Here is a 63638-nt window from a genome sequence, read left to right as displayed (position 1 = left end):
GGCTAACAGCAGACGTCGCTCGCACACTATTGCCGATACTCTCGTGTCGTCTGCTCCTCAGCCGAACAAACAGGCCGAGGTAGCAAAAGGCAGAGGATTACTCACTTTTCCAGAAGGGTGCAGCGAGGTGGTAGTGTTGCCCACGGGACGAGACGGGACAGGCTTTTAAAAATTCGAGACGAGACGAGCTTGATCATGTGTCCCTTTGACAAACGAATATTTTCGAGACGAGACAGCACTTCACAGCATTTCCACGAGACGAGACAGGCCAAAGTCTCGTCTCGTGGGCAACACTAAGCTGTGGCAACCGGGCTCGTTCATTCACGGACCTGATTGGTTCTCGCAGACACACCCCCATATTGTCGTCTGCTGTAAGCCCGCGAAGAGATCTTTCTAAAGCCTCCTGTACTATAGTTTCGGGTCATGAGCCGAAGAGATCGAAGGTCTCTAAAGTAAATATTTCAGCAGTAATGGGCATTGGAGCATCATTTTTTTTAAAAAAAGGAAATAAGCTGCACAGATCGACTGAAAATCTAAGTTTTGAGTGACGATTCTTTATTGACCGGACAAAGTTTCCTGTATGCAGTCCGAGAGTTTCGTGGGTTAAAACTTTTAAGTCAACTGTTTTGGAAAAACACTCAAACGCTAACTACCACATAGGGGCAGCCATGAAGGCCGAAAATTTTATGAATGTCGAGAAGAGAAGCAAGAAGATGTTGAATATGTGGAAATTTTAGCGAAAAAAGCAAGCTCGACCATGACTCTGGCATATACCGTGCCATTCTTTTTTCTACCAAATGAGCTACCGAGTCACTCTTGGCTTCTCGTGATCCTTTCCTGTCGCTGTAGAGCAATGGCACAGTATGCCTGGTGGAGCCTGCATTTTCCGCTAAAATTTCTGCATGGCACATCTCTTGTGTATGCCCAACCGTAAGATGTTGCCTGTTTAATTAACAAGCACAGAAAAAGGAGATAGAATAAAACTAAGGGACATTACCACCGGTTGACAAGTTATTTTTCTTCTGTGGTCAACACGAGCTGCCGTTTCAAGGTGACAATGAGATTGACCCACCAGGTTTCACAACGAAGCTACAAGCTATACGTGTCGCTTGAGGATTTCACGAATCGAACACAGGCTTGTGCAGCCTGTCGTGCCGCTACGGTGTGAAAAGTCTCTGTTTATTGGGTCACTCATTGCAAACGACGTGTGTGTGCCTTCGGTCTGAATTCTTCCTAAATCTTGAAGATCCAAGTCACAAGGATGGAATCAAATCAAATCAAAACATAGAATGGATTGTCCATTGCATAACAGCTTCATGAAACGGACACATACACATACTGAGATCGTTTCGGCACAAACACAACGTTCGTACATTGCAACAGAGGAGTCGAGTGATAAAAAATGTCCCGATATCACGTTCTGAAGAGAGAGAAAAAAACAGCAGCTTAAACAGTGGCAGATTTAGGAGACAGTTGCTCTCCATTTTTGGCCCCGCACTATGGCTTTTTAATGCTAACCTTTGTCTACAAAGAGAAAGTAAACTTTTCTTGACCCCCCCCCCCCCCCACCGTTTTGGAACTGAATCGCCACCATCGACCTTAAACCTTGCGAGGTTCTATCTATACCCCTGTAAAAAAATGATGTTTAGCCCCCCCCGAAAAGAATTTCTGGATACGTGCCTGACACCTCGTATTGTAATTATGTACATTTTGTTTATATTTCAATTCAGGCAACCTATTTTTAGTATAAATATATAAATTTATTACAATCAGTATTTTGTAATGAATAAACAAAGGTCCACAGTGTTCTTTATAAGAAGAACCTGAAATCTCCCTGATGGTTTTCTTTTGCAATAGCAAAACGTCATTGACCTGACAGGAATTCCCCCAAAGGATTATTCCATAAAGTGTATGGTATGTATGCACATAAATATATTGATGGCTGTGCAATACAGATACATTGCTATGTTGTAGAAGTTCGGTGATTTTTGTTTGCTTTTGCTTGTTTATTTTCCCACGGTTAACAAAACCTTCATATATTGCTTGGAACAAATCATCACTGACATCAGCTTGAGATTCAAAATGCGATGGTTGGACACTGGGAAAAACATACCTTGACTAATCACAACTGACAAATGAGGGTAGATAAGAGGACTTTCACAAATCATTGGCTAGTGGGGTTTCAAGGATCAACACCTCCTCACAAATAGGGTGGGCAATCAGGGGCATAACTAGGCTGGGGCAGCGAGGCAGTGACCTGGGGCCTCTGAGATAAAGGGGCCCCAAAATGCCAAGAGACTGATGGATTTTCATTGTATTATCTTTTCGTTAGACTGATCCACTGCCGGCAGATTAATAGTGACGTGTGAGGCCCAAGACTGATGGTTTTGTATAGGTATACGTCTGCAGTAATTATGCCACGTTTCTCTACTATGTTAAGCTAGGGTTGCAACGCAGGTTGAGAAATTGGTGTACGTACAAAAAGAACCCAAGGGGCCTCCCCACTGGCGCAGTAATCAAGGGGTCCCAGGTTCGATACCCGGTGGAGGCATATAGTGGTTTGGATCCCACTTTAAACTGTAGGTCCAGTCCCGATTAGCCTTACTGTGCATAAAGTGAACTTAAAATGCCAGATCAATCAATCAATCAAAAATATCCCAACAAGTTGCACCTCTAGCTTATTACTAGAGCCCGGAAGTTCAGGCATTTATTTTCGTTAAAATAGGCAGGCAAAAAGGCATTTATAATGTTGAAAATAGGCACTAAAAATTTTAAAAAAGGCAAAATAAACCGAAAAAAGGCACATTTGGAAGTCACTTACTTTTATCTATAATTTCTGGAAAAATGTTAAAATCTACATTGGGAAGAGCATTTCAATTTTCTCTGTCTTGATTGCACATAACTACAAGGTGTTTTTTAAAGTTCTCAACATTCATTGATAGTAGTCTGTCAGAGAGAATGTTTTTCATAATAGAAAATGATATTTCTACTTCGACAGAAGTTATTGGAGCGTACATAAAACAAGCTAATGTAGCTGGACTCATTTTGGTAACAGCATTTTCACCTTTTAGAATATCACAAATTGTTTTCAATTGTTTCAAGTCCTCATTTGCACTCACTACCCGTTTGCACTTTTCCGCAACAGCTCCTGGCAATTCCATCATCTGCTGCATAGATTCCTCGTACATTTTCACGGATGCTATAATTGTAATTGTCTCTGGCAATGCACCATAATGTGCAAAAATAAACTTGAATAGCACAGGAGTTTTTCACTTCACGAATTGAAGCTGCTTCATTTTCTGGAAGAGCATCTATTACCTCACTGATTTTTTCAAGGCTGTTAGCATAATATATCGCTGCTGATATCCAGGTTCCCCATCTGGTCAAGACTGGTTGCAGAAGTAAACTAAGCTCAGATGCAACTTCCTTAAATTTTCGGGTTCGAGAGGGAGATTTCAGAAATATCTTCTTTGTGTTCGAAATCAACCTGTCCACTTCAGCAGTCAATCATGCACAAGGAAATGTTAACCAAAAGGCAATATCCTAACTGAGCATGAAATACATTTTTCTCACACTTTTCTCCTTCAGCAATGTTGAAACATGCATGAGTTCAATATTACTTAAATAAGGCGAAAATTATTCACATAATAAACGGAAGAAAAATAAATGCCAACAACGTTTTTTGGGAGAAAAATCATTTATATACATATTTTTTTTTAAAAAAATGGTCAAATTTCATTGAAAAAGGCAAAAAAGGCATTATAATTAAAAATAGGCAGTGGGGTCCCAAATAGGCAAAATAGGCAAAATGAAAAGGCTTCTAAAACATTCGAAACAACATAAGAAACGTATATCCGGAAAAATTTTATCAATACATGCAGTAGATAAAAAGAGGCATTTTGCCAAACTTCCGGGCTCTACTTATTACGTACATTGCACTAGTCATAATTTTATTTGATTCTTACAGATGCTGTAAAAGGTAATCAAGAAATAACCCTGTTCTTCGAAACAGTTCAGAATGTGTACACTTTTTTTTAAAAAAAAGTAGTAGTAGTAGTATTCCTCGATTGCAGGAATTAAAATCTTGTACATGAAATGCAGAACCCAACTTTCAAAATGCTTAATTCAACGTGGTGGGCAGGAAGATAAGAAGCTGTGTATGTCCTTACTTACAGAGAGAAATTTTGTGATGTTTTGAAAGTTTTTCTTGCGTAACATTAACAAGCAGGAGGCCAAATGAAAGAAGTGAGGCTATTGTCCTCAAGGGGAAAATTGAATATTTCAGTTCCTTTTTATAGATTGAATGTTCAATGTAAAGTTTTGGAGCAGATAAATATCACTTACAAGCAGAATCTTTCGATATTATAGCTGCATATGATCTCTTATGAAACACTCTCTTGGGCCTCTCCAATGTCACAGTGGTGGCACCTTTGTCTTGTAATCAAGAGGTCTCAGGTTAGATACCCAGTCAAGGAACATAATGATTTGGACCCCACTTTAAACTGTAGGTCAAGTACCGATTAGCCTTTCTGTGCATAAAGTAGACTTAAAGCACCAACTCAATCAATCAACCAAAAATGCTCTCTTAGAAATGACTGAGCTTTGGGGGGCATTTGAATCACTTGTTGAAATAATGGAAATATGTTCAAGCGGATGACTTTTCAAATGGTTCTCTAACAAGAATTAAAAAGGTAAAGATGCCCTGAAGAATTGCCAGCCTCTGTGGCAGAGTGGTTTTCACGGCATGCTACAACACCAGGGATCCCAGGTTCCTGGGTATTCTTTGTGAGTGTCCCTTCATCAATTTCATCATATCATCACTCATCCTCATCTTCGTGATTAGCCAAAAGTGGAAGAAAAGCTAAGTGAAATAAACCAAATCAATTATTAAATCACTTTGATGAACTCTGTCATGACCAAAGTTTTACCAACCGAGGAAGCCTTCTTTTGGTCAAGTTCAATAGACATTAGACTTCGTAACAAACCTGGAAAAAACACCATAACATTTCCAAACCTTTATGTCAGTCAAAAATATTATCAGTTACAAGTTTTTTCAAACACAACATAAAGGGCATGAATGATGCGAAGAGCTTCCAGTTATGCTGGTGTACGCACAGCTTGTTTCATGTCCCAGTCACAGTAGCAAAGCCAGAGAGATCGTTTTCTAAATTGAAAATTATAAAAGCATATTTACGCAGTACTATGAGTCAGGAACGCTTTAGTAGTCTGGCTTTACTTTCAATTGAAAATAACAGAGCCAAGAAAATCATTTCAACAAAAAGTAATCAATGTTTTTGCAGACAAAAAAAAAAAAAAAGTCATTTCAGACCAACATTGTAAATGATAATCAATTAATCAATAAGGTAAGCATTGTAATAAATCAGTGATCTTAATTTGTTAATGAGAAAATAACATATTGTACGAGGCTTGTCTGGAAAGTAAGAATACAAACCAAAAATAAGATATAAAAGAAATGTATTGCTCGCAACTAAAGTTACACTAGATACACTGATACAGAGGCTATTTCTCCACATAAGTGCCACCATTGTCCAAACATTTGTTCAGACGCGGAACAAGTTTTTGTTTCCCTGAATCGTAGAAATCTGCCGCCTGCATCTAGAACCAAGTTGTGACTTCTTCCCTGTCTTCATCGTCGTCGGCAAAGTGTTTTCCACCAAGATTTTTCTTGAGGTACAGGAACAGGTGGTAGTCGCTGGGTGCAAGGCCGGGGCTGTATGGCGGATGGTGAAGGACCTCCCATTGAAACTGTGCAAGCAGATCCATGGTGATATTCGCTGCTTTGGGGCGGGCGTTGTCATGAATAAAGCGGATTCCACTACTTGACAACATGCCTCTCCGTTTGTTTTGAATTGCATGTTGAAGATGTTTCAAAGTCTGGCAGTAGGTTTCAGCATTAATCGTTCTTCCAGGCTGCATGAATTCCACCAGCAGGATGCCGTAGCGATCCCAGAAAACGGTTGCCATCAGCTTGCGGGTTGAAATTGACGTTTTGAATTTTTTGGCTTTTGGAGAATGGGTATGGCGCCACTGCAGTGACTGCTGCTTGGATTCATGCGTATGCTGGAACACCCATGTTTCATCACCTGTCACAATGGAGTCCAGGAATGCATCTCCCTCTTCTGTGTAGCGAGTAAGAAAGTCCAGTGCATATCCCAGTCGTTTGGTTTTGTGTTCGTCAGTCAAATGTTTTGGGACCCAGAGTGCACACAACTTTCTGTACCCTAACCCACTAACAACTGCATGAATAGTGATTTTCGAACTGTCAGAAAACATCACACATAATTCTCGAATTGTCACCCGCCCATTCGCACTCACCTCTGCTTCAGTATGATTGCGAAGGTCGTCAGTGATCACGGATGGCCTCCCACTTCTCTCTTCATCATGAACATCACGTCGACCTTCTGCGAAGGCACGGCACCATTTCGCCACATTTTGACGATTCATTACGTTCCCGTACACAGTCACAATTTTTGGTGGATCTCCGATGGACGCTTTCCTTGTGCCTGCAAAAACCTGATCACGGCACGCACTTCGCACTTGGCGGGATACGGTATTGCCGCTGCCATTTCCAACACGTGTTCCTCGCACAAGACTCAGAGCAGCACTGACGACTCACTCCCACTCCTCGTCGTATGGATCACGGTTACTGCCAGTGTTGCCAACTTTGGTACACATTTTTCCCCTAACGTCCAAATGTTTTGTATCTTTACTTTCCGGACAAGCCTCGTATTTCACAGTATATGTTGTATGCAATTAGTAATTTTGTATATACTATTATTGTTAAGATCTAGCATGTGTCAAAATCAAATCAACACATCTTTAACCCCTTAACCATGGCGGAACTATGTATAGACTCTCGAAAAAGGGACTATTTTGCGGCACAACTATATATAGACGGTGTTTGAAAATTAACGGCTGTTGTATTGTGGCAAGTCATATATATAGGCCCCTCTTTTTAATGCTTTTACAGGTCTGTGCAAGCAGTTTGCAAGCAAACAGTCCATTTTTTATGCATTGTTGGTACCAAAAGAAAACAACTTTGTATTGTGTGTTTTCCTGCATTTTACCATTGTTACTATATGGACTCTATTGATTATCATATACTGCTTTGTGTTCAGTGGATTTTCTTTTAGTTCGAGAGCTGCTTGCCAAGAGGAAGTTTTGTTAGCTAGTGGTGTGCATTGTGCAATGGTACATTTTTATTTTGTGTATTGCACACAGAATTTTTGCAATGGCGGGGAGAAACCCCAGATGTACTGATATTCAGCATCTACTGGAGCATGACTTACATGATGATTTTCTGGATGAAATCTCTGATGTTGAAAGTGAAGGTACTTGCAGTGAAGATATTGTTTCAAGTGATGAAGATGCTCAAGACGATAGGACAGGAATTGAAGAAGAAGATGGTGAAACTAGCGGCAGTGAGTTGGAAGATGAAACTGCATCTGATACATGGACTGAATCTTCAATGGTAAGCAGAGACCCTTTCCCATTCACAGGTGACAGTGGTGTGAAGTTAGTGCTTTCGAATCCACAAAGTCCATTGGATATATTTCAGTCTTTTTTTGATAAAGTGCTGATGGAATATATTGTGAGCGAAACAAATAAATATGCTAGTAAAGTAGGAGATGACAAAAGAAGATCAGGTAAAATGAGACGGAAAAGCAGAGACCTTTTATGGAAGGACACAAGTGTTGGTGAGATGTACGTCTTCCTAGCTCTCATTATTCTGCAAGGGATTGTTAGAAAGCTGACAATCAAATCTTACCACTCTACCAATCCTCTGATATCTGCTCCTTTCTTCTCAAAGTGCATTAGTAGGGACAGGTTCAGCTTACTTATGAAACATTTGCACGTCTGATATAGTGGAACAAGATGTGCCAACCATAAAATTTCGAGATGTGCTAGACTTTCTTCTTGGAAAGTTTCAAATCCCATTACATTCCAGCGAAAAATGTAAGTGTTGATGAATCATTGCTCTTGTGAAAAGGAAGACTGAAGTGGAAAAGATACATCCCTCTCAAGAGAGCCAGGTTTGGCATTGAATGTTACATATTAGCAGAAGCAGAAACTGGCTATGTTTGGAATCTTCTAGTTTACACGGGTAAAAAAAAAACAAAACACTTATCCCTGTAATATTCCAGGAATATCTGAAGAAATTAGCAAAGGATTCACCAAGCCAACGAAGATAGTTTTGAGTCTTATTGAACCATTATTGAATAAAGGATACACTCTTGGAATAGACAATTTCTATGCCTCTCTTGAGCTTTATGAGATTCTTGTCACTAACAAACAGAGGCCATAGGAACAGTGCGTTTCACGAGGAAGAATCTTTGCAAGGAAGTAAATGACAAAGTGTTGAAAAAAGGCGAAACTATTGTTAGGTTCAAGAGTAAGCTCATGCACATGAAGTGGAGACAAAAGAAATATGTACATATGCTGAGCACAATTTATAATGACATGAAGGAAGTAGTCCAGGTTGCAAGAAAACCCATTAACAAACCCTCAGTATGTGTACAGTATAAAAGGTGTCACATGGGAGGAATAGATCTAATGGACCAAATTACATCTGCTTCCTCGCCTACAAGAAAAGGAGTTAAGAAATACTACAAGAAGATATTTTTCAGATTGCTTGAGATAACTCTTCTCAACAGCCACATCATTTACAGGAGCAATGGAGGCGGAAATTTCTTGATTTCAAAATGGATCTCGTTGAGCAGCTCATCAGTGCTTATGGTAAAAATGTGTCCTGGATTAGAAAACCAACAGGTCCCCTCAACTTAGGAACATGTCCCACAAGGCTTACAGGAAGACATTTCCCAGTCGAAATTCTTACAGGTGATGCACCTGGTCCCAAGAAGAAGCTTCAAAGAAGATGCGTGTATTGCACACTACAAAACAAAGTTAGAAGCAGTATCTATTGCTGTGACGTATGCGAGTTGCCATTGTGCATCATACCATGTTTTAAAGAGTATCATACAGTGGAGAACTTACCAAAGTAAATATGAGCCTGAGAAAAAAAAGACTATTGAAAGTGACATTATATATTGAATATAGATCACACAATTGCAATTGTTAGTTTTTTTATTGTAAGTTAGGTATATACTGACTCTATAGCAACAGAAGTTTTTGTGGCATTACATATTGTAATCAAAATATATAAAATTTCACTAATATTAATTTTGTAATTACGTGTATTTTGTTTGTTATTGAAGAAATAAACAAAAATTTCGATAAACAAAAAAACTATTAAACATTTTATAACATACTGATAATGTGCGAATTACTCACAATTAAATACAAACTAAAGGTTAAAAGATTAAAAAATCAGAAACTTACGTATGTGAGTATGAGATTTTTCGTACTACGTTTCGGAGGTTACACTACCTCCTTCTTCAGGTTGAAACGATGTATTTCAGACACCTGACATGGTGTCTCGTCGTGAAAGTGATGGTTAAGGATTAAGGTTAAAATGTTGCAGGAAGGACACTTTCTAAAAAAGAATGTAAACTCACATCTAAAACCGCGCAATATTCATAAAAAACACATAGGAACGTCCAAGGTTGACGTCGGCGAACTGCCGACCAGTGCTCGGGGTAGGCGAATGCCTCCGAAACGTAGTACGAAAAATCTCATACTCACATACGTAAGTTTCTGATTTTTTAATCTTTTAACCTTTAGTTTGTTATTAAACATTTTACTTTATGGAAAGTAATTAAAAGTACAAATTAAAAATATGTGCATTTTAAAAATATAAAAAATTTATGAATCCAAAAATTAATATGTACGTAATGGTAAATTGCGGCAGAGTCTATATATAGATTGTTTTGATTAACTTCATTTTGTGGAGAGTCTAAATATAGTTATTATTTATGATGAATTTATTTTGCGGTGGCGTCTATATGTAGAGGTTTTTTTTTTTTGTACTTCTCTTCAAGGCCGCCGCGGTAAAGGGGTAATCATAATCAAGGTAAGTATAGCCTATTTGTTTACCACCCCATATATTAAAATTACACATTTTTGTATTAATAGATCCACTATAATAGCAGTAACTGGGGACCCCAGTTGAGTAATCTGTCCCAGGGCCTCCGTGAGTCTCGCTACGTCCCTGTGGGCAATCCCATGTTATTGAGGAGAGGATAGAGGCTGCATGCAAGGTTCGAAAATTCAAATTACATATGAATTTTTAACATTGCTTTCAATAGGAATTTCAAGGGGAAAAAACTTGTTCAAATTGAAGAGTCCACTGTATAAATATTGAAAGAGTAAAAACTGCTGAAAGTATCTTTACAAAAAAAGGGAATTGTGAGGATTATCACTGTGGAGTGTATGAGGGTCACTATTTACATTTTGAGCCTAACAATGAAAAAACAGGAATTTGGCATTGAAAACTACTTTATTGTTTTTCGAAGTATTCTCCTTTATGGTCAATACACTTTTGCATTCGTTCGAACCATTTGTCAAAGCAGTTTTTCCAATCTTCTTGAGACACCTCCATAATATTGTTTTGGAACGCATCAATGGCATCTTCCGCCGACGAAAATCGTTGTCTACGCAATTTATTCTTGACATTCGGGAACAAGAAGAAGTCATTGGGTGCCAAATCAGGACTGTACGGCAGATGACCCATCAATTCGATTTTTTGACTGTTCATAAAGTCGGTTGTTAGACAAGATGTGTGACAGCTGGCATTGTCTTGATGAAGAATGATCCGACGGCGTTTGTTTGTTTTCCGTATTTGACCGAAGACCTCTGGCAAACAAATTGTTGTGTACCATTCAGAGTTGACCGTTCTACGTTCCTCTAAAGGCACAGTTGCCACATGACCAGTTTCCCCGAAAAAACAGGTGACCATTTGTTTCGATGTGCTCGGAGCGCGACCAACGTTTGTTGGATTGGGTTCATCTTGAAACACCCATACAGTCGACTGCTGTTTACGTTCCGGCTCATATGCATATATCCATGATTCGTCACCTGTTACAATCTTATATACATCTTTTGAAGCACCACGATTGTATTTATTGAGCATTTGTTTGCACCAATTGACGCGAGCGTCTTTTTGAGTTTTTGTCAAATTGCGTGGGATCCAACGAGAACATACCTTTCTCACAGCTAAATGATCATGTAATATTTTATATATGTTGGTGGAACTAATGCCTACGGTTGCCTCAATCTCACAATATGTCACATGACGATCTTGTAGTATTAGGTTTTGCACAGCATCAATGTTTTCTTGAACAACAACTGATTTTGGACGACCTTCGCGAATCTCGTCTGTGAGCGAATGGCGGCCACGATTAAATTCGTTATACCAGCGTTTCACAGTGGCAAAGGATGGGGCTTCATCGCCAAATGTGGAAGTAAGTTGATCGATGCACTCTTGTCTTGATAATCCACGTCGAAAATCGTAAAAAATCATCGCACGAAAATGTTCACGAGTTAATTCCATTTTATTGTTGTCGCGCAATCTCCAAGGTAACATAAACAACACAAATGAAGCTATTGACAAAACATTTGAAGTACGTTATGGTCAATAATGCCAGACGATTCCGTGCAAACGTCAAATTGCGCCTAACTTCAATCAGTGTTGCCAAGGCTCAAAATATAAATAGTGACCCTCGTATTTTGTTAAGTTTTCATTACTTTTCTACTTTTTTTTTTTTTTTTTTTGACTAACCTCACCTGATGATGATCAGATTAAACTGATGCAAGATTGTTCAGAAAGGAATACAGAGTCTTGAACCTGGAACCTTCAGTAGTGAGAAAACTAAACACCCACCCAATGCACTGTATCACCATGGTAGCTATGTAGACTTTGGAACTTGCCTTCTATGATTTCACTAATTGCACCATTTTTCATTTACAGTAAAAAAAAAACGGTCACAAGAGAAACTGATAAGGAAAGCTGCAATATATGAGTGGCTCAGAGCACAAGTGGCATAACTCCATTCAAGACAGTTTTGAGAAAGAGGCACATTTAGATAACTTAGTAATATGTTTAACCATTGGAGAACAAACATGCTGGTGCCTCTAGAAGAAAGAATTTGTAACTTAGGAGATACTTACTTCTAGCAATGAAATGTTGATACTTCACAGCTCTACATGGTTTTTCACTCGTTCTCGTACCCTGATTTTCGCTTATAAAAATCAAACTATTGGTCATAATGCAATGAAATTTGCTACAGACATACCTTGGTGTATGAGAATTGGCGACATAACAGCGAGTGTCTGAAGTAGTATCCATTAGCATGAATGCATGCCTGCACACGCCTCTCCACGTTACAGAAGGTAGCCCACCAACACATCAGGAGTCACAACGTCAATTTCCTGCCGAATGCTGTCTTGCAGTTCCATGGGATAGACCTTTCCTTTCAGCATGCCCCATAGGAAGAAATCCGGTGGGGTAAAGTCAGGCCAAAGTCCTTTGGAAATGTCATTCTTCAAAGAAGGATGCAATTTCTTGCATGCTGGCATTGGAAGTGTGGCAAGTGGTGTCATATTGCTGAAAATAGCCATTACGGAGTTCCTCATAATTCAACTGACCAAGAACTCAGACTGAAAGCACATGTCCATAAGATTGGCATTTAACAGCAAAATCGTCAAGATGCACGCACATGCCCACGCAAGGACTAGAGAGACTGTGGAGCCATCTCCGATGACTTCAACATGCTTCTCATACACCAAGGTATGCCCGTAGCAAATTTCATTACATTATGACCAATAGTTTTATTTCTATAAGCGAAAATCGGAGACAAAGAGCGAGTGAAACACCCTGCAAGTTATACATATATGTAACTCAATTTTCATGAAAAGTGGAGTTACTCCACTTGTGCTCTGAACCCCTCATATCTACTCATTGATACACCCAAGATGTGTGCCATATGGAACCTCACCCCTTTTGACTTCATTTTCTGGAAGAAAATAGGCCAATATAATTATTTTGCTCCAACTTTGCTCTATTCATAACAACACTGAAAATATGTTTTCAAACAATGAAACCAGAACCCCCTCAAAAAATCCTGAGTGTACCTATGTACTTATTACTTTGGTGCATTATGAGGTATAACAACAACTTCAGAAACAATGGTTCGAATATGGTTAAGTATTTCCCTAATTGAAGAAGATTTCGTGAGACCTGTAACTTTTCTGGAAGTTATGCTTAACATTCAGCATTACATGTCTCACATTAGTGAATTTTTAATTTCCAAGAACTATTGAAATATTTAATGGGAAGATTTTATAGATTCTTGAAAAATAGTGATAAATACTATTCAAATTTTAACTGGAAATATTTCAAATGCAATGCAGGTGAGAAAAGTAATAAATACCATATTTAGTACAACAAATTTATATCACAATTATGCACTGTACATACATAGAGAGCACATACAAAATATATACACAAAGCACAAGTTTTTGAAAACCAATACATACAATGTACAATAATTTTGGTCCTCAAATTTTCAGATATTTGCAATATTTTTACAAACTGTTTTGTTATAAAAATGAAGAACTGTGAAGAAGTGAATCGACAAAACAAGAGAGTCAGTTCAGTGAATTATTTTTTTAGAAGCGTACTCAACAAAAATAATGAACTTAAGCTGTGCATAAATTAGGTTCAATTTTTTAACCATTGTTTATATAAAAACATTCTATATCTATTATCCCATAAATATTGTACGCATTGGTAAAATTAACTCTGTTAAATATGTATCTCATAAATGACACCAGAAACAATTTTTTTAACATTGCTGCCCTACAAAAAAAATGTATTGCACAAGTTTGATAGACAATACAGGCTTGAACATTAAACCAAAACTTCTGGTATTATTTAAATTATGCTTTTTCTTGTCAAACGCTAATAGAAATATATTAATTTTCATGTTTATTTCCATAAAATCTTATATTGCAGATTAAACTTGTGCAAAAATATATTTGATAGATGATATATTTCTTTTAATTATTCCATTTGAAGAAAATATGAAACCGGAAAATTTTAAAAATTATATTTTATACAGAAATGTTTTTTATCAAGATTTAAAAAAAAATACTATACTAAGTGACTCACATTACAGTTAAAATATCAGTGAGAAAATAAATATGAATATCCACCAAACACTGAAAAATTATGGATCCATATTTCTTTCTGTTGTATCAATAACAATTTCTAAAACGATGTAGTTTTCACAAGGAAACAATCTTAATTAAAAATGTTAAATTTCACCTCACCAAATTTGTTTAAATTAATGTATGCAAAATATTAAAAAGAATAGTTAATCCTTTAAACTGGATAAAAAGTTAGCAAGATATCCAGAAATATAGAGGAATAAGAAGTGATAAGTTATTATTAAAGTATGTAGGCTATGGAATCAAACTAAAGCAGAATTTCAACAAATTTACCCCATATGTAATCAGAGGGCAATGAAATCTCTGAAAAGAATTAATTAAAATTTTGCTTCCAGAAACCCAGGTTTTAAATTAGGGGTTAATGACAACAATTTTTAAAAGTTTCAAAGGATTGTGACACAGGCCCAATAATGGTTGTATTTCCTATATTCAAATGGATGTTACCTACTTAGTGGTAGATTTGCTGCAACTACCAATCAAAATTGCATAGGTATTTGCAGGAAAATTACAATACTGGAAAGAGAACCTGAATAGTCCCTACAACACAACCTAACAATCATAATATTTAAAAAAAGGAATACAACCCAACCATGCACATGCAGTTCAATATCATTTTTACAATTGGCAATAGTGTAGAAACATCATGAACTAAATTCTTGCAATCAATAACTATAAATAGAAAGGATATAATTTTTTGAGACATATATATTTGTGTATATATAACAATCAAAGGAAAAATCTGATATTTCAACATAGCAGGAAAATCCACTTCTGCACATTTCTTTATAAGAACTGGACAATGAAAAGTGCCAAGTAACCAATACTTCACATGTAACAATAAAAGTTACTAGTCAGAATTTTATAATCCACGTAATATACGGAATGTATACTGGTAGTGAGCTAATAGCCCTTAAGTAACTGAAATAACATATGTGAAATGTTGAAATAAATCAAACCTCGATTCTCCGAAAAATCAAAATCCACAAGAAACACCTTTTCACTGTTCTCTTCTTCAGACTGTTACTGGCTATCAATCACAATAATATCCTTCATAAAATGATAGTGCAATTATTTGAGAATTCTGAAATATTTTCTTAATAAAAAACAATTGCATTGATGGGATGTGCATTATCAGTCTTAAAATATTGACTTCACATTAACACACGAAGTTTATGTACAATTACAATATAATACCACTGACGCTCTGTCTCCACCGAACACATAAATAATACTCATCTTAAGAATAGACAATATATTTTGACGCCACATATTAACAATCTGAAACATCGGTGTATACAAAATGAAAAGTCTTTATACAATCCGCTATTGCACTTTCAAATGCAATGTTCTTCACGTTTCCATGATTACGTAGGATGGTCTTCTGGAAAGAGTCCTGGCTTCTGAAACTGACTGAGACCTTTGATCCGATTCCGGTCGTGAGTCTGAACACAGCTGCTCCTCTATGGATTTAGTTGGTGTTGGTTCGATGGGGTTCCACTCGCTCTCAGGGTCCGAGAAAAGCGTTCCCGACTCATTGCCAAGGATATCGTCTATTGAATAGTCTGAGTTGAAGGAACTTGTGCGATCTCTGGTATACCCATCTACAAGGAAGGAAAGTGAAGATGTGAACACTATAAACATATCCATTTGGTATTAAACAAGAAAATGTATGCAGGTAAATAAAGAGAAAGGAGTTCAGATATACAGCAATGATAATGGAGGATAGTCTCTTGAAACAGATGGAAATAAATGAACCCATAAAGGTTGACCAGCATATCATCAGCCAGGTTCACCTTCAGGGTCATCCCTAGCAATTCAATTCAACTCTTCACACATCCTTCATTGCACAACTTTGGTATATGTTTCCCTGTTTCCAAAACCTGTGCACTCAGGTTGAAGAAAGCAGTGCTAATGCAACATTAATGATGGCACTTTGGCAAGAAACAAGTAGCGCACAACTGTTAAAAATGATTACAAATGCAATCTTTAACAACAATTCTTTGAAGATCCTATGGTATCCTGATTATTATCAATCTCAGTTCAGTGGTCCAAGGTTTGAAATTGTTTGTTACTACTGACCCTCAATCATGAGGGCAATTATGGATCAAAAACTAGACTAAGATACCAACAACAATCTCCAGAGGACTGTGACATCTTTGAATTCAGTTTTTAAATCTTGTTAATGGAAGCAAGTTTCATATCTAGCACAGCCTCCTAAGTAGTTAAATATGGAAACAAATCAACTGAACTCTGAATTGGAAAAAATATGACAATTGAATCCACATTGAGAAAAACAAAATACACATTCTCATATAGAATTCTTTCTCTCAATGGTGCCTGGCCATAAAGATGTTACCTTTCCCTCCCCCCTGCAGCAGTTGGAATATATGTTAAGAACTGAGCGAAAGATGCATGGCTTAATGAGAGAAAACAAAAAGATCTGATCTATAACGATTGAGTAATTAATCTGTATAAGGACTGTATATCTAATACAGGTTCTAAACAACTAATTTTACAAAAGCTTATGACAAAAACAGGTAGAGATGATTCTTACCATCTGGAACTAGAGTCTGATGTGGATTCCATGGCCTGTATAGAACATCCATCTGGGAGTCATCAAACTCTAAGTTATTGTTTGTCATCCTCTCTTCCGGACTTAATACTGCATCTGTGTCTGCATTCGTCACATCGAAGATTTCAGTGACCTTGACCTGAAAATAAACAGCAATGCATCAAGTACAATAGTATTGCATAGCATAGCATACATACAGCACACGAAACACTATAAAGTCATCAGCTAAAATTATTCATGTGCAAGTAACAGCAGAAAAATGTTCTGCCTAATGTCGAACATTTACTACAAATTTTAGTTGTCTCAAAATAATTTGACATGCAGAGGAATGGCACAAATGCTTGAAGGCAATTGTAAAATAGGTTTGGCAAGGATTTAAACCTGAACCCCTAGTAATCCACGACAGGACCATGAGCTAACAAACCAAATTCTGCTTTAAAATAATGAAGAGTTGGTGGCGAAAACTTGTTCATTTGGTAGCATTAGCACGTTGAAAGTTGAAGCCATGATTTGGCCACATAACTCCTTTTCTTGCGTGTGTCAGAAACTAATTCCAACAGTTATTTCTGTTATAATAAAAATATAAATATTTTAAAAACCTTCAGTTTGCCCTTAAATTATATTTAGATTAATGTATGTAAGATAAGGTAAAGTTCCCTGTGCATATAGCACCATGGCATGAAGTCACATTTAGGGGATGTGGGGATAGGACCCCACACATTCTCAATCTCTGCCATTTTGGAGGTGATGTGATCCGCACCATGCTCTGGCAACTGTCCCCCCCCCCAGGTACCCACTCATTTGAGGCTGGGTGAGCCCCGAAGCCACTTTATGCAGGGACAAGACCGGAAAAATTCAGACCTTAGATCATCCATCCCGACTGGACCATCGTGGCTCCATAGGTAGCGGCAAAATTGGCTGTAATTTTACTAATCTGATATTTCTATAAATATCCTGTAATACAATGCAAAATGTACCAGTATGTGTTTATCAAAATATTAAAATATCGGCTGCCACCAAAGGTTCTTGGGTTGGAATTGGAATTCTGGCATGGACATGAGAGTTTTCATATTTTTGTCTCCCTTTATCAACTTCGCCCATTCCTACCAATGAAATAAATCTATTGTGTTTAAACTTTTAGGTACTTTGCCCATCTAACAGAATATGCCTACCTCATTACGTTCATCCATGTAATAGAAAGCCATGACTGCTTCCTGATGCGAGGTAACTTGCAGTATATGCTCGAAGGTATCGTCGTCGATCGGAGAGTCAAGAGTGTTGATCAGCAGATTTGATCTTGAAGCCTGGCTTAAAAACTTATTTGGATATTTAATAGACGTTGGCTGTGGCATAGACATTTCCCTGGAACAGTAAACATACATGTCAAAATAATGAATAAATTAAACATTGAAAGCAATTTTTACCCTACAGTTCTAATTTCCACTCAACTCAAATTGTAATGCAGATTTGCATTAGTATGAAATTGAAAAATTGATAATATTTTTGTGTGGGCCATACTGGCTTCTCTTCTACTGTAGAATTTTGTACATTTCACAGTGTTTAATCTGTTGGCACATACAAGTTCAATGACTTAACATTACTACTAGTATTATTTTCTTCATTTTCCCTGCAACACCATCTACTAATTCAGTGCTTCACTTACCTTTCATCCAAGTTCAAGGTGAAATTGAAGTTTATATTATTCTTCAAGGGCTCGGGACTTATAGACTCAATATCATACTTTGCTGTAAAAAGGAAAAAAAAAATATTCAAATTTAAACCATAAACATTTTACATTTACAGTAAAAGAAACAAGAAAATAAAATACAGAAATAAATTGGTCTACCAAATTAAAAGTACAAATCAGCTTTATTTTAGTTGTCTTAAAAGTTAAAATAGAAAATAGCATTGCCAAGAAAGTCCGAAAATGAAATGATATACTGTGCAACAACTTATTGGACTAAATGCCAAATACATTTCCAGATTTTACATTGATTCATTATAAGCTTTTTAGTCATAATCTTCCCATCTTAACTAATGCATACTGATCTGCCACCATATTTGTAGCTCTGGCCTTGAAGCAGTAGTGCTAGTGTCAGATGTTGAGTTACTGAAAGCACAGATATCCTGGCACTAATATACACAGTGTATAAAGGGGAACTTTTCTCTCTCTCCTATATGATATATGATGCCCATCTAGATGTTCTTAATTATTGTGCACCACAATTTATATCTTTACCCTACTACAACACTCATGAAAGTATAAAACTAGCAATACACGCTAACTATAAATAACACTAATTCAACTGCTTGCCATGCCACCAAGCAGATGGGAAAGAACAAAACCAACTTCAAGAATAAGTTACTTACTGCCTCTGTATTCAGTGATTGCCATGTGACAGGTGATCTTCGCACTGAGCTGCTGCCTCTTTTTGTTCATCTTCCTAAGCAGATGCTTCAGATGGTCCAGCAACATCTTACTTAGCTCCCACAAATTCTGCCCGAGTGATGGTGCTGTAGACATAAATCTGAAATAAGGAAATTACATGAACTACTCTGAAAAAGCATAAGGCCTCAATATTTAGATATTACTTCCACATCTAAATATAAAAGTGTAATATGAATGCAAGGAATACATTTACTTTTTACTTAGGAAATGCTTCACATCATACAAAGTTGTGTCAGGCATGAAAGATGATCTGAAACCTTACCTAATTGAAAATAAATATTCTGCTCATTTCAGGTCTCATTATGAAAGATATAATACAAAACGAACACCTTGAGCCATCATCATCATACAAAGAAAACGAAGATGGCTGTAAGGGGTAACCCTTCCAGAAGACACCCAAATGTCAACCTCACTTCCATGTAGTACAGCCTGGACTGCATTTTGCAGTCTAACGAGGCTCTGATGCCTGGACCCATGTCCAGTATAATCCTCTATGGGATTTCTGTTGAGTGCTGTCCATATGTGTTTATGTCCCATAATCACCATTCATCCTCATTTTCACAATTAGCCAAATGTGGCAGAAATGAGAAGTAAAATAAACCAAATAATACATTCAAAACAAACAATGAAAGGGTTCTTATGGGATAATGGACATGGGAGTTCAAACCTCTAAGAAACTTTAAATCTGGTCCATAACCAACCTCATTGTTAACTTCAAAGCAACTTCATTATACCTTAGATGCTAAGAACAATGAGCAATGACAGTAAGCACTGCCCTGACCATCAAAGGACATCCATGTGACGTGTTTCGAGTGTATTATTCATGTGTACAAAGAAGACGTTACTTGAAGTACCATAGTGCAACTTTTAACAGAAGACTTGGAAAATATGAAGGCTGAAAATAGTGAACTGAAAATCAAGCTATTAAACCATGAGGACACTGGACACGCAAACGAAAGTAATAACGCAAATGAGTTTACTTGGAGCAAAGTTGTTCAAGGGAGGGCAAATAGACTCAAAAACCTAGACACAAAAAAGGACTTTACTTCAAATAACCTCTATGATTTCTTGGAAGTTGAAGAAAATAAATTAGATATTTCAAAAACTGATCATGTGCCTTTCATAAATAGGATATCTAAAAATCCTTCATCACGGTCTAGATGTGCAGTGAATCGCAAAAAATCTAGTGGTAAAGTGAACCTAATTAGTGATAGTCATGGAAAAAACTTAGCAGGTATAATGAAGGAAAATCTAAAGGACATGCATGTGACTGGAATGGTAAAATCAGGGGCAAAACTAAATCAGGTTATGGAAAGCATTGACCAATCAAGTAGAGGAATGAACCTAAATGACTTTACAGTGATAATAGGGGGGAGCAATGATGTCGCAAAGAATTTAGGAGATGATGCTACAAAAACTCTCCAAAAAAATCTGGCAAAGCTAACCCACACAAATGTAGTAGTGGTCAACTTACCATACAGATTAGATTTACCTGAATGGTCTGTAGTTAACTATGAAATAAGTCGAGTAAATGAGAAATACAAGACCATCTGTAAGCATTTCAAAAATGTATCAGTCGTAGATGTAAGTAATTTTAATAGGCCAGAGCATACAAGACATGGTCAACATTTAAATTGGGCTGGAAAAAATAGGTTAAGTAAAGAAATTAGTGAGGTAATACTGAGTATAATGAATAGAAATATGTATAATAGGAAGGAAAGCATAGCATTACCTGATATTTTATCACAACAGGGAAACGACTAGATTTAGCCAGGTCATGTAATAAAACCTGGCCTAGCTTGATGAAACAATCGTATAAATCTAATGCTAACAATATCACGTCCTTAGATATTAATGGACAATACGCAGTTGATGATGGAAATAGTGAAATGAATATCAATAAGCAATTCAAACAAGCAAGCAATGAAATAAATTCCAAAAATAATGTCCTAAGCTTGCTACACCAAAATATTACTAGTGAAACTTGGCCTATAACTATATCTACAAACCAATCTAACTTAAGTGTGACTAACAATATGATTAGTAAACCTGAATGTGCTACTTCTTTATACTCTGAACGATCAGGTGTTAATTTTAGATTTGAGAATTCTCATGGGGAAGTTAGAGCATGTTGTTCTAACTCCCACACTCCATTGGATTTAAAGATAGGTTATCTCAATATACAGGGATTCGGCAATAAACATGAAATTATTAATGATTTTGCTAATGAAAATAGTTTTGATGCGGTTTGTTTAAGTGAACATTGGTGCCATAAAAGTGAAATTTCCTTCAAAATACTAGATGACTTCTATCTGGTTAACAGTTATAGTAGGGAACAAATTCAACATGGTGGAGTGTCTATATATGTAAAAAATGCACTTGTACATGCTAGTCATAAGTTAGATCTTGAATTCCTCTGTAGTGAATTAAACTTTGAAGCCACAGGTTTACTTATTAGAGACCTCAAAATTGTAATAGTTGTGCTTTATAGATCACCAAATGGGGATCCTACTGTTTTTCTTGAAAAACTTGAGGAAATGTTAGATTTTTTCAGTAAGTCTCAATGGAAACACTTTAGTATCGTAATTGGTGGTGATCTAAACTCTCATTTTGATGTAACAGAAGATAAACAAAGCGTGACTGGATTTAAAAATCTGCTTAGGCAGTTTGACTTTAACTATATGAATAATAAACCCACTAGGGGTTCGGCATGCCTGGACAATATATTCACAAACATAAAAACATCTCGTATAACATGTGACGTAAGTGTATTTGCATACTCAGATCATGGTTCTCCTTGGCTAAAAATACATAACTTAAAACCCTGTGATTGTAACTGTAAGGAATCTAAAATAGTGATCTCAAGACCAATAACGGATGATAAAATATTAAACTTCAGGAACTTGCTCTGTAATATAAACTGGCTACATCTGTTAAGTAAACCTCAGTCCTTGGATACAGAACACACATTGGCTGATGTAACATTTGAAAAGTTTCTAACGGTATTTTTAGATATTTATGATAGGAGTATTCCCCAGAAAAGGTGTAAAGTTAGTCTCAAAGTTAATAAGAAGAAAATACAAAAAAAGAATGCTGATTGGTACACTCCTAAGTTAGCCGGTATGAAATGTAGGGTTTTACTATACTTAGATTTATTCAAGAGGGATAAGACAGATCAGGCTAAATCAATCTACCTGAGGGCAAGAAAGGAATACAAATTGGCTATAAATGAATCAAAGAAATTGTATAATCTAACTAATATTGAGGCATCCAGGAATAAATGCAAGACTGCCTGGAAATTAATTAATTCGATTGCCAAATACAGCAAAAGAGATGTTATAGAAATCTCCCCTAATGACTTTAATAAGTTTTGTATTAATTCTGTTGAGGAAATTCGTAACAACATTGTACGACCCTCTGAAACAGTTTCTGACTTACTTGAACAGTATAGCGTAAGACATTCTGAAATAAAATTTGCTTTTTCTGAAATAACTCCAGAGATAATTATAGATGTTGTGAAAAAGCTGAAACCATCAGATAGTGTAGATATCTATGATTTATCCAGTAATCTTGTGAAAAAAATCATAGATTCTATAATTCTTCCACTGACCTTTTGTATAAATATATGTCTTAGGGAAGGAACATTTCCAAATGTATTGAAATTATCAAGGGTTGTACCAATTTATAAAAAAGGTGAGAAAAATTGTTTAGCTAGCTACCGTCCCATCTCACTGATTCCAGTGTTTTCAAAAGTTTTAGAATCAATTATGCATTCTCAATTATGCAATTACTTGGACCATAATAACTTAATTTGCAAATCACAGTTTGGTTTCAGGAAGGGTAAGTGAACAATTGATGCCATGGACTCACTAGTCAAAAATGTACTCAAGGCTTTTGAAACTAAGGACTTTGCTCAGGCCTCTTTCTGTGACCTGAGCAGGGCTTTTGATTGTGTAGAACACACTTCACTTTTAAAAAAGATTAAATACTATGGCATTGGTGGTACAGATCTTAAACTATTTCATTCATACCTTCAGAACCGTAAACAAATTGTCTGCATAGGAATGGAGAGGTCAAATGTAGCCGAGGTCAAATGCGGTGTACCTCAAGGTTCGGTTCTTGGGCCTTTATTGTTTGCTCTCATGATGAATGATTTACCATTTTGCGTCACTGCTCACACAATACTATATGCAGATGATACTACCTTCTTTAATGCCAGCTCTGACCTTAACAACCTTAAAGGCATAACTGATAATACCCTGTATCAATCTTCTTTATGGTTCAGAGCTAATGGTTTCTTGCTGAATGAAAGTAAAACTCAGCATATGTTTTTCAGTCTTAGAGGCATCCCGATCGACAATAGCTCAGACAATGTGAAATTTCTAGGTATTGTCATTGATAATAAATTATCATGGGAACCACATATTAAATACATAACTGCCAAGCTATCCAGGGTTATATATTTGTTAAGGAATCTAAACAGTCATGTACCTGAAGATTACGTAAGATCAGCTTACTTCGCTTTCTTTCAAAGCATTATTTCATATGGAATTTTACTTTGGGGGAACTGCAGTTATGTACAAGAAATTTTAATACTGCAGAAAAAAGCCGTGAGAATAATTACCAACTCACACAAATTAGTTCATTGTAAGCCACTGTTCATTAAGTTAAAATTTATGACTGTGATAAATCTATATATTTACACTGTGCTGTTGTATGTAAAGAAAAATTTGCCACAGCTACAAAGTAGACAAGATGTACATTCCTATACTACAAGAAACAGCAGGCGTATAAATATACCCTATCACAGACTCTCAAAATCCCTGAATAGTTATGAAGCTCTAGGATTAAGACTATTTAATAAGCTACCTCTTGATGTGACAAATATGCCTATGAATGTATTTAAACGTAAACTGTATGCCTGGTTAGTTGCTACACCATTGTACTCAACTCAAGAATTTCTTGAAATTAAAAATATTGTATTTTAGTGCACCTTAACATAAAATGGGTTATAATTTTATATTATTTTATAATATATTTCACATGTATTATGTTCTTGACGTTGTCTATTGCTGTACAAGCTTAATGACAATAAAATATTATTATTATTATTATTATTATTATCTGCATTCACGTCAAATGTTTTTTTTTCAAATACAAAGCATGAGAAAACACAGTAAAACGAGGAGAAAGCAACTTACTTGTTGAATGTGGCATACACAATATCTGCAGGCAGAATGCAGGGCAAACTCAAAATAGACAGCAACTTCATTCCTTTGTGCTTGAACACCCAATTGACGAGTCCTTTGTTGGCAGAGTCCATGGCCTCTTGGAAAATTGTGAGTATCGTATCAGGAACTTTATCCACCAAAGCTTCCTGAAAATTTAGTATTGTAACATTAGACACAGAAAATTCAATATGTTGTGTTTAATAACCTTAAAATAGCAAAGGTAAGTGCTCTAAATTATTAGCACAGTGTATGGGTAAATATCCAATTGGATATGTATCTTACATTTGCAAATTAATTATTGGAAAATATTGAGAAATAACATGAGAATAAAATGTAAGTTTGAAGCTTTCCTGCCAACCAACAAACAATGAAGGTTTATTACTATTACAGTATTAGTTAAGATATCAACCAGACCGAGTTCTGATCACTTGCATCACATTTATCCAGAGGAATCTCAATTATTCATTAACAGATTTAGCATTGTAAGAAAGAAAAGAAAGCTTTTGTTTGGTTATTTGAACTTATGTGTATGTTTATGCATGTATTTATATTTAGCTAGACACTGTGTAAAATACAAATCAAGGAGTCCTGGATTCTATACCAGGTGGAGGCACACATTGCACAGTGGTTCAGATCTCACTTTCCCGATTAGCCTATCTCTGCATAAAGTGGACTTAATATTTATGCCTATTTGTGCATAAATTTATACTAGTGAACATTTATAGCATGCTGCAATAAAAACAGACATACTTAAAAAACTAGCTGACCTAGTACTAAACACACAATATAAAAATGTCAACAACAAAAAACAGAAGAAAATGAGTAACTTTGAAAAAGATTGAGAATGGATACGGTCAACATCATACTGATTAAAAAAATCTGATAAATTTTAATAAAAATTACAGCCTCTAGATTGGTCCAGTGATATCAGAACATGACAATTGATTGAATTAAAACGTTTTGGGTATGTCAGCACTTTAGGCCATTTTGCACCCTTCAATGCATACAGAGAGATATCCCCTTATCAAAAATTCTTAGTCAAAAATTTAAAATAAAAGGTGTAAAAAGCCCCTTGGGAAAAATTAAAAGTGCAAGGTTGTAAAAAGACCTGCGCAAGACAAACACATTAATTAGTAAGAACACACTAAAAGCTTCCTCACAGACAGTGAAGAGACCAGCTCTTCTCAAAAAGCTAAACAACACTTGATAAAACACCCAACAGGGATGACAAAACAGCTGGGAAGATTAAAAGTTTGCCTGAGGGAAGCAAGATCGGCACATTCAACAAGAATATGCCAAACACTTAAAACAACACTACAAAAACGACACATCGGAGGGTCCAGCCCTTGCAGTAAGTGACCATGGGTTAGACGGCTGTGTCCAATATGCAGTCGAGTAAAAATAACTTCTTCCCAAGTACACCAGGTAAATTATGCACACACACACACATATATTTATCAGGTTTGCTGTTACTGGAAAAACAGCAAACCTGATTAGCAGAATTGTTAGCGTGTTCTTTTGCCAGTGGGAAAAAAAAATAACTTCTTGCATTTTTAATTTTATGCATTTTTATTATGAACTTGGGTCTACATACCTGACGCTGGACCCTGCACTCATCACACTGGGGATCGTAGTCGAAGCTCTCATCCAGTGTTTCGGACACTGTGAATGTGGACTGAACTGCGAGGCACCTGGTACAGTTAATCAGGTTGTTTCTGTGAAGGAACCTGAGGGCATCGTCAAAGCCCTGTTTACAGAAGTTGGACAACACCTGCAACAACATCAAGATATAAAAATGTTATTAGATTTCAATAGCCAGTACCAATAAATGCGCACAGAAAATATTTTGTGTAGGAAGTAAATTGGCAAAAAACATGGGGATTCAATTAATGAATTTACAGATTTGTGAAAAAAGTCTCTTATAAAGGAAAATATGCAGACAATGAAAATTATTTCACCAGGCAAAGATTGTAAACCAAGGCATTTCCCAGAATACAAATAAAAAATACATCCTATGCCAGCTAGCTACCTACAATAGAGATACTTAGAAGTACAAATAGAAAAATCTATGACAATTAATTTCATTTCAGAAAAAAATGTTCTGCTTGCCCCTTCATTAAAAAAAAATCCTCACTTACATCCCTCCCTTGACACCATATTTAAAATGGTACAGAAAATTAATTGTCTTCAGGATTTAGCTAAATATATTCTGAATTTGCCTCATGCAAAGTGCCTCAAACATTTTTTTTTACTAAAACAGGGTGGCCACTCTAGGACCACGATAAATTCACGCATAATTCCTGGTTTTAAAGGCGAACTTTCCAAAAATTCAGCATACAAGCAGATGTTTTCTCTGCTTCAACCTTAAGTATTATGGCCTCACACACACACACAGATATATTAACAATGTAAAGTGACTGTATGATTCCAATGTATCCAAAAATTCTGATTCAGTCAAATTAAACAGTACATCAAATATTTAATTTAAGGTATGGAGTTATTTGCCATTTCACATACTCAAACTCGATATTCTACCTAGAAACATAAATCACAAATGTTATGGGATATATTTACTAATGTAAGAAAAATTGTTAATTTTATAATAATTTCAAACTCAAATTTAACTAATTAACTTCAAGATATTTTGCAATAATCTTCAGTCTGTCAGATAGATTGTTCTGCAAAGTACACTAACAAATTAAAATTAAACTAAATGGACCGAGATAATTCTGTTTTATTTTTCACGCTGCTTTATTTTCCTTCTTGATAAAAATAAAAGCTAAACTGAAAAACTTTAAATATCTTTAAATTCAATGAGGTTTGGATTTAAAAAAGTTGCAATTTTTCACAAATGTGGAGAAAAATTCACGCAGAATTCCTGGAGCCAATAATTCATGCAGAATTCACAGTGAATAGCCACCCTGTAAAATGACTAAAATAACCCCTTGGAATGCAAAATGTTGTACTGGACATCATGCGTTCGAAAACTTATTCTAAATACCAATATAGAAAAATGCATACCTCTGTCCTTGGTGGAAACAATATCCTAGCGAACCTATATATATTTTGCCGTGACAGTTCAATACTGGTGTTTGCTACATTAACCTGCAAGAACAGAATGTATAAATTTAGCAAACAATGCAGTGCATTTTAAGGTTTTGATATTTTTTCAGTACAGTACAACCACATGTAAAAGTATTTGCTAGGTGATAACTGATTTAAATAATTCTAAATAACCTATACTGTACATATCTCATAATGGATAATTTATGTACTTTTGACAGTTTTATGTGGAACTAAGTTCCGTGTGATTTTGTGTAAAATATTTTGTAAATATTTATATTTTTTTCGACATTGCTGAATACTAAGTTAAACAATATAACAAAATAAAAAATTACACATTTTTAGAAAAATTACAAGAGAAGGAAAATTAACAACTCTTAACATAAAACTAACTACATTGGTTACTGTATATGTTATAAGCAGTATATATATACACACAGATATTCATAGGTAAGACTGCAAGTTGGAAAATAACAGAAATAGCAATGTTTCAGAATATTTACATGGAACACATAGAACATTACACAGTGAGAAATTTCTACATTGCTGTAAAGCACATTCATACAAACGCATTATTTAAAATATGTACATATTTACATGTGAAATTGCCTCAGGCACATGCTGGTTTCACATAAAAGGAATTGATAATACTTTGCACAAAAAAAGTGCAGATTTGAATGTAAGAAATACTGAAAGCATGGGCAGGGATAAATATTTACAAGTGATTCCAATTCCATTGTTTTTGGCACATTTTAAATCAGCACCTGTATTGAAAGCACGTATGTGATGCTAAGACCAGCTTGCCACAACTCTTCTTGTCTAAAGTGCTTTCCATTTTCTAGGTATTGCAGTTACTCTCTTAAATTGGTGGCAGTTTTTTGTTATAGAATTGTCTGTGCTTATTGAGCTCTCAGAAACTAAAATCTCCAAGTGTAATGGAGCAATATCAACAATCCTTCCCACATAAGTATGTAAAAATGATATTTTAAGACATATAATGAACAGATTCCTACATACAGCTGCTGTTGTAATGCAAACATTGTGCAGTTTGACACACACACAAAAACCTGATTCATCAAGATACTAAAATGAGAGTTCTGTTACAAAATGCAAATTAAATGAAAGGCATCTGTAACCACTACTGATGTAAATACTTGTAGTTAGCCTCACCTGGAAAAGGTTGTCTGTGTCATCGCGAGGACAAATATCACTCTCTCCACAAAATGGGCTGACAGTGATCGTGTTCTCATCTAGGACAGGTAAATTGTCACTGTAACAACCGTCAATGTACCTTACACCATGATAACGTGTAGGAATCCAACCAGAAAATATAGGAATAAAACTTGAGCATAGCAGAGCCTATAAGGAGCAAGACGTGCAAAATAAGAGTACAAGCAAGAGAAGAAGCCGTGCAATAAGCAAAGATTTTGCCAAAAGCATTAAAACATTGTACAAATTGTGCACATAACATGAAACTTTTTTAAAAAAAGTGTCAGTTTAAAGAAAAAGGTTTGAGTGCCACTAGCAAAATGATAGAAAAATAAAACTAGTGAGATATTGAGGGAAACAGTACAGATTGTCGTGGGTAAATATCATATTGAACAAATAAAGTAAGGTAATTGACATCATATATTAGTGGCTAATCTGGTAATTTAGGTCATGCACAAACTTGTACAAAATTTTAATTGCATGACAAACGCTGCTGGGGAAATAAATCAGCATTATTCACATACTCGAGCACACACACAAGCACGAACGTTCTTGCAAGCTGTGCCTGTAAGAGAGAAGAGAGACTCACGTGAAATATTTGGGATGACAAATCTCTGGGACAAATGTCGCTCTCTCCGCAGAATGGGCTTACAGTGATCGTGTTCTCATCCAGCACTGGAAGATTATCACTGAAGCCACCATCCATGTAACGTATGCCATGGAATCGTGGTGGGAGGACACCGGAGAAAAACGGAATGAATGCACTTGCTAACACAGCCTGTTGGAAAATTTACATCACACATTTAACTTCATGAAATTACAAAAATAATCAAATAGGAAATTCCACCGAGGAAGAAGACTATATATATTTTCTGAAAAAAAGTTCTTCTACTTCAACAATCTGAAGCTGTCACACAGATGAAAATAAATTTCTTTAAATAAAAAATTTTCATCAAGATGCAATGTGGATCTGAGTTTGAACATAGTATCTGCCTGCTTAATTTGCATATTTCAAGTTTCTCACTGGAACTGATTTTACTCTAATGATATAATTACCAGGTAAATATATCTAATGAACAAGTTTGACTAAACTTGCATTAATGCATAGACTTTCCAATGTTAAAACTTTAATCTGAAGAACCTGGCAATTTTGCATTGACTTACATAGCACAAAATGCAGTGATGATTACTTTCACATATGTTATAAATGTAATGTAATATTCATAAGGGACATGAAAGTAACACTATAATATGATTCTCAATCTCAAATGAAGGAATAATATGTTGGGCAATGTAAGGAAAATTAAAACATTCATTTTAGGAATTTAAGAAAGTACATAAACAAAAAATACTTCACCATACATAAAAAAATTATAATATTTATTTCAAAAGACACTTCTTTTAAATAAATTAAAGTAACACAGGGGCACAGTGGTGCCTCAAATTCAAAAACAGACAAATCTAATATTCTACTGCATATTTTACAACATACCTGAATGAGATCTTCTTTACTGTTGAACTGGGTGACAATGACATTCTTCCCATCATAAACCCTTGTGAGAGAAATGTGAAGTTTTCCATTGACCCTGAGATGTGCATCTTCAGGAAGCACCTGTTATTTGACAGTACAAAAAAAAAGAAATGATATATTGTGATCACGTACACTGACAAAATGTTATAAATAATAGTTCCAAAAATAAAATATGATTACCAAACATTTCAACCTTCATACCGATTGATTTTTTTATTTTACTTCGCTTTTCTGTCCCTTCTGGCTAATCGCAAAGATGAGGATGAGTGATGAAATTGATGAAGGGACACCCTCAAAGAACACCCATGCCCAGGTTAGGATTTTAACCTGGGACCCCTGGAGTAACCATCATATTTCGTTATGGTAATGGTTGATATGATAAATGCAGTTTTAGTATTGCACAGGTGGTGCAGTTTTAGTCTGAAAACCAATTAAAACAGGAATGTGGAAATACGAACTCCATCTGTGCAATACATCATATGGACTATTTTGTATTTACAACTTGCATCTGTATCAAATTCAAATAGACAACATTCAGGTCTAGTACGAGTTAATTGAATCCATAATGTTGCCATCATCAAATTACCGTATTCATTCTAACATTAATTCTCCAATTATGTACTTTCTGCACACAGCATCCTACTCTATATACATTTTCATAACTTGACAGTTAATCCTGTTAATTTTAATTTCAGTTTTTTTTAAAATAAATTTAATTATTAACTTATCTAAAAATATTAACTGATTCTTACCTTTTCAAGCCCTTCCCGAAGAATGGCTTGAACATTGAAAGAAGGACTAAATGGGCCTAATGTTCTAGATCGTGCTTCCCTGACAACCCTCAGCACATCACTAGTTATTTCACCTACAAAATAAAACAATGATATTAAAGCCATGACTGATTCTATCAAATTCACCAAACAATACAAGCATTTAACATAAAAAAAACAAAATCAGAATCTGAAATGTAAGATATATATATATTTCATTTGCACAAATGACAAGCAATTTTAATGAGCCGAGCTTTGGAGTTATTATCTTAAAAAAATTAGCTGACTCAGCTGCTTAGAATGTTTCAAAATTCTGCTGATCTTCGTAAGTAATGTAGGTTTTTTTATCTACAGTGGCTAGCTATTTGCTACCTGATGAACCAGCCTCCCTGCAGTAGAGCTTCATCAATTATGAAGCCAGAGGTCGCAGTCAGGTTCAAACCCTGGTCAGGTATGTACATGTGATGAGTGATAATTATAGATGACATTGATGAAGTAACACTCACAAAGAACATACATTCCCAGAATGGGACTCAAACCAAGAAACTTCACTACCAACATCAAAAGTTCTACTTGATGTGGTCAGTCACCATGCCAGCCAGGTATGTATGTATCATTGCTTTGGTCACATCACCATTTCATCAGTTCACCAATCATCCTTATCATTACAATTAACGCAAGAAAAACAACATAAGATATCAAATATAGAAATAAATAAAAAAGAAAGCTAGAGAATGCTTATTTTCACAGTATTGTGTTTCCACCGGAATGACTGAGGTACTTTCTACACTCAGATAAGCCATTTCAAATTGTCGAAGATCCTTCCAGTGAAGCTTCTATAGTAGAACCACAAGCAGACCTGAGACTCCTGTGCACCGTACTACAGCATGGAGGGGAGGGGCAGAGTGGAGCATGCTTCCTTATGACCCGAGCTGAACGGAAGAAGGGAAAGATGAACTGAAACTTTTTGTCGAAGGTTCTTTTCCTTGTGGTCACCCTATAAAATAACGTCTTTGACGTCCAAATAACAATGTATGTTATATGTGAGTTTTGCTGCAACTAGAATGGTGATAATGGAATTGATTGGCACAAGCAAGAAAGTAAGATAAAACAAAAGTGTGAAATGAACCCCATATTCTATTACCTAGACATGTATTATAAACCTTTGGACCTTAATTTGAAAATTATACCTGTGGTATCATAACAGACAAATAACAATGCAATGGCATGAACCATGTATTTTGTTAGAATTAAAAGAAGAATGACAATAAGGAAATTTTGAATCAGATAAAATTAGGACAATTAATACACTTTGTAAATTTACAATGTCTTATTTTCCATCCTTACAATCCTCCAATAATATACTCTTTAGTTAGCATATTGCATTATACCAGTAAATACCATTTACAAAACATTAGCTGACTAATAAATATATGAAAATATATATGCCTTACACTACATAAAAACATACATCCTGTTTCTTATTACGTTATCATACAAAGCTTATAAAATTATCAAGGAACTTTGAACTGTACATGTGAGGGAGAGAATGTGGAACAGCTAATACACATACTGCGTACTTTATGTACCTAAATATTAATTAATTGCAACAGACAAGGAAAGGAGAGAATTTTGAAAAAAAAATGCCTACCGAGAAATCTATCAGCTCATGTAACATAAAATGAAGTTACGGAATCATGCTGTTCAAAACAACTTTTTTAAATGACCATCACCCTGCACTTTTATCGCTGAGTTAATGTCCTCCTATCATTAGTGGTTACAAAAGTTCCCTTATCTATCTTTAATCACTAGAAAGGGCAAACCGCTAACCAAACATTATTAAGAAAATGTTCTGCTTGCGCTTCTATAAATGATGCTTTTCAAGCTGTGTAACGGAAAAAATCTAAAATTCTTGTTGTACTTATTATTTTCAAAATGCAAAACATGATACCTTGGTGTCTGTCTCAGTTGGTTCCACATTCTTCATTTGATCAACAATAGTTCATCTTCTAACTAAAACAATGTGAGATTTTGAAGATACTGAGATTACCACAGAAATGGCAATCAGACTTCTTGCTACGCAATATGAAACATATATTGCAAGTGAAAAATGACATATTGAATATGTCATACATTAAATACTACTTACTATAACATTATAAAAGTCACAAAAGTTCTTAGTTCTACCATGATGTAAGTAGAGATTTCTGTATCCTGAGTTAAGATATTTGAGGAATTATTTAGAAATATATTCACTATAACATACGCTATAGGTTCATTCTACAACCTGTAATGTTAAGAATCAGTACAAAGAAAAAAGTGTAGTTTTGTTTCTCCACATTATATATATATATACAGTGCCTCTCATGCTTGAGTCACCCGGGGAGCGACGACCAGCTAGCCGGGCAGGTGGGAGCACGTCTGCAGTCATTTAGATCCACATCTGTATGCTGACCTTGGCACTGGACGAGTCAGTGCTTCGGTAGTGTCCAGTTTGCACGTGTTCGTGAAATGTTTAGATTGTTTTGTTTTAGTTTGCGTATTGCTGGTGCTTTTCTGTAGTCTAATAATGTCACGCTATCCATACAATTTAAAACAACGAATTTTTATGTACAAGTCTTAAGTCATTACAACTTCTTGTGGGGAACAAGGCGTATCACAGCAAAATTCCAAGATTTTCCTTTTCCACACAGAGTGTGTTTGAAAACTTGTGAACAAATTTAGGGAAACCAGGTTTGAGTAGTCGATGCTAGAGCATGATTGGAACATAATCCTCAAAAATCCCCCTGGTGCCTCACACAAGAAACTGACATTTTTAAGTAGTCTGTGTGGTGAGCTACCAAGCTTTTAAACCTGAAGCCATACATAAGAAGAATTGAAAGAAAATATCAGAAGATAAATTGATGCAATTTCAGAAGAGAAACTGATACGTGTTGGTGAAAATTTGCTAAAAAGATACCGTAAATGTGTGGATGCAGGAACAGAACATTCCCAATGCCTCGTGTAACAACACACATGTTTATTCTAATTGTAACTATCCATCTAATTGTACGAGCATATTTCATTACATAGCTAGCGTTTCACTTACGCAGATTTGCATCAAGTTTGACAGCAGATGAACACTTGCTGCCGCTCCACAGACGATTTGACCGTCAAAGGCACTGTATAAAGTTACCATTATAGCAATTTTCATCAATTTTTCAATGAGGGGCTCATGGTGTACAATAGTTTGAAACCCATCTCGAAAGTTTTTGAAATTTTGTTTTTAGGTCTAGAGAGAATTTTTTTTGGGGGGGAGGTCAAAATTTCACAAATTATATGTTTCCAAACAAGTTCATTTACTCCCTAACACAATGCAATTTTTAAATAAATTCTAACCCAGTGATTTATCCACACACCCACCTAAAATTCCTCTACAACCTCCTACAATTTTTCACAAAGGTTCAATATATAGTCATTTTGACTAAATTTACAGTTACACCCCCAAAATATAACCTTCCAGCCTTAAGATAGAGTAGGGGTTTATCCAGAATTTTCTAACTGTTGAGTGAGCACCAACGAGGACTTGAAATAATGAATGCATGATTCTAGGGGTGCTAACGTTTGAAAAATATTGGATGGGCTCAAATATTTGAGTTATAAGTTCAGAAGAAAAAAATCTCATAAATCCTCCCTTCTATACAACATGATATTGTTGCAGGCCCATAGCCAGAATTAATCTCCAGGGGGATCACAGGTTATCAGGGAGGGCTTTGTACATCAAGTCCGTTTTTCAAAAGTTTAACAGTATTAAATGAAGGTAAATTATGTGTGGGGGGAGGGGGGTCATTAAATTACATAAAGTTTAGAAATATCACACAAATACTACATTTTCTCTATATCTTTTAAAATATTGTTTTAAGTGTTAATTGGCTGATACTGAAATCATCATTTACTACACACTCCATACTACGTTTGATGATGCAGATATTTATATCACCCAAGAAAAGATTGACAATATTCAATCATAGTGCCTAGCCTAGCAAACATTCCACTCCCCAGCCAAAACATTAAAACTCCCCTTCGTTCCCAAAACTTGAGAGCTGTTAACCTTTGACGCAGATGCGGAGGGAATTTGCATAATGACATAAAAGTCGCAGATTTCTGTATAAATGGGAGGTTGCAACAGGGGCAACGAAGGTACAGATAAAGAAGCCCCCTGTGAAGGAACTTTCTGAAGTCTAGAGAAGAGAGTCTCCTAAATTCTTGCTGCTACTTAGACTTCTTATAAATAAGATGAACGAATGAAATAGCTGCTGTTCATGATGCTCCCTGAATTTATCCTTGATCCAAGTTGCGAGCAAAATAATATCTGCTGTCTACATTCTTACTCTTCACTGCAAACAAATTACACAAAATAGTTTTACCTAATGTCAAGGGGGCTGACGTAAGTGCCAGGGGGTGTGGCGGATGGTAGTCTGAGCCCCCTGGCCCCTGTCTGACTACTCACTTTTTTTTTTTTTTTTTACTGTTTTCATTAAGTAATTCACCACTAATCATGATAAATATATAATAATTACAGCTGAGACAATACCACTTCGAGGGCCTCCCTGATGGTGCAGTGGTAGCGTCGTCGCCTTGTAATCAAGGGGTCCCGGGTTCGATACCCGGTGGAGGTACATAGTGGTTCGGATCCCACTTTAAACTGTAGGTCCAGTCCCGATTAGCCTTACTGTGCATAAAGTGGACTTAAAACACCAATTCAATCAATCAATCAATACCACTTCAAACATATACCCATTCCAATTCCCACTGATACTGATACTTGATAAGTCAATATTAGCATGTAATGCATGCATGCATGTAATTTTCTTTGAAATATCCAAGAATTACATCAATATATTAAAATGAGGGTGCAAAATACCAGGGGGAACAGGGGGAATTCCCCCACAATTCCCCAGGTGGGAGTTATTGTTTTAACAACACACAAATAATTAGTTTGGGAGCCGGATATACTTTACAGGAATAATATCGAAAAAAACATACACAAATAACGGACAACATTATTTTCAATAATTCCTACGATGAAAACAACAAATCAACTTGAAGAGTACCGGGACTTTTTCCCCAGAAAAAAGGCACTGATGATAATAATAATAATAACACGACAAATTATTGGGTGAGCTCCCCCATAGTGCCATACAGGATTCCAATTTTTTGTCGTAGGAGTGTTTCGGCAAACTTTACAACCTAACCAAATGTCCAAAGGCTGCATGATTTGGCATGGAATAATCCTCATTCAAAGTTCAAATTTCATAAGATTACACACAATATCCTATCAAAATCTGTACTTGCAAATGCCAATTAATTGCAATATTTCTCAAAACATGTCATGCTTACGCACTAGTATGCAAGTCATACAACACACTTTTTTAAAAAAGAATGTCATATACATTAGCCAGTAGAGCGCCTGACTGCCACGCACGAAACTCAAGTTCGTTTCCCGGAGTGGGTGTTCTAAGGTCGAAAGTTCTACGGCCTTGTCCCCGCATAAAGCGGCTCTGGAACTCACCTTGCCTCAAATCAATGGGTACCGGGGGGGGGGGGGGGGGAAGGCGCCCGGAGCGTGGTGCTGACCACATCACCTACAAATAGCTCGAGAATATTAGCCTTACCCTCACATCCCCTAATTGTGCCTTCATGACACTGAGCTATATGCACGGGGAACTTTACCTTTGTTCATTAGCACGTAATTCCTAGGCAGGACATTCTAATTGCGGCATGGCGCAGTACGCGTACAACCAAGCATGAGCTGCTGCAACTACCAAAATAAAAATACCACTATTATCTGAGTGACGAGAGTTCAGACCTGTCGATGAACATTTGTCACTTTACCAGGCGAGTATTGATAAAAGGAGGGCGTGTTGGTTCCAATGGTCCCGTGTTCTCTGGAGTATGACTCATGACAACCAACAACAAAAAGCAGTCTTGGTCAATCACCGTATTTCGTCTTGACATAATCACGGAATGTTTTCGTGGTTAGGTTTAAATCTTTTAGCATACACTACATTTAGCCTAACACGAAAATACTTTGCCTGAAGTGGGAATCCTTAGCTGAAGGAATGCTTGGACGAGTTTGGGGATAGCTCTCGAAATTAACTCCCTTGCCCAGGGCTCGAGCTTGAAACCTTCGGTTCGAATCCCGGCCAGGGCATGGATGTTTGTGAGTGTCCATTCATCAATCATCCACATCTTCGCAAATTAGCCAAAAGTGGCACAAAAGTGAAGTATAATAATGAAAGTCAATAACCAATGAACCATATACAAATCAATGCCGAATACAAGAGCAACGTGACCTTCATAGCTGGGGCTCGTCTTGTGTGTGGAGCGGAAACATTGCGCAGTAGGCTGGCTACACACGTATTATCCATTCGATGTTCCCTTGAGAAAATTGTGAGCCTTGAGACAAAGTTAGACATTGTTTTAAAAGTTCGGAAACTGAGGAATCCAAATACAGAATTGCTGTTTGTTGTTATGACTACCCTCGCATTCATTACATTCACAACTGCGTACTTAAAATACCACGACGCGGCGATGATAATTGGAGCAACAGTGAAAGCTCAGCAGTGCATCTAGGTCGCATGCTTTAAAAATCGAAACCATCCCAAGTAGCTACCTGATCGCAACAAAAACACGAAACGATTGCCTCTGGAAGAATGTAGAATGGTTACGTTAAATCAACTCGAAAATGCATGCCGTGCAAGTCGCGTGACCGTTGAGAAGCTTATACGAGAACAATCTCACATTCCGTTATAATTGTCAGTTTTTTACTTTTGATAAACAAATTCTCTGCACTGACATGAGAAACATCTACAACTTGCATTCTATCCTGGGAAACCACCTTCCATCGTGTACTGCCTACTGACTTTTATAATTGCGTGGCTTGCAGAGGCGTGCCCAGAATTTTCGAAAGGGGAGGGATGTTACGTATTCCTATTTTTAGTATTGTATTAATATTTGAGTATGTTTCAATGATTCCACAACAATGGTAATTTTGTTGTATACAGTTAAATCTGAATCTAAGTGTACTCAAACTATCCAGTCATATTCATCCACTTTGTAGTGTGTGACAAGAAGTAAACAAATCAGAATCTACTCTTCCAAAATCTTAATGTCTGTCACTATTAATCTTTGATCTTGACTGAACTAGCAGTGGAAGCTACTGAATGGAGTAACACCCAACCCCATATAACGACTTTATGATAAGGAAGGGTAGGGTGCAATTATCTCAGCGAAGTAGAATTTGTATTTGTAAATCCTGGAATGTTTTCCCACCTTTCTCAATTAATGAGGTTTAATTGTCAGGTTATGTGCTCGATGACGGACGCCGTTGACTTCTTGGGCGGTCTTTGACCCTCCTATAGCACTTCTAAAATAAGCAACAACTATATCATCGTACGGCAAGCTTTCCAAACTCAAGCTTCTCTATGCAAACACTTTCGATCAGATTATCCCTCTGACGATTAAGGATATCACGCACGAATATACACTAAAGTTTGCAAAGTATGTATGCCAATAAGCTAGTCAGAACTGAACCTGCAATTAAAGTGGGACCTAAACAACTGAATTGTGGCCCAACCGCGACCTACTAATTACTGGCTGATGAAATGGGAGGCCATAAAGTGAATTTACATTCGTGGGTTTCAATTCGGGTTATTTTTACATAGAATTCTTGGTTAAATCTAGTTTTCACAGTAAGAAATTATCAGCCTTGTGTCCATATTCCGCAATATATGGCTCTCACACGCGTGAGAGCGAGAAGTACGGGGCTCTTTATCAGTGCTCGAAGTGAGGGGGGGATAGCAAAATTTTCGCAAAGCTTTCCTACAGCTACCCAGGGTTGTTAAAGGTCCAGGGATTTTAATTAAATTCAATTCCGGTCCAGGAGAGAAAATCAGCAAGCGTAAATGGGTTCTGGACCGTAAAGCACCTTTTTATCTGTAAGGTATTTCAATTCGGTTCAGGGACCTTTTTCCCGATCAATTTAAATACGGTCCAGAAACTTTTCCCGGATGAATTTAAACACAACCTTTTTTCCGAACCAATTTAAATTCGGTCCAGGAATCTTTTTCCGAGTCAGTTTAAATAGGGTCCAAGTTCCGTATTGAAATGAAAGAATACGCAACTTGGATCGAGTACGGACCTGACGATAAACAATTATCAACTTGTGAGCATGAAAGACTAATCCAGGTGCTGGCTGTCTCGAGAATCTAAGGTACAAGGTAGAAATGGGCGAAACACAAATGATGCAATGCCGCTGCCCCTCTCCATGTAGTCCCATTCTCCGGCGCGCGTTCCTTCACTTGGTTGTAGCAGCACTACCCGTCGCTGTTGTGATATCTGCTGGGAACACAGCAGCCTCACCGACGGTTCCTATTGGCTGTGGTTCCTGGATCGGATGCCGGAACAACACGTGACTGGTTTGTTTGAACTCAATGTGACACCACACTAATATAGTACATTGCGTTATGTACAGTAACTCTTCGACAAGGGAGTTTTTGAACCTGACCCACGAGAGAACAACAGCGTTTTGATTTATTCCCTGCGCTACGTTTTCTACAACCGCAGTGCGACATTCTAATGTAAAACGTACTCGCGGACATTTTTAGAAGGCAACTTTGGTCCAGGATTTGTAAATAAATTCAATCCCGGACTGGGAGAGAAAATCAGCAAACATAAATGACTTCCAGACAGTGTATAAACCTTTTCATATTTAAAGCATTTCAATTCGGTCCAGGAATCTTTTTTCCGGATCAATTAAATATAAATACGGTCCAGGAACCTTTTATCCGGATGAATTTAAATTCGGTCCAGGAGCCTCTTCTCCAGAATAAATTCCAATTCGGTCCAGGAACCCTTTTTTTCCAGAATAAATTTTAATTCGGCCCAGGAACCTATTTTCCCGCATCAATTTAAATACGGTCGAGGAACCTTTTTTCAGGAACAATTAAAATACGTTCCAGGAACCTTTTTTCAATGTAACAATACGCCATTTGGACCGAATTTAAATTGTGCGAGAAAAAAAGTTCCGGTCCTGCAGCGAAACCCAATAGAACCCATTATAATTTATGGGTTCCTGGACCTTTAACAACTCTGCAGCTACCATATTATCACCATGTTAAAACATAGGAGCATTCCTCCAGCTAGCCCCATGGCTCGACCAAGCATCAGCCAGCTGGCAATTTCCACTTCAAGCGCTGGTTCTTATACGTTCAGCTTTGTGGCAATGAAACTACATGAAGAGATGGGATATTTTGAGGGGAAAAAATCTAGTAGGGGTGGCGCCCCCCCCATCTCTCCCCAACTTCGAGCACTGATGAGAGATGAAACTAAGGTTATTTTCGTAAAAATACCACCATAATACGCAGCTTGAAAATCTCAGTCACACACCACTAGATGGGTAAAAAAAAAAAAGTTTGACAACCCAAAAGTCGTTTTGGATATTAATGTACCCTTTACGCTGCTGCTCATATCAACATAGTTGATATATAACACCAACCAGTGCTATTCGTGCCCAGAATACTTCACGTGCTAAATGCATTGTTGTTCTGTTCAAATCAATTTTCAACTTTCTCTGCAATATATACAGAATGCGACCTACATTCGTATGTCCTTGTAATGTACTGCAGATGCATTGATACATAATAATTTTACGCTGGCGGCATATATACATCCAACAAACATTAATTGACTTGAAGAAGTGCAAATGTAGTTACGGAATTTATCTCCTGACATTCGTGATACAAATCAGACTTTTTGTTTATTTCACGCTGTAAGTGGGGTGACTGCCATACTCATCTTAATTAATGATTGTTTGTTTTGGATGTCAAGGAGAAGCAAAATCACACTTTTAGATGCCAAAAGACTGTGGGGGGCTTTTATAATTTGTTAATGGTTATTTCTCTCAGTTTCTGCCGGGAACAACATAACCTCTGCATGCAACAATGATATTGTTACAGCAAAACTCAGGCTCGACGAGAACTCGAACAATAAAATGTAAAGTTACCCAGGCTTGTGTCCTGGTCGAGCTTACAGTTTTCGCTATAATTTCTACATGGTACAGTCACGGACACTGCTGGCTTGTAACAATTCCCTTGAAAGGCAACACGTTCTTTCCAACCCAGAAGTGTACGTACGTAACTGTCATGGGCTACCAAAACGTAAGTGAATATCCAACCCAGAAGTGTACGTACGTAACTGTCATGGGCTACCAAAACGTAAGTGAATATAAGTGTTTATAATTCTCTCCAAACTACAGTAGACTACTGAATGTAATAATGATCGTAGACATCGGTTAAAATTTAGTTGGGAGTGCAGTGTCAGCATTATGGCTATTTGTCCTGTCAAACAAGGAATAAGTTATTGAATAATAACACTACAATCAAGTCTTATCGACACATAAGAAAACCGTTAAAATATTACATGACAACTAAAAACTATTTGCGGAAAATGTTGAAACTAATAAATTACATTTAGCACATTGTAAAAAAGGCGATAATCGCAGAAAGCAATCGTGGGTACACGTACGTACAACGAAAAAAACTGTTCCAAGGTTAAGTTCCCTAGCTGAAGTGCAAGGGGAGATAAGCCCAAAGTCTGTCATTATAAATTACCAAAAACAAACCTGGTTTTATTAAGAACAGCAGTAAACATTACACTTGAAAATGCCCTCCTAATAATTACGTAAGAAAAATCTGACAACATACCTAATGGCACATCACACAATAAACAAGCAGCAGCAATTGCACCTGCAGAAGCACCAGACACTTTGTCCACAACTAAATGAGGGGCATATTTTTTTATGCATCCTGCAACTCCAATATGATAAACACCTAGAAATCCACAACCGGCGAATGACAAATTCATGTTGAACGTATCGAATGTTTTATCAAATTAGGAATTATCGCAGCACGTTTGTCTCTTATTTCTTTTGAAAACACCACACTCGATGTAACACGAATGCTTCATAAGTACACAACACAACACGGTGTTACGGACACATCACCACTGCACGAAACAACCAAGGTAAATAAAATCGTTTACGGAGGTACGAACATTTATATTTCTCTCTGTCATTCTCAACACAACACAATGTGAACGCTTTGCAGCTGTGCGCAACTTTACGCTCAAAAAGTCCTAAAACGTACGTAACCTGCTCACTCATTGGCCAGGAGGAAGTGGTGTGGTTCATGACCTCGCCCACTTCTTGAACGTCATTGATAAAGCAGAGGCATCCAGAGGGTGCTCATTAGGCGGCGTAGATCGTATGCGCAGTTGTCCGTGGATGCATTACGTCATCGTCGAAACGCTCGGCACGGAAAAGGCTGGTTCCTTATGCAAATATTGAGATATTTGACAACGAATATCTTCTAAAATATAGTAGCAGGGGAAAAGATACAACTTTTACTGTTAAGATTCATTCTTTCTAATCAATTTATCACAAAGTTGATTCAAATGTGTAAAATGGTTTTCAAGAAATCGTGTTACGAAGGAACCCCTGTTTTGTTCAATAAGATTATTTTGTTCTTGTCAACTGAAATCATGCCTAAATGCTATGGAAAGCTGTGAAAACTATTATCAGAAAACTAACGGAAGAAATCTAAAATATCACAGCTTGATTGATATAAAAAATACGGGATTGCCCATTTTTGTGAAAAAGGCATTGTACGAGATCTAAAAGCAGAACATTTTAATATTGTACGTATGTAAATGTAAGGGTGTAATAAACGTGACTGCTTGCCTTAAAATATCACTGCACTCTCCACGTTTCTCTTCTGTCTTTTCTTTGGCGCCATCAATAGCTTCAACACGTTGCTTATATATATATATATATATATATATATATATATATATATATATATATATATATATATATATATATATATAACAGGTGACGGCGGAACAGTGTGGGAGGGAGACCAGCAGTCGGTAGGTAAGCCAAGGCCCGCCAAGGTGTTGTAGAGCTGTGGGGTTATGTTATATACAGGGTGGCTCAATAAGTCACTTAACACCCTCAGTACAAGGCCACTGCGGCATGGAATTTGAAATTGGCGATGACCAATCGTTATCTGGCCAAGGGGGAACCACATTGACGCCACCCACACGGTCGGCGGCCATCTTGATGTCCGCCATCTTGAATTCAACTTCAGAATTTTAAATGGGAAGGGGGTCGCGCGACATATCAAAATGGGCTAGAATTTCACGAGAAATGCAATGGTGAAGATTTTTTAGACGTATCTTTAACCAGTAAAAAGTTATGACTGAATTCTTGTATCAATTTGCTCCTTTTCGAGGTGTTAGAAAAATGCCTTAAAATTTGTTTAGCGCTTCGGTAATGCATCGAGATCAAAGTGACGTCTATGGAGAGACGTTCGCATGCCATTGCACATTATTTTAATCGGATACATCCATGAAGAGCTGCGCATTGTAAATGGTTGTCGCGAACAAATTACAGTGTGACGCTTCCATTGAATTAAAAGTCCTTCACAGTGACAAGGCTAATGTTTATGTTCATAAGGAAGTTCATAAACAGAATATTCGATGATTTTTATCTGATAACCAATTTTCGACAGATCAAGGCTGAATGGTTAGTGTTGGTAAGTTAATGGTGTGGCGTGCTGTGTGGAACACGATTGGTTAGTCAATTTTCCATCAACAAAACCTTAAATGCTTAGGGCTACTTGGATTTGTTAAATAAATTTTTTTTCATCCTTGCTTATGGAAGAAGGTACTTTTTACAGAGTTTTTTCAATAGGGAAGAACACCAGAACACTTATGGGAACGTTATGAACCTGTTTTTGTCCAAAGTTAGTTATCAGATGACAAGGGTCGCATATTCTGTTTATGAACTTCCTTATGAACATGAACATTAGCCTTGTCACTGTGAATCACTTTTAATTCAATGGAAGCGTCACACTGTAAATTGTTCGCGACAACCATTCATAATGCGCAGCTCTTCATGGATGTATCCGATTAAAATAATGTGCAATGGCATGTTAACGTCTCTCCATAGACGTCACTTTGATCTCGATGCATTACCGAAGCGCTAAACAAATTTTAAGGCATTTTTCTAACACCTCGAAAAGGAGCAAATTGATACAAGAATTCAGTCATAACTTTTTACTGGTTAAAGATACGTCTAAAAAATCTTCACCATTGCATTTCTCGTGAAATTCTAGCCCATTTTGATATGTCGCACGACCCCCTTCCCATTTAAAATTCTGAAGTTGAATTCAAGATGGCGGACATCAAGATGGCCGCCGACAGTGTGGGTGGCGTCAATGTGGTTCCCCTTTGGCCTGATAACGATTGGTCATCACCATTTCCATGTTGCGCGCTGCACTGGCCTTGTACTGGTGGTGTTAAATGACTTATTGAGCCACCCTGTATATATATATTTGACTTGGCAGTTTCTTTTTTCGAACAGGAAAAAGTTTTAATTTTTAATAGCTTATAAATTTACACTAGTAATTTTGAGTAAAGGTTTTGCGTATATTTGTCACATATTTGTTTTAATTAGTATTCTGCTCGTTCCGCCGCGTGAACGCAGCAGCTAGGGTTCAAAGGGCAGTGCAGTTACACCGGAAGAAGGCTCGGAAATGGCAGGCTTCAGAAGTTAACTCATCCAAATTAAATTAAACAGGTATGTGCTCTCTCTAAATTTAAATCATAGTTCACAAATAATTTGATTAAAAGTTTTAAAAGTATCTGTTTTATTTAATAGCGTATTAATTGGTGCATTCTTCTCCAGCATAGCTATAGGCAGTGACCACACTACGAGATGGGGGGGCAGGATTGCCCCCCTATTCTCGTTCGACAATTTTTCTCTCTCTCTCTCTCTTATCTGCCCCCAGTAAAACGACAAAAATAAATAAATGAATGAATGCTCTTTTAGCCAAAATGTGCATTTTTGTGTCGTATGTAACGCAATAATAAACATGATTGCCCCGGGAAAATATGATTCACTCCTCCATCTTTTCTATTGCGCCGTCACTAGCTACAACATATTTTGATTTCTATTGTTCCCACATATTTATTTTAATTTTAGTATTGTGAATCATATTCCACTGTGTTACCTCACGTAACCCCCCCCCCACAGACACACACACGTACGTTTTCAGTTGTAAGTTTTAGACTAAGCTTGTCAAATGTCCACTTATATCTTTGTATTCTTGAGCCATTTTAAAAAAATTATTTCGCTCCTTCTTCTGGACTATTTCATAGCAATGTTTTCCCACTGGAAGCCCCTTTGCAGATCGAGATAAGGGGCTATAGCCTTCCCAAGCCACCGTCCCCTCTAAATACTCTCTTGGCCTTATGAAAGAAAAATATATGTATTACTACCAAATATTAATTTGACTTGGCAGTTTCTTTTTTCGAACAGGAATAAGTTTTAATTTTTAATAGCTTATAAATTTACACTAGTAATTTTGAGTAAAGGTTTTGCGTAACCCTAAAAGTACATTTAGAGACTGCAAAGTCAACTCTCGATATTTCAGATATATTAATAATTTTCATCACAACGTCTTGTAATAATTATTTGTTACTTCAATAACCTCATCGCAAATGTTTCTCGCATAATAAAACATAGATGCCATTTTCTGTTTATTTCCTTGTAATGCTGACCTCTGTGGCGTAATGGTTAGCACAACGCTTTACGATGCCAAGGGCCCCCAGGTTCGAATCCCCGCCCGGGCATGAGTCTACTTTCCTTTCTTCAATTTCATCATATCATCACGCCTCCTCATCTTTGCGATTAGCCATATGGGACAGATAAGCGAAGTAAAATAAACTAAGTCTATTAATCAATTATATTTTTAAACTCTTTAATTCTTCTTTAGCATGCCACGTTTTTGTTAAAATTATATTACGATTTGTAAAATGACGAAATTTTAAAGGAGAACACGCAACTTTCTTTGTAGCGCATCGGTCAGAAAGTTTCAGGAATATGGATTTTCAAAATACATCTTTTCACATGTACTTTGACCCCTTTCAAAAGTAGCGCGTTTTCAATTATGTTACTAATCATTAAAAGGATGCCTCAATACCATCTTGGAGGATGACAATTATTATTTTCCCCCTCCTAAAAGTAATAATGTACTTACGCTCTCTGAATCTCCCATATAAATGCTTGCTAGGGGCCGTCTGCTTCAGCCGAGCTCACTGCTTCTCCGGTGACGTCTCGTGTTCGTGCAAAATCGGCAATCTTCGGATGGCTTTACCTAATTTCTATGTTTTTAACATTGAGTAACATTGAATTGTTCAACGAATTGTGTTGCAAGCGAGTTTATATATTTTTTTGTATTTCATCCCATGTAACAAAAGAAGATGTAGCCGTCTTTCTGTGGGAAAAAAAAAATTCTGGATGTGGACTGGAAGCAGGGGCGTAGTTCAGTTCTCTGCCCCCCCCCCCCGCAAGTAAAATATTGGGGCCCCCTCAGTGGAAAAAAAGAAACATCGAGATGATGCCAGAGTGGAACAAATTAGCAACTCCCCCTCCAGTTGTAAAATGAATTAACTTTAACCATTCCTTCCCAGTTTTTGTCATCGACTTAGGCTACAGTTTAGTAGTTTGTCGAAACTAAATTAAGATGGTTTGAATCTCTGATAAATAACTGGATGAAGAAATTAGAAATATTTTCTCTTATTCAACGCGGTGGCACAGCCTGGATTATTTTTTTAAAGGAGGTTGGAGGCTTCACACAGCCAACTAATTTGTTCGTGATCCTGTGTATTTTTTTGTTCGAAACGTTTTTGTTTTTTTTTAATGTAGGTTCATATAATAATAATAATAACCCATAGCGCGACAGCCCTTGAAGGGCCAGGGCTTACCTACCGACTGCTGGTCTCCCTCCCACACTGTTCCTCCGTCACCTGTGGAAGCGTGGAGGTCTTGGACCAGTATTGGGGTGACGGGTGATCAGCCCGACGCACCCCCAGCCGTTGTTGTAGGTCTTCTTGACCGGGTTACGCTCACTCATTCGGAGCTTCCCAATTTCCTCACGATGGTGGGTTGCCACCGGCCCTATACGTAGGCCGAATAAATTCCGACCAGAGCCGGATTCGAACCTACGCCGTCCCGCAGCGAACGATCTCAAGAAGGTTCATATAATACACATATTTAAAAATACTGCTTGGGGAAATTGTTTAAGAGGATAGTAAATATGCCTTTTTTGGACTTAGAGGTGGATGCACCTTCAGCCCACAAAGGCATCCTCTGGCTCAGGCCAAGATTCAACGTAAGAGCCGCTCACATTACGCTTCTAATACTAATTGGGAATTATATACTCAAGCAAACTTATCATTTCAGTAACGGGGGTTGAACTGGACCTCTATGTCGATGGTGACCTAATATCAAAGGGTCAATTGCAATCTGCTGCGAAAAAATAGAGACTGACTCAAGTCTTGAAAGATAGAAAATTAAGCAGCGACTGGACTTTATTCACCGAGAATTTGTCACTCAATGAAATGCCAATTGGATGGATTGGAGCACATCGAGCACTGTATACGTTGCATACCCTGCGTGGCGGAATTGGGGCTATTGGACCTAAGGGCAATGGAAAAATTGCCCCTGGGCTCAACATCCTGAGTTTTTGGGCCCCTTTGAAGTAAAATGTAATAGGTGTGGACAATGTGGGAAATTTATCTCAGATCTTATTTCAATCTCATACTGAGGCTCGGAGCCCCCCTTGAAAATATTTGGTGGGGAAGTTACATTTTAAATATCATGTAATATTGCTGGTAATAAAAAAGGTCATAAATTGTCAAGTTTGTTTGTTTATGTATTGTGTATAAGGCATCGACCGGTTGAGCAACTGAATCTTTCTACTCGATTCGCAACAGTACTACACTTCACTACACTACGTTTTCGAAAATTACGTAGCTATAAAGCTATGAGGTGAGAGAAGTTTCCTATCGATTGTAATCTGTGAACAAGTAACTTAATTCTGAATTTCGGAGGAGACCCATAATGTCAAGGTGCGCGGGCCCCTCTGGCTGAGACAACACGCCACTGCTTATTATCGCAGACGTCGTCATATGATATGTTACTGGGAACCAACTTTCTCTTTCGTAAATCCATTTTTTAAATAAGCGACACTAACTGCTGAATTTCTGGGATTATATAAAATTTCAGGATCATAGAGAGAAAACATAGCGGGGCCCCTGCATTGCGGGGGTTGCGGGGGCGGCTGCAACGCCACTGACTGGAAGTGAAAGTCTTTCGAATTGCACTTCGACTGCAGCGCCAAATACGATCAGTAGATAAAACTGAGGACACGTTTTTTTTATTAGCGTTTTAAACACTTGCTTCTCACCATAGATAGCACATATCATTTTCAAATGTTCTTACACATACATTTCCACACATTAGAAGAACTTTAACCAACAACTTGCTGACCCATAACGTATCTGTGCTGCGAGCTGCGTACTTGTGTGCTTCTATTCTTGGCGCTTTCGAAGTGCACTAGGTGACGTCACTTCCATCAAGACCATACTTCAAGTCTGTACTTTGTACCTTTCGGACAGAGACTAAGTTAATATTGTACATGGACATCCGGAAGGGGGGCAAGGGGGCGTCACGCCCATCCCCCTGGAAAATGAATGTCCACCAAAAACTTATATATACTGTATTTCACACATAACTTCATTTCAGTCACAGTAATTTATGTTAATTAATATAAGGACGTTGAAGGAACATGATAATTCAGACTGAAGGAGTGTTTTTCTAGGGGACATCACTATTATGGGGAAAATATGCCTCTTTTCCCCCCCTGAAAAAATACCTTGCTTGCCCCTCCCTGGACACTTATAAAGAAAAAAAGGTAAAGTGTTCCCCTGTGCTTAGCATCACGCCATGAAGGCGTATAGGGGGTGTGATCCGGTCGTGTGTGGGAAGATGTGATCAGCATCACACCCCTGACCGCCTTTACCCCCCCAGGCTTTCCCCCAGGTACCCATGTCATTCGACGCTGGGTGGCGCCGGGGCCGCTTCCAACGTTAGGAAAGTTCCCGGATTTGAACCGGCCGGGGATCGAACTCGGGACCTTTAGCATGGTAGTCAGACGCGTTACCGACCTTTTTTTTTGTTCATTTTTTTAAATATGGTGTCAGTAAGATGGCGTCCTTGGTTTTGCACACATTGTCGGAGTCTCAGATTGATTGATTGAATTGGTGTTTTAAGTCCACTTTTTGCACAGTAAGGCTAATCGGGAGTGGGATCCGAACCACTATGTGCCTCCACCGGGTATCGAACCCGGGACCCCTTGATTACAAGGCGACGACGCTACCACTGCGCCATCGGGGAGACCAAACTGAGCCACCGCGGCCACATTGAGATGTACAACGTGGAAGAGAATTTTATATTTGGGTGCGACACGAGAAGGAATGGTATTGAGACAAGAAGATTATAAGCACGTAACTCCTTCTCGTCTCGGTCTCGGCTCGAGTCTCGAAATATATAGCGACAGTGTATGAAGTTCATTGGGGAAAATAAATGTACTTAATAACGTTTTTCTGTTAGGCATCCTCCTTTCGACGGTACGAATTCTAGAAAAACTAAATTTAATTCTGTATGTATGTAACCACCCCAAACAGGTTCACAGTTCCCGCTGATGTATTAACATCCCAGTTACTGTAAAATGTATGACATGTCGATTCACAATCAGGCAGATATCTGCTTGGTATATCTCTCTAAGTCGCATGATAAAGTAGTCTTTGGTTGTCAAGGATATTATAGTCTACCAAAGCTTCGAACGAAACCGAGAGTCTCTTCTTGCCCCAATTTCTCTTGTCTCTTGTCCGCAAGTCTCGAATTTTAAAGGCTCGGTCTCTGTCTCGTGTCGAGATCGAGAATTGTCTCATCTCGGTATCATCCGTACGAGGTAACCCCTTACAGCGTCCAAATTCCAGATAGATACGTACGTTACATATCAGGTTTGTGAATGCTCCTGCAGACTATAATTTGAATTTCAATTTTTGTTTTAAGTTCACTCTATACACAGATAGGTTCATTGGTACGGGACCTTCACATGGGCGTCCGGAAGGGGGGGGGCGTGCCCCCCCCTGGAAAATGAAAGTCAACCAAAAAATATGTATTTCACACATATAATTTCATTTTAGCCACAATAATATGTGTTAATTATTGCTTGAACACTTTAAAATCAAATTTAAGCAATGTTTTTTAGGGAACAACACTATTTTTGGGGAAAATTTGCCTTCATTTGCCCCCTCCTGGTAAAAAATACCTTCCTTGCCCCTCCCTGGAAAAAACCCTGCGGACGTCCATGGACCTACAGTATAAAGCAGGACCCGAAACACCGTACAATGGGTATCGAACCCGGGACCCCTTGATCACAAGGCGACGATGTTACTACGCCATCGAGGAGGCCCTAGTATGGAATTGAAGTGTTTTGATTGATATGATGTTTTAAGTCCACTGTATGCACAGTAAGGCTATTCAGGACTGGACCTACAGTTTAAAGTGGAATCCGAACCACTATGTGCCTCCACCGGAAATCGAACCCGGGACTCCGGAATTGAAGTGCTTCTGTCAGATCAGATAGTACACCTATGAGTGAATAAAGGATATTAGCAGAGAGTTGATACCCCATTCATTCCTTCAACTTAAGAACTGGACATCTACCACCGCATTCTGCAACACGTGACACAATGAGCGAGGATTACAGGAGATAATACAAAAGCCTCGTTGCGCATGGCAACACAATCGAAAAGAAACCTGACAAACGTGGTTAGCTCAGAAAGTTGTTGATTTTTCTGTGCTGGGGAACAGAATGGATCGGTTGCTCTCACGTAAAAGAAATCTCCCAGCACCTGAGAAGAGGGACCCAAAGGGAAGGAGGAACGGAAAGGAAAAATATCGTGTGTTTAATTAATGATTGTATCCAGTCACCCTCTGTCTGTTTTCCCAATGTTCCCAGCGAAGTTATTTATCAATTGTAAGCTGCTTTATCTAGGGACACACGATTAAGCCATTGGGTAGACACTATCGTGTGGAACTCCCGTGTTTCCTCAGCTCGGGTATCAAAATTTTCAGTGGCAGTGGAGTGACAACACGGAAATTTCTGGGGTCTTGCCTCTGCATTACTCAGATTTCCTGGAAGATAGAATCCTGAATACGTTAGCTAGTAATTAGTAAAATACATTCTAGAATTTGTACATACGTTCATGGCGTTCTGGGCACTGACAGTCATGAAGTCAAAAGTTTGGTTGCCGGACCCTGTGGCTGAGTGGTTAGCATATCACGCTGCGACGCCAAGGGTCCCGGGTTCGAATCCCACTCGGGCTTGGTTGTTTGTGAATGTCCATTCATCAATTTCATCATTTCATCACTCATCCCCATCTTCGCAAATTAGCCAAGAGGCACAAAACGTGAAGTAAAATAAACTAAATCAATCAAAAGTTTATTTTACTTCGCGTTTTGTGGGGTGGGGGTGGGGAGTGAGAGAGTCTGTGAGTGTGTATTCACGCTATACCGGTAGCTTTCCTGCCTGAGAATAATAATCCAGATTGAAGCAAATATATACATCAATATAGAGGAATGTATGATCATGAATGAATATATCGCAGTAACTGTTTTCATAATTTTCACAGAAATAGTTCATCCCATCTTTATTGCTTATCATTTGTCAAAATAACAAACACGCTTATGGAAAGTGCTGGGACCATTTTAAAAAAAACACTGTGTGTGTGTGTGTGTGTGTGTGTGTGTATGTGTGTTTTGCCGCCTCGGTCCCAGGCGTGTTGCAGGGCCTTCCAGTTATATAGTCGCCTTGTAAGCAAGGAGTTCTGGGTTCGATACCAGATAGAGGCACATTACACGGCGATTCCTCCGGGTCCCACTTTAAGCTGCAGAGACAGTCCGATTAGCCTGTATGAACATAACAAACCCGGGACTCCATAGGACCATTGATTTGTAAAAAAACATGTAAAGCTCACACTGACTTCATTCAAACGTAATACCAAGTACCTAGCTGCTACGATAATTACAGATCAAAATATCTAATTTTAAAGCTGTTGACGTAGTGTGGCGACTTGCCTCATATTTGACACTTCGGCCCTCTCCAACCATGCACGATATTTGTAAGCCTTCGTTGCAAAACTTTAGCCTAGAAATACTATAAAATTACTGATAGTTTCATTTCTTAATCTTAATCTCTGAATAGCAGTCTGGGATTTGAAAATATCAGTAAAAGGTGAAAGAATCGTTTTATTGCGCCATTTTAGAATCAGAAATGTTTTATATGTTGAAATATGAAAAATATAGCGCTTACCAAATAAAATATACCACATTGGCCCAATCTCATCGACTGCCTTCGCGATCAGCCAAAAATGGTAGAAAAGTGAAGTAAAATAAACTAAATCTATCATTAAATTACGTATTTCCGTTTAACTCTTTTATTCATGTAATTCTTCTTTAGTTTGCGACGTTTTTGTTAAAATCATACTAAGATTTCGCGACCTTAAAGTAAAAAGGTTCTATCTGCCAAGTCGTAATATTCTCAGGAGAGTTAGTTAAAGATTTGACTATGTGCACAGGGAAAACTAATTATTCCAACAAGTTGTGCCTCTGGCATTTGTGCAGTGATTCCTCCCTCTCTAATATATACAGGAAAATTAATGAAAAATATTACTAATATTCAGGTATTGCAACGACGAATTTGCAGTTAGAACCTTTTTACTCCAAAAGTAACATTTCAGATGAGAGTGAAAAGTTTATCCCTTAAATATTCAAACTTTTTGCATAAAAAGAAAGGTGAGAAATTAGTTATATTCTAGTTATTCTATATTCTGCATGAACTATGTACACGTTAAAGTAATAAGATGTAAAAGGTGTTCCAGAGTACAAAATAATACAAATTGTTTCATCCAATACTATAAACCAATTACGTAAGAGTGTGAAGATTGGATTTTGAAATAATGTTTAATAGAAAGTATTCACATGTGAGTCAGTTGAAAAAAGTAACCATGTTGTAAATAGTGTTGCAGTATATAATCCCAGTGGAAATACAAAATGTTCATTTTAACATAACATGCTACTGCATATCGTTCTGCACAAAATGTTCATTTTAACATAACATGCTACTGCATATCGTTCTGATAAGAAAATGAAAAGTATTTATACTCATTGAGAAAAGATATCGCTTATTTACAACAAGACTGTAAGCAAATTGAAAAAAAAAGTATCTTATATGTTTCTCATCAGCACCGTAGCATCATATGAGATCTGACACTTTTTCTTTACTTAATTGCTTCCTCTCTACGTTGGAGGTTCCAATAGATGGATACTTAGGAGATGAGCGTTGTGTCATTTCTCTGGTAGTCACAAAGACCGGAAACAAAGCAGATAGAACTTTTTTACCCCAACTTAAAACCTCATTTGCAGATAGTACTATTTTACCCCGTTGATTTCTTCGAAACTAATATACTTCGAAGCATGATCTTTACGGAGTACAAATAATGTAAACCAACGGTCTGTTTAAGGTCACAAACTAATTTTCGCACAAAAGTGCAGACAGAACCTTTTTACTTTAAGTTCGCGATTTATAAAATGATGAAATGGTAAATGAGAACACGGCCACGGGCAATTTTCTTTTTAACACATCGATCAGAAAGCTTGAGAAACATGTTTGCACGTGTAGTTCGCACCCTTTTAAAAGTATTGCGTTTTCAGTTATGTTATTAATCATTAAAGGAATGCCTCAATACCATCATGCTTCACTGCATGCGAAGATCGAGTACCAGGCAGGGGTGGAAATTTTTTTGCGGTAATTATCGTAAGACCTAAAATTTTAGTATTCATGTATTAAGCGCCGTTTAATGGAATTATAAGTAATAAAATATTCCGTAATAGGGGTCTCTGGGCCTTCTCTTATCTCTTATGAGGCTTCGTCGCTGTGGATATTCATATATTCAATAAGTACGTATATATTTATTATTTATGTAATAAATATATATATAACAATAAAATAAAATAAGCTATTTAATTATTTATATATATATATATATATATATATATACAGGGTGTTTCTAAAGGTCCTTTACAACGCTTGGGAGGTGATTCCTCACACGAAAACAAGCAAAAAGTCTAAGTTCCATTTTTACGACTGAGGCTTCGTTTCCGAGATAGGAGCCTCGCAAAAGGTGACAAAGTGAACGTCACACCTGACTGGGACGAATACTATAACAGATAGAGAGGCGGTTCCAAGGGAATCATAAAGGAATCGTATGTGCTCAGTCCGGAAGTCACTATGAAAAGTTCACTGCACGCATGCGCAATGGAGTCCTCAAAGGAATTGGGGATTTCCAGCAAGAACAATACATGGAAAGGGTATGTAACGCAGCAAGAAAGACCGTGACAATGAGAAATGCGTTAAAGACAACACATCCCGACCTCAAACATCAAAACATGAGCACGGAACACAAAATCCGAAAAGTTGAGCACGGTTGCATACCCCAGTTACACGCGAGGAATGAACGAATCATGTCATGTGGCATACGAGAGACACACTACTCCACCAGGAGGAGGGAAAGAAAAACACAATATCAGATGATTGCGACAACGTGTATTTTTACACGCGACAACTACGTAATATCCCCCCACACACAACAAACAACAAATGCTACAATATCTTACGCACAGACAGTCCTGTCACTGTACACCAACTGAAGATGTCACTTTCACCACACAAAGGGGGTGGGGAGCAATACCAAGAGTGTTCTCACTGAGATTGCCGAGGATAATAATCACAGACGGTTTTCAAAATGTCTGCCATTTACTTCTACGCAGAGATGACAGCGACGAATCAAGGATTGTCGAGTACGAGCAAACAAGCCAGGTGTATCTGCTACCGTCGCGGCGGCGACGTTGATGCGAGCAACGAGGTCCTCAGCTGATGTGACAGGTGTGTCGTATATGAGGGTTTTCATTTCTCCCCAGAAGAAAAAATCGAGAGGGTTGAGATCTGGCGACCTCGGTGGCCAAGTCACAGGCTCATCCCTACCAATGAACGTATTGCGAAACACGTCATGCAGGAAATGTCGTACATTACAATCGAAATGAGCTGGTGCACCATCGTGTTGGTACCACATTTCTTGCCAAAGGTACGGTCTCCAACAGTTCAGGCAGAACCTCACTAAGAAATGCATGATACGTGCGACCATTCAGGCGAACAGGGAGAATGTATGGTCCAATTAAATGATCGTGTACTATCCCGCACCACACATTCACTGAAAACCTGTGCTGGTGATGGGCCACAAAAAGTGCATGTGGGTTGTCAAAGTCCCATACATGACTGTTTCTACTATTGAAGACATCCATCCTGGTGAAAATGGCTTCATCTGTCCACAATACGTTTGCCCCGAAGTGAGGGTTTGTGTCCAGCTGATGCAACAACCATTGGCAAAACTCCATACGAGGGCGAAAGTCACGAGGTAACCGTTCTTGTACTTTCTGCAGTTTAAAAGGGTGCATTCCTTCCTCTGACAACACTCGCCACAAATTCACATGAGACGTGTTTCGTGCCCGAGCGAGCACTCGCGAACTGGTGCCAGGATGTTCTGCGACCGCTGTTAACACATCTTCTGCAAACTGATGTGTGCGTACACTTCGGGGTCTTCCAACTTCTTGCCGCGGTGGTAACACTGACCCTGTTTCACGCAGTCGACTGTCCACTACCTGAAAGAAGGTGTGAGACGGTAAACGTCTATGTGGAAAGCGTTCTCCATAAGACGCCTTGCCTCACGGCTATTACCACGTGCCTCCCCATACATGAGATGCATGTCTGCTAGCTGCTGGGTCGTATACGCAGCCATCTGTGTAATAGGGAGCTGGAACTGCAAAGTATTGTTTTTGTTTAACACTGGCCCACTGCACAAATTGGCCGTATCACCGTACGAACACAACTGCTGATCATATCCCAGCACCTGCAACACGACTGGAACGACTGCCGGAGAGAACCAACCCTTCGAGCATTTGTTGTTTGTTGTGTGTGTGGGGGGGGGGGATATTACGTAGTTGTCGCGTGTAAAAATACACGTTGTCGCAATCATCTGATATTGTGTTTTTCTTTCCCTCCTCCTGGTGGAGTAATGTGTCTCTCGTATGTCACATGACATGATTCGTTCATTCCTCGCGTGTAACTGGGGTATGCAACCGTGCTCAACTTTTCGGATTTTGTGTTCCGTGCTCATGTTTTGATGTTTGAGGTCGGGATGTGTTGTCTTTAACGCATTTCTCATTGTCACGGTCTTTCTTGCTGCGTTACATACCCTTTCCATGTATTGTTCTTGCTGGAAATCCCCAATTCCTTTGAGGACTCCATTGCGCATGCGTGCAGTGAACTTTTCATAGTGACTTCCGAACTGAGCACATACGATTCCTTTATGATTCCCTTGGAACCGCCTCTCTATCTGTTATAGTATTCGTCCCAGTCAGGTGTGACGTTCACTTTGTCACCTTTTGCGAGGCTCCTATCTCGGAAACGAAGCCTCAGTCGTAAAAATTGAACTTAGACTTTTTGCTTGTTTTCGTGTGAGGAATCACCTCCCAAGCGTTGTAAACGACCTTTAGAAACACCCTGTATATATTAGGCGCATCCAGAAAGTAAGTTTCCCACTCGCCCACAGGTGACAGGCCGTGCGTATTGAAACCGGTTTTGCGCATGCGAGAGAGGCACATGCCCTGGCTAGTGAATGTCCTAGAAGGCGCCTCCAGAAAGTCCTAAGTAGCGTCGCTGCAGCGATGAAACATGGCGACTCTTATTCCATCTCCCGCCGCGTAAGAGGTTCGTTCGGTGATCAAGTTCTTGAACGCACACAACATACAGCCGATAGAAATTCATCGTCAGCTGTGCCAGGTGTATGGTCCAGACGTCATGAGCAAGCAGATGGTGCGTCGTTGGTGCAGGACATTTACTGAAGGCCGGCAAAATGTGCATGACGACGAGCGCAGTGGGCGGCCATCGGGCGTTATGGACGAGCTTGTGGAGCAGGTTTAGCAGCGCATATTGCAGGATCGTCGATTCACGATCTCGGAACTCTGCAGCCATTTCACGCAGATTTCTCGGTCGTTGTTGCACGACATTGTTACCGGAAATTGAGTTACCGGTGGGTACCGAAACAACTGACGCCCGAACACAAAGGAAAACGAAAGGGCAAGGCGCTGACATTTCTGCAGCGTTACCATGATGATGACAATTTTCTCAACCTAATCATCACGGGGAATTAAACGTGGGTTGCATACAGCACCCCAGAAAGCAAGCAGCAGTCCATGCATTGGCGTCACAGTGGATCTCCATGCAGAACGAAGTTCAAACAGACTGTGTCGGCGCGAAAAGTAATGTGCACGGTGTTCTGGGACAGAAAAGGCATTCTGCTCATCGAGTTTCTGCCCAGAGGTGAGACTGTGAACGCTAACCGTTACTGTAAAAAACACTGGCGACATTGCGACGAGCCATTCAGAATAAGCGACGCTGTAAGCTCAGTGCCGGGGTGATCTTGTTGCACGACAATGCGAAGCCGCATATGGCTAGGCGCACTGCAGCCCTTCTGCACAGGTTTTGTTGGGAGGTGTTCGATCATCCATCGTACAGCCCGGATCTCGCTCCCAGTGATTACCACCTGTTCTTGCACCTGAAAAAGTTTCTGTCCGGTCAACATTTTCACAGCGACGAAGAGGTTCAGACGGCTGTCACACAGTGGTTCGGCGCCCGGGCGGCGGACTTCTACAACGCAGGTATACAGAAGTTGGTCCCACTCTATGACAAGTGCCTGAATTCCGGCGGGAATTATGTTGACAAGTGCTGTATCTATGGCAATAAATCATTGAATGCAATAATGTTTCCTTTTTGTGAACGACCCCAGGGAAACTTACTTTCTGAATGCGCCTAATATATATATATATATTGGGACAGTATATGGGGGGGATGAGATTGTAAAAACTGCTTGATAGATTTGAAAACCTGCCCCCCCCACTCCAAAATAAGTTCCGACGTCCCTGACACACACACACATACATGATGAGCTTCAACTGTTTCTATAAATATTGATAGAACTCGTATGTTTTAAAAATCACGTCCTTACGTATTAGTTCTATCTTACCTTCAGCTTCAGCTTTTGTGGAAATCTTCTTTCCTGTTCATTACTTCTATGATGCAACAAACCACATATTAATACAGAGAATGTAATACTTATAGCCTTCAAACTAAGTGTTTGCGCAAGCATTGTGTGTTGCATTCACTGGAAAAAATCTAGAAAAAATATCAGAAGAGATAAATTTTGTAAATGGAGTCCAATCCTTCTATTCGCATACTTCTTCCTGACTCATTCGTGTGGTTCAATCTATGGAACTACATCCGTACTTGTCTGGCCACCATCACGTGATGTACAGTAGTAGATAACCCGATGACACAAACTGCGAAACAAATTGAAAGTTCAGTCGTAAGCAAGATTTACATCCGATCCAAAGACCACACACACATACAAGGGGATAACGTGCTTGTCGTAATATATTCTTTCCAGCTCAAGTAACTAACAATATGCCCTCACTTTGAATACTATCCTTTTTATACGCAAACAGCAGTCTTCAAATTGAAGAGAGAAAGCCAGGGAATCTTTCTTCCCCTCTGAATTGTCTTTCCCAGGCTCCAGAGGCACCGCCAAACGTGACAGTAGCCAGGGTTGAGTAGAAAATATTTTCTACTTGACAATGTAATATAGGGCATAGTGCACGAATATGAGTCCAATTTTGGTTTTCTCTCTTGGCAGGCTGAGAAAGCCAGGAAGGTTTGTGTTAATGATATAGACGTATTCTCATTCTTTTATTAATGAATGCAAAACCGTATACATGTGAACTAAGAACCACCAGTCTCACAAAACATAAGCAAATGAAAATGTGAATTTTCCCTTGTTGAAAAAGTGGTTCTCAATATGAGACCCTAAACGAAACAGTAGAAAGACAATATTGTAAACACAACTGTATGCTAAAAAAGGAAGAAATTAATATATGAAAACACATCTACAAATGTAGTACGTACATACCTGATAATAGAACAAAATATGGCTGTTTAAGTTATAACTCCATTAAGCCTTGTTTCCATGATTATGAAAAACTAAATATGCTGACCAAGGCAGTAATTTATTTTATTAAAAACGTAAACTAAACGTAACGTTTCAACCTTCTAGCAAGGTCTTCTTCAGACTCTGTATCAAGTACAAAAGTAACAAGATACAAAAACAGGGCATTATATATACACAAACATTACTCCCTCCAGACTATTTAGAAAGTTCTTTGGAACTTTCTAGCAGGTGGCTTTCACTTGCCAACTGTACTTTCACCTAAAAGGTAAACACAATTACTTCCATATACAGTAGAATGTGATTGGACTTTTTATCTCACGCTCTTTTTCCTTCATTTTTCTTCCTTCTCCTCTCCTCTTTCTCTCTTGTCCTTTCCACTCTTTCTAACACCTTCTTCCATTCTTTGTTTGTACTTGATACAGAGTCTGAAGAAGACCTTGCTAGAAGGTTGAAACGTTACGTTTAGTTTATGTTTTTAATAAAATAAATTACTGCCTTGGTCAGCATATTTAGTTTTTCATACTGTTTAAGTTATGTATCATGACACTAGTTTAACGTCTCTGAGAACACATACGACACACAAAATAAGGATCGGTGGCACCACAGTCCTCGTGAGCCAATCGGTGACATCCACCAGTGCATTTCGCCCATTTTTCTCCATGCTTGTCCTCACTAAAAAAACAACCACAAAATAAACACACTGCATCAGCATTGTCCCGAGGAAGATCATCATCAGAGGAAGTGTAAAGATATTCACTTTCGTCTGATTCATCAGAACTGGGTGTCTTCTGTTTCTTCCCTTTCGGTGCACATTTCGCCTTTGGTACTTTCCTCGCCATTCCTTTCTGTGGCTGTCCTTTCCCTTTCTTTCCAGTAGGCCTATTGTTGACGTTACCCATTAACTGATTTCTGTAAGGGGATGAAGTGACTACACAAGCTGATCCCCTCCTTCTTCTCGACGACCTGGGCTGCAATAAAGGGAATGGTCGAATGTCTGTGGGTGAGACATTAGTCTGCATGTCTCCATTCCTCGCAGATGAAGAAGCTGTAGAAGGGGACCCCCTGGATGGTCCAGCGATAGTTGAGGGTTCGCCATGAAGCTCGCTTGCAGGTTGCAATGGTGAGCCAGACGTAGAAGCAAGAGGCAGGCTCTGTACGTCGTCGTCGTTCGTCACGTGGATAGAGAAATCATGGCCTCTGAAGATATGTCTTTTGCAGGGATATAATCCGGTTTCTTACATTTCTACTTCCAAACGTGGACAGTGTATCCCAATATGAGATACGTACGTATCTCATAAAAGGACACCACTCTGGGTCTCATATTAGGGCACGACCGCCATTACAGCAAATCGTGTCGTGTTCGATGATAATATCACGTGCAACGTGCACACTACTCTCGTTGAAAAGATCTACTCTTTCGTCTCTAACGTATCCACACAGGAAAATATTGCACATACCTTACTTCATTGGTGGAAGTTTTAAACAGGTACTCCATAAACTTCGGAACGCTGACAAAACAAACGTAGAACACTACAGACGACACGTTTACAGCTCAGGCATCAAACTCGCTCTGATATTTCCACGTATCGCAAAGGACACGCTCCAATTCTTTCCGCACCTCCTTCACGCCATACCCATAGGGTCTCATATTAGGACGGGTCTCATATTAGGGTACTTTACCCTACATAGAATACGCAAACACATGTAAAATATATTTTAAGAAAGTTACAAATCCACAGACTTTAAGCCGGGCCCTGTGGCCGAGTGGCAGTCGACCTCCGTGGTGGAGTGGTTAGCAGAGCGCGCTACAACGCCAGGGGTTCCGGGTTCGAGTCCCGGTTAAGGCATGGGTATTTGTGTTTGTCTAGATGATAAGAAACTGAGAAACTGTAACAATTGAAAAGTGTAAAAGTGAGAAAAAGTGTGAATGGTAGGTGATACCTCCGTGTAGGGAGTATTTCCTTAATAATAATAAGTGGTTAGCCCATCGCGCTGCGACGCCAAGGGTCCCGGGTTCGAATCCCGCTCGGCTTTGGTTGTTTGTGAATGTCCATTCATCAATTTCATCATTTCATCACTCATCCCCATCTTCGCAAATTAGCCAAGAGGCACAAAACGCGAAGTAAAATAAACTAAATCAATCAATCAACCACAGACTTTAAGGCGAAGAGTGACAATCACGCACCAGTTGTGCATTTATTTCAATATCGTCGAATGGGCACTGCTACTAAAAAAAATCCCCGGTGAACAAGATAGTATGAATTTCTCCGCATGTTGCAGTGAAAGCGTATATTTTTTTTTTTTTTAAAAAAAAAAAGTTGGTTAATGAGCTAGATACGATGTTTGAAAAATATGATGAATAAGAATTTTCAAAATCACATGTATTCCTTATGGAGTAAAAAAACGCAACAACTTCATGTTACGGCTATTCAAATGGAAGGTTCGACTTTTCCGCCTGCCAATCAAATATTTAATTTGTCGTGTTTTTCTGTGCCATCCGAAGTTTGTTATTCCCAAGAGAACAAATAAAATAATGCTCCCATAAGGGTAATGCTAAGTATTCTCCTCCTCCTCCTACGAACATCCAGCGCACAGACCACCCTTTTCCCAGTTCACCGGGGGAAAAGGTCAGTGGGGGAGGAGCAGTTTAGAGTCCTTGCGTCTGGCTGGACACAAACTGTTTCTCCCGCCCTTAAGTTGCTTCCTTAAAAAAATATAACACACACAAACACATACCATGGTTAGCGAGATTTTACGATCGGGGGACCTGACAGGGCACTTTATTTTGCAATCTACGTAGTTGACTGACCATCTATGGCTCCCAGTACATACGCTGAAATTTCATTATAAGCTGGGCTTACATCACGCATCTTGATCTTGCACACTTTTGCACACACGCTACCGCTTGGGAATGCTTGATTGGAACCAATTCACACTTTTCACGCACTGTTTATGAACTTTTTGCACTATTTGGGGAACTTTCCAGAATTAACTCAAAAATTATTTCAGGGCATTGCTTCATAATTTTCTATTGGATTTTGAATGAATTTTTCTTTCCAAGGAAAGTCGCCAGGGGTTCTCCGGTGGGAAGGTAGCGAGCGACAGAAAGAGAGAGAGAGAGAGAGATAAACTATGAAAATGAGAGAGAGAGAGGGGGGGGGAAGAAAGAAAGAAAGAGAAGAGGAACTGCGCGAAAAAGAGTCCACCTGAAAATATTTCCCCACTTTTGGCCCACTCAATCGAAATTCTCTGGCAACGGCACTCACATCTAAATTGGCCTTTAACCGGGGAAAGAAAATCTCCTTTCCTCTGTAACAATTTTCAGTACTAGAGTGGACGTCAAATCTGCATATGTCGATAGCCAATAGCAGCGCACTGCAGCGGTGTCATGTCGAAATCTCATACTCAAAAGAGACAGCGTGGTTGAGCGAAACGCCTTGTCACGGAACTAGGCAACGCCGCACGTCTGTGATTCGCTGGTGCTGTTCAGCCGTTCAAGGCCATATGCAGGAGATTTGACGCTCACTCTAGAACTTAATTGTGAGGTGGGAAAAATTAAATGCGTATTTTTTGAGGTGGAAAAAATTAAATGTGTATTATTGTGATATCTTTGTAAAATACTGGAAATCCTGGAAGTAAAATTATACAAAAAAAAACTGTCTACAGCTTTTAATGAACATACCGTAAATAGTATACTTTGTTGCTATGCTATTGTTATTGTACTGACACTGTTTGAATTCGTTTTTAATTGGTATGTCGTAACACTAAAAAATATCTAAATGTGAATGAAAAATGAAGTTCTTAAGCCTCCTCTTCCTCGACAATTTGTGCATTTGGAACAATGGGAAAGAACAACCAGAAAATTACCCTATACTGTAGTGATTCACGATTTTAAACTTCTTAGAGGAAGCAAGTCAGAAGCGAAAACATTACTGTCGCTAACATGAAATATGTTCAAAAAAATAATGAATTAGCAAGAATTCTGTATCGCTTCTAAAATCCGACATGAATGTTTTATTGAATTGTCCAAGACCGAGTTAGAATTTTCGGCAATTTTTTTCAAATGGGATCCGAACCAGGGGGGGGGGGCAAGGGGGTCAAGCATTGTGAAATGAAATATGTTAATGCGAACATATATAAAACTACAAAAATAACATGGACAATTTTTCAGATTTTGCAAGAATTTCAATTTTCTTCTTGCATAAATGAAAGGGGAGTTTCTGGAGAGAGGTAGGCTCCAGAAGTCTGCAGTGTAGTATATTTAGCAATTTTAGTTTTATAACCATTGATGCAAAGTTACCAAACGTCCCAATTTGGTCGGGACAGTTCACTATTTTTAATTCCTGTCCTGATTTTTTTTCGAACTGCAGTCTTGTTGAGAAAATGTCATTTTTTTGTTAATACACATTCAGATATGCTCTTCATTATAAGAATCATTCCTAATACATGTAATTTAATTTATAAATATATTACTTTGTAAACATAGATTATCTTTATTACAAATCAAATCATGGCTGCTAAATGGTGGTGG

General features: G+C 38.1%; 2 protein-coding genes across 3 annotated transcripts; both read right to left on the bottom strand.

Annotated features, from left to right (window-relative positions):
* Nucleotides 1–5616: 5616 nt before the first annotated feature.
* Nucleotides 5617–6465, bottom strand: LOC145987632 (histone-lysine N-methyltransferase SETMAR-like). Its single transcript, XM_083122065.1, has one exon. The coding sequence runs from the start codon at nt 6463–6465 to the stop codon at nt 5617–5619; it is 849 nt and encodes a 282-aa protein (XP_082978191.1).
* A 6888-nt stretch (nt 6466–13353) lies between these two features.
* On the bottom strand, nt 13354–42122 carry LOC146004948 (1-acylglycerol-3-phosphate O-acyltransferase Pnpla3-like). Of its 2 annotated transcripts, none has more exons than XM_083144022.1 (12): nt 41719–42122; nt 30956–31068; nt 30165–30284; nt 28634–28822; nt 27422–27505; nt 25995–26171; nt 24371–24546; nt 19091–19248; nt 18384–18465; nt 17893–18082; nt 16703–16859; nt 13354–15749 (listed from the first exon to the last, which is right to left on the bottom strand). In XM_083144022.1, the coding sequence occupies exons 1-12, from the start codon at nt 41876–41878 to the stop codon at nt 15499–15501; spliced, it is 1857 nt and encodes a 618-aa protein (XP_083000148.1). In that variant the 5' UTR covers nt 41879–42122; the 3' UTR covers nt 13354–15498. The 2 variants fall into 2 exon arrangements, with proteins under 2 accessions (XP_083000148.1, XP_083000139.1); XM_083144013.1 differs by lacking the exon at nt 28634–28822 and adding an exon at nt 29262–29450 and having other exon boundaries at nt 41719–42121.
* Nucleotides 42123–63638: the final 21516 nt, after the last annotated feature.

The sequence above is a fragment of the Lepisma saccharinum genome, chromosome 1 (assembly GCF_977018435.1).
Source record: "Lepisma saccharinum chromosome 1, izLepSacc3.1, whole genome shotgun sequence".
NCBI classification, from domain to species: Eukaryota; Metazoa; Arthropoda; class Insecta; order Zygentoma; family Lepismatidae; genus Lepisma; species Lepisma saccharinum.
The sequence above is the reverse complement of the archived record's forward strand: the minus strand, read 5'-3'. Positions and strand labels throughout refer to the sequence as shown.

Excerpts from the sequence above, each read along its gene's own strand:
- LOC145987632 (XM_083122065.1), bottom strand. The coding sequence starts at position 6,465 with ATGAATCGTCAAAATGTGGCGAAATGGTGCCGTGCCTTCGCAGAAGGT.
- LOC146004948 (XM_083144022.1), bottom strand. The coding sequence starts at position 41,878 with ATGAATTTGTCATTCGCCGGTTGTGGATTTCTAGGTGTTTATCATATT. Across the intron at positions 16,860-17,892 it reads ACATGGATGAACGTAATGAG|GTCAAGGTCACTGAAATCTT; the intron begins GTAGGCATATTC and ends GTTTATTTTCAG. Across the intron at positions 15,750-16,702 it reads TCAGACTCTAGTTCCAGATG|ATGGGTATACCAGAGATCGC; the intron begins GTAAGAATCATC and ends CCTTCCTTGTAG.